This window comes from Quercus lobata, chromosome 11 (genome assembly GCF_001633185.2).
Source record: "Quercus lobata isolate SW786 chromosome 11, ValleyOak3.0 Primary Assembly, whole genome shotgun sequence".
Classification (NCBI taxonomy): Eukaryota; Viridiplantae; Streptophyta; class Magnoliopsida; order Fagales; family Fagaceae; genus Quercus; species Quercus lobata.
Window position 1 is genome coordinate 53949792 of NC_044914.1, and position 72089 is coordinate 54021880.

At 33.6% G+C, this 72089-nt stretch overlaps 5 protein-coding genes, 1 long non-coding RNA gene and 1 pseudogene across 8 annotated transcripts in view; 6 read left to right on the forward strand and 1 right to left on the reverse strand.

The window, feature by feature from the left end:
- The first annotated feature begins 84 nt into the window (after positions 1-84).
- LOC115968683 (SEC1 family transport protein SLY1-like) lies at positions 85-2901 on the forward strand. The gene is made up of 2 exons (XM_031088158.1): positions 85-254; positions 633-2901. The coding sequence occupies exons 1-2, from the start codon at positions 224-226 to the stop codon at positions 2444-2446; spliced, it is 1845 nt and encodes a 614-aa protein (XP_030944018.1). The 5' UTR covers positions 85-223; the 3' UTR covers positions 2447-2901.
- Positions 2902-6673: 3772 nt separating this feature from the next.
- Positions 6674-22629, forward strand: LOC115967574 (isocitrate dehydrogenase [NAD] regulatory subunit 1, mitochondrial). 3 transcript variants are annotated; one of them, XM_031086694.1, is made up of 5 exons: positions 6674-7192; positions 18480-18749; positions 20242-20481; positions 21790-21868; positions 22129-22629. In XM_031086694.1, the coding sequence occupies exons 1-5, from the start codon at positions 6956-6958 to the stop codon at positions 22401-22403; spliced, it is 1101 nt and encodes a 366-aa protein (XP_030942554.1). In that variant the 5' UTR covers positions 6674-6955; the 3' UTR covers positions 22404-22629. The 3 variants fall into 3 exon arrangements, with proteins under 3 accessions (XP_030942554.1, XP_030942555.1, XP_030942553.1); XM_031086695.1 differs by lacking the exons at positions 18480-18749; positions 20242-20481; positions 21790-21868; positions 22129-22629 and adding exons at positions 8866-9093; positions 10394-10472; positions 10732-11305 and having other exon boundaries at positions 6690-7462; XM_031086693.1 differs by lacking the exons at positions 18480-18749; positions 20242-20481; positions 21790-21868; positions 22129-22629 and adding exons at positions 8854-9093; positions 10394-10472; positions 10732-11305 and having other exon boundaries at positions 6692-7462.
- A 2479-nt stretch (positions 22630-25108) lies between these two features.
- On the forward strand, positions 25109-30414 carry LOC115967573 (TMV resistance protein N-like). The gene is made up of 6 exons (XM_031086692.1): positions 25109-25189; positions 26020-26558; positions 26855-27944; positions 28069-28344; positions 28458-29540; positions 29639-30414. Exons 2-6 carry the CDS (start codon positions 26047-26049, stop codon positions 30116-30118), a joined length of 3441 nt encoding a protein of 1146 aa, XP_030942552.1. The 5' UTR covers positions 25109-25189; positions 26020-26046; the 3' UTR covers positions 30119-30414.
- A 4788-nt stretch (positions 30415-35202) lies between these two features.
- Positions 35203-39969, forward strand: LOC115967727 (annotated as a pseudogene).
- A 2105-nt stretch (positions 39970-42074) lies between these two features.
- LOC115967160 (cytochrome P450 87A3-like) lies at positions 42075-46026 on the forward strand. The gene is made up of 9 exons (XM_031086231.1): positions 42075-42277; positions 43680-44010; positions 44281-44430; positions 44531-44779; positions 44879-44968; positions 45066-45144; positions 45233-45339; positions 45488-45615; positions 45933-46026. The coding sequence occupies exons 1-9, from the start codon at positions 42075-42077 to the stop codon at positions 46024-46026; spliced, it is 1431 nt and encodes a 476-aa protein (XP_030942091.1).
- A 19786-nt stretch (positions 46027-65812) lies between these two features.
- Positions 65813-72089, forward strand: part of LOC115967726 (cytochrome P450 87A3-like) — a 12295-nt gene continuing 6018 nt past the window's right edge. Inside the window, exon 1 of the mRNA XM_031086856.1 lies at positions 65813-66012. Within this exon, the coding sequence (XP_030942716.1) occupies positions 65813-66012 (200 nt within the window). The remainder of the gene's footprint in view (positions 66013-72089) is intronic.
- Positions 71303-72089, reverse strand: part of LOC115967728 — a 2549-nt gene continuing 1762 nt past the window's right edge. The window contains exon 3 of the long non-coding RNA XR_004086526.1: positions 71303-71440. This is a non-coding gene — a long non-coding RNA (uncharacterized LOC115967728). The remainder of the gene's footprint in view (positions 71441-72089) is intronic.

Sequence of the window (72089 nt, forward strand, 5' to 3'; positions counted from 1 at the left end):
TCAAGAAACAAACGACAAAAACTCTTTCTTCATCTCTCATCAGTCTTTTAGTTTGATGACGTGGCAAAAAATCGTTTTTGTGTTTACACTCTAAATTCTAAACCTTCACAGATCACAGACTCATCACAGTTCAATCTTCGATTCTACGCTTTCGGCTTTCTCAGAGACGTAGCCCACAAATCTGCAGAGCTCAAAAGATCGTTTGGAGCACAGGCTTCACTGCATGGCTCTCAATCTCCGTCAAAAGCAAACAGGTACCTCTTATTCTCTCTCTCTGGATCTACTTCTTGCTTTAGATCTTTTTTTCCAATCTAAGAAATTGAATTGAAATTCTAACAATTAAACGAAAACCCATTTCGTTTCTGAGATTTTTAGCTTATATTCGCTTAATTTCATCCATAAAGTTTGTATTTTTTAGATTCAGAAAAGAGACTGAAATGGGGTATTTTTTTTTTTCATTGTTTAATGTTCAATTGGGTCTTAGAATTTTGGTTCAAAATGTTATTCTATGCATTAACAAAGTAACTGAAACAAAATTTGAGCAATTTAATAATAACCCATTTCATGTATGAGTGAATTAAGTGTGTTTGTATATGTTATTGAGTTCGATCTGTACTATTATTGTGGTTCAGAATGTATTATCCGAATGTTGAATCTGAACCAACCCCTGAACGCAACTGGTACTGCGAATGAAGAGGTGTACAAGATCTTGATCTATGATAAGTTCTGCCAAAACATCCTCTCCCCATTGATTCGTGTCAAGGACCTTCGAAAACATGGTGTGACCCTATACTTTCTCATTGACAAGGATCGAAAACCTGTCCTTGATGTGCCTGCCGTGTATTTTGTTCAAGCCAATCAATCCAACGTTCAGCGAATCATTGCTGATGCGTCCCGGTCACTGTATGATAGTTTTCATTTGAATTTCTCGTCCTCTATACCCCGCCCCCTGCTGGAAGATCTGGCATCTGGGACTTTGAGTTCAGATTCAATTCAGCGGATTGCAAAGGTGCATGATCAGTATTTGGAGTTTGTGACATTGGAAGATAATTTGTTTTCGTTGGCACAAAAGTCTAGTTATGTGCAATTGAATGATCCATCAGCTGGGGATCGTGAGATTGAGGAGATTGTGGAGAGGATTGTTACTGGTTTGTTTTCTGTTTTGGCTACGCTGGCTGTTGTGCCAATAATTCGGTGCCCACGTGGTGGGCCAGCTGAGATGGTTGCGTCAGCATTGGATCAGAGATTGCGAGATCATTTGTTGTCGAAAAACAATTTGTTTACAGAAGGTGGGAGTTTCGTGAGCTCTTTCCAGCGGCCGATTTTGTGCATATTTGATAGGAATCTCGAATTGTCAGTTGCAGTAGAGCACGATTTTAGGTATCGACCTCTTGTTCATGATGTTCTTGGATTGAGGCTGAATAGGTTGAGCGTACAAGGTGAAAAGGGTGGGATGAAGTCATATGAGTTGGATAGTTCTGATCCATTTTGGGTGGCGAATGGGTTGTTGGAATTCCCTGAAGTTGCAGTGGAGATTGAGACTCAATTGAATAAGTATAAGAAAGATGTTGATGAGGTGAATAGGAGGACTGCTGGGAATGATGGGGCTGAGTTTGATGGAACAGACTTGATGGGGAACACAAAGCATTTGATGAATGCAGTGAACTCACTGCCCGAGTTGACAGAAAGGAAGCAGGTGATAGACAAGCACACCAATATCGCGACTGTTTTGTTGAGTGAGATCAAGGAGAGGTCTCTTGATTCTTATGCAAAAAAGGAGAATGACATGCTGATCAAGGGAGCTATTGATCGGAATGAGCTTCTTGGTGTGCTTAGAGGGAAAGGGACAAAGATGGATAAGCTGCGGTTTGCTATCGTGTATCTGATCTCTTCAGAAAGCATTAACCAGTCGGAAGTGGAATCAGTGGAAGCAGCACTCAAAGAGTCTGAGGTTGATACTAGTGCATTTCAGTATGTGAAAAAAATGAAGTCATTGAATGTCTCAATGGCATCAGCAAATTCAGCTAGCAGAAATAACATTGTTGACTGGGCTGAGAAAATCTATGCTGTGACAGCTGGTGTGAAGAATCTCTTATCTAGCGATAGGCAACTGGCATTGACAAGGACAGTGGAAGCCTTGATGGAAGGGAAGCCGAATCCTGAAATTGATAATTACCTCGTGTTTGATCCTCGTTCTCCTAAGTCAAGTTCTGGTAGTGGTAGTCATTTGAAAGGGCCATTTAAGGAAGCTATTGTGTTCATGATTGGTGGAGGTAATTATGTTGAGTACGGGAGCTTGCAAGAGCTTGTACAACGTCAGCAGCCTGTCAGGCATGTTGTATATGGAACTACGGAAATTCTCACAGGAGTGGAGTTTATTGAGCAGCTTACACAGTTGGGGAATAAGATGGGATTTGGGAGTAGCACTGCTGCTCCAAGTCATTAATATAGATGTGTATTACATGCTCTTTGAAGCTTGCAGTTTGGAAGCTTATACATGGTTGAGGTCTTGTGGAAAGTTAAGATGCAGTATGTAGTTGAACATTAATCTGAAGCTGACTATCTCAGAACAAATGCAGAGATTGTTGGACAATGCATTTCTTTCTTTGATTCTGAGGCGAGCATGCCGGTTTTGGATTGACTGTCTTTCTGGATCTTGAAGTATGCCTCTTTATCTTTCAACATAGTGAGTAGTTTTTTTCCATTGAAGAGCTATATTTGTTTCTATTGAATTAGGTTTCTGTGGTTAGAAAATATTCTTATACATGATTACTTGTAATCTGAATCAATCACCAATCTTCAAAATGAAAATTTTGCTTGGTCCCTATATTCTTACATATGTATGTTTTTAACTAGTAATAATGGTAATAAAGGACGGTAAGTTATGCCCTTGAGCTGCAAGATTTTTGGCAACTTAATGTTTTAGTTGGCTTAGAATTCAAATATACAGTTTGATGTGCTTCACTCTTCTGCCTAATATTTTCAATTCTTCATACATTTTTTGATGAAGTCTCAAAATTTGTTCAGCTCAAGAACCTTCTTCGAACTTGTATATTTATGCGGTACAAAATTTGAAGCATCATCATTCTTGTCATTATTATCTTTGCTCTTTGGTTCTCCATTTTTTTCAGCATCATATTTCTGTTTCTTCTGCAACTGCATTAGTTGTGCTACTTATCAAAAAAAAAAAAAAAAAACTGCATTAGTTGTGCCATCAACTGGCAAACATCCGATTAAAATGTTCCACGTATTATATATACAGAAATTAATACGATACATTGAAAAGGCATTTACTTCTGCATTGTCACATTAAACACAGCCACATGAATTTATACTGAGCTACCAGATACCACCAAAAGAGTTTGGTTCAAAGTAATGCGAAGTCTTCGAGATCATTACAATCAATGTGAAATGTGAATTGCACAACATAAGAATTGATCATAAAGATTACTTCTACTTGGACATGGAAAACCCGCCAGCAAAGAACTACAAAAAAACATGAAACAACTTAAATTACCTAGAAGGTACTCATTAGTCATTATAAATTTTGAATCAAATTAAACCTTTTGAGGGTGGTATGTTCTTATTTTTTAACGCAACAAAAATTTAATGATAGCATCAAACTCTTGAATAGCAAAGCATGCTTATGAAAAAGAGTCAGATATATGTATTATTGTATTATTGAATAGCAAAGGCTTCACCACTTGGCTGGTGAATTGAAGGGAAAACAGTCCTTGCAATCAGATATACCAGTGTAATATGTACACGTGGAACAAGTTCATCACCACCATTACTATCCTTCTTCGATCAAACATGATAATAAGAAAGTTTTGAAATAATATAGGCGTAAATGCTCTTTTTGTCCCTACATTTTGAGGTCATTTTTATTTTGGTCCCTACATTTCTATTTTACTACTTTTAATCCTTAATCCAATTAATGCTTGTTATTTTAGTTATTTTCGTCACTCAACTAACAAAAAAAACTGACGTGGCAAACGGAGTGCCCTGTTGACATAGTAAATGCTGACGTGACGAATAAAATAATAATAAAAAATTATTTATTATTTAATAAATACCAAGTCAACATAAAATAATAATAAATGCCATCTATGTCAGTTTAGAATTTTAAATTTTAATTGATAAATTTTTTTTTTTTAAAAACATAATTAAAAATAAAAAACACATGAATTTGGATCAAACATCCTCTTCATCAAGAACACAAAAGAGCACAACCCAGAAAAAATCATACAAACTCAGAATATCAAACACAAGAACACAAGAAAATCAAACTCAAAAAAATCATAAATGAATATTGTACAAAACAAAAACCAAACTGATTGTAAGACCAAATGTACAAAATTAACTGACTACCCAAATTAAGAAACTTCACAAAAAATGAAAAAACCCAGCAATCTTTAACCATTTGAAATTACATTAAAATACACACACACACACACACACAAACTCAAACTACAAATAGAATATACAAAGTTTAGATTATTGTAAAAAAATTTCAAAATTTTGAAAAAAAAAAAAAAAAAACCCAGTAAGGCTCAAATTCCAAACCTCGTATTCAAGATTGGATCTTTTCTCGTCCACCGCAATGACTTGCACTGTTGAAATCGAACCCGCCCCGTCTTTTTCGGGTCTGGGTCGGTCCTCAACAAAATTTTCAACGCCATCGCTCTCTTTATCGGACACGAATCCCTTAGGCTGAAAGGTCTCAAGCTCTTCACCGGGTTCAAATACTACCAAATCGAAGCCTCCACAATACTCTTCTTCTTTTCCGTTGAATCTAGCGACCAAGCTGCCAAGGCGGTCCGGGAAGGCTCGACGGGCTTTGTCGGGAACAGGAAGCGGAAGCTTGAGCTTGCCTTTGAGCATGGTGGTGATAGTAGGTGAGTTGGGTGTGAGTCAAGGGAGGTGAATCGGGCGAGTTGAGTTGGTGGGTGTGTGATAATATTCCATTGAAGTTGGGAAGAAAAGAAGGGTGTGTTGGTTTTTCTTGCCTAATCCAATCCTAAAAAAATGTGGATTGATTTTGTTTTGTACAATATTCATTTATGATTTTTTTGAGTTTGATTTTCTTGTGTTCTTTTTGTGTTTGATATTTTGGGTTTGTATGATTTTTTTTGGGTTGTGCTCTTCTATGTTCTTAATGAAGAGGATGTTAGATCCAAATTCATGTGTTTTTTATTTTTAATTCTGTTTTTTATTTTTTAAATTGATCAATTAAAATTTAAAATTCTAAACTGACATGGATGGAATTTATTATTATTTTATGCTGATTTGGCATTTATTAAATAATAAATAATTTTTTTATTATTATTTTATTCACTACGTCAGCATTTACTGTGTCAACAGTGCACTCCGTTTGCCACGTCAGCTTTTTTGGTTAGTTGAGTGACGGAAAGGACTAAAATAACAAGCGTTAATTGGATTAAGGACTAAAAGTGGTAAAATAGAAATGTAAGGACCAAAATAGAAATGACCCCAAAATGTAGGGACGAAAAGAGCATTTACGCCAATAATATAAACCAATTACCAAATATCACTATCACAAATCAAATTGCAATGAAACTAAGAAGTAAGAAGGAAAAACATAATCAATCTAAAAACCATATGTTCTCCTCCCCACATATATCTTTCGCTTGAACTCTATTGCAAGAAAGAAGTATTGCTACATCATCTGCAAAAGCTACGGCATGGCCCTCCCCATTCTCATGCTACAAAGTGATGATTTTACATTTTATCATCATGTCAACCAAAGATTGACATATATTTTGCTCAACTCATGCCATAATTCAAGGGAATTACGTGAAAAAAATCGCCTCCCATATAAATCTCAATTCTATTCTAATTTTAATCCATGATATTTAAAAAATCTAATAGTTTTCAATAAATCCAAACAAAATCAAATACATCAAATATCTCAATAAGATATACATATTTCGTGAAACAAATATGAAAAATAGGATATACATATTTCCTGAAGCAAATGTGATAAATTGCCTAATTACAGACAATGATATCATTTCAAACTAGGTGCCAAGAAATTGTGAGTGTTCGTTCAAGTGTTAATACAGATCCACACTTTCTAAAATGTAAAAAACATGATAATGAGGTTGAGTAGTAACACGCTCAGTGGTGTATTGGTGATACCCATGAGCTTACCTAAAAACCCAAATGATAATAGGAAAATGTTAACAAGCACCATGACAGTGGTGCTTATTAAGATTTTCCTATATGTGTCTCACTTAAAAAAAAAAAAAAAGAGAAAAATTTGTCAAAAAAGCTGTCAAAAACTGCAAAAAAAAAAAAAAAAAAAAAAACTGTTGTTACTATCAAAAGCTGTCAAAAAAAAATTGTTGTTCACACAACCCATGATAACATACCATAAGGTGTGGGGTGAGGATTACATAAGCAAACTCCATTTTTTATCTCAAAAAAAAGAAGAAAATGATATATATATATATATATATATATATACACATGATAATATACTATTTTTGAAAATAATTTTATCAGAAATTGAAAAAATTTTAACAATTTTTTCAATTTTTGCTAAATTTTTTTTTTCAGAAACAGAGTTGTTAAACGGCATACATTAACGGGATTTTTTTTTTTAGATCCCATAAGATCTTTACTGATGACGCCTGCAACTAGAATCAACCCTGAAGTTAGGACTTCATCCAAACTCCAAAAAGGGTCAGAAAAGTCAGGTGGGATCAAAAACACAAAAAGCCCACACAAAGGGGTATCTCTGCAAAAAATCCCCCTTTTTACTTTTTGTTTTCTGTCAACACACTTTCGCTCAATCAATCACGTCTTCTTTCCTCTAATGGCTTCACCTTCTCAACTCTTCTTCAACCCATACACTCTCTAAAACAACAACACTACCTCCTCATCCTAACCTCACCCCAGGAGGCACGCACAAAACCCCAAAAAAACCCACATGGCTCGTCGACAGATCATCCCTCTCCTCAACCAGCTCACCTCCTCCACGCGCCTCCCTCTCACGCGCTCCGTCACCTACATGCCACGACCGGGCGACGGCGCCCCACGCGCCGTGACCTTGATCCCCGGTGACGGGGTGGGCCCACTGGTGACAAACGCGGTCGAACAGGTGATGGAGGCCATGCACGCGCCGGTGTTCTTCGAGAAGTACGATGTACACGGGGACCTGAGCAGGGTCCCGCAGGAAGTGATCGAGTCGATTAAGAAAAACAAAGTGTGTCTGAAAGGTGGGCTTAGGACACCGGTGGGCGGTGGAGTCAGCTCGCTCAATGTTCAGTTGAGGAAAGAGCTGGATTTGTATGCTTCGTTGGTCAACTGTTTCAACCTTCCTGGGCTTCCTACGAGGCACGAAAATGTGGATATTGTTGTGATTCGAGAGAATACTGAGGGTGAGTACTCGGGTCTCGAGCATGAAGTTGTTCCTGGCGTTGTTGAAAGCCTCAAGGTACATTCTTTTTTGTTTTCATTTTCAACTTTTCAATTTCCAATTCTATGTTGTACAATCAAATTTTACTCTTTATGATTAGAGCATTGTTTTCATGTGGACCCCATCATTGATGTTACTTTTTATTACACAACAATTAAAAAAATGCTACACTAGCAGTCTAGCACTAATCGATAATGTTGTAAAGAGTATCATCTTTATATAAAAATACAATGGGTTATTTGTTGGAGTATCATTTAAATTTAGTTGTCATTAGTTAATTTAGCACTTTCTATGGAAAGAGATGGCTTTTAGGCTCTAATCCGTTGAGCTCTAGCTGAAATTTTACAGAGGGCGAGGTTGTGGGATCAAAACCTGTTGGATGCACAAAACCTTGGGCTGCCCAGTTTTATTATAATATTCAATGATGTTGCTATATTGGAATGCAGTACCAACAGTGTGATCTTCACTACCAACAATTAAATTTAATCGCGTGGCTTATTGATAATGTAACCACATGGGTGAAATTAAATGGGGAACCCAAGGTAGAACTACTAAGAAACTGTACCAAAGTTTTTCCCTTGATTAGAACCCCCTTATGGTTTTGGAGTAATAAAAACAAATAGTTTGTATGTTTTTCATTCCAATTGATGAATTTTCCAACTTTACGTAATTGTATATTGCTTTCCACACAACATTTTAACTTTAGGGTATGTTTGGAGTGGAGGAGGGAGATGGAGAAAGAGTATAGGGGAAAGAGATTAAAATATAAAGAAATTTAGTACATTCCATTCACCTTCCTTTCTCCTCCCTTCTCCTCTCCCACTTTCTCCCTGCACCCAAACATAGAGTTAGTTAGGCCTTAAATGGGGTTTAAAATTTAAAGTTTCTAAGCTTCATAGAAGATGTAGTACAATAATCATGTTCTTGGATTTGAAATCATAATGAGGTAATGAGTTTTGGCTCAAGTGCCACTTTCTTTTATCATAAGAATGAGTGGAGGGTGAGGTTGTTGGTTCAAAACTCACCGGATGCATGTGAAACGTATGAGAAAAAACAATGATAACAAAGCCTCAGTCCCCAAACTATGGGGTTGGCTATGGACTTTAACTAGACTAATTAGGGTTGATTACATGTATTCTTTCATGTTATATAATGTTATCCACAATTGTACTCTTTGTCACCTCCATAAAATTAGAAATAAAGCCTTGTACCTTATTCAGAAGGTTAAATTTTTTATCTTATGCAACATGTGCATGTCACAAGGAAGAATTTGTCAATTAGAACAAACCGATTCATTTTAGCCCAAGGCATGGGGAGCTTTAGTGTTGGTTCCTAAAATTTCTAATTATCTATCTATCTATAATGTATTATTATTATAAAGGGATTGTTTACAATTTGGGATTTGTTAGGTGATAACAAAGTTCTGCTCAGAACGTATTGCAAAATATGCCTTTGAGTATGCTTATCTGAACAACAGAAAAACGGTGACAGCTGTGCACAAAGCCAACATTATGAAACTTGCAGATGGTTTGTTTTTAGAATCTTGTCGGGAGATTGCAACAAAATATCCAAGTATCAAGTACAATGAGGTTATTGTGGACAATTGCTGCATGCAACTTGTTTCGAAGCCTGAGCAATTCGATGTTATGGTAAGTAACCTTGAGAATTTTTTTAGTTCTAATGGAAGCACTTGTTTATTGTGACTTGATATTTGATATTATGCATCTAGAAGTTGTCATTATTAGACTTAAATTCCTGCAATATAAGTGATAAAATTCTTGGTGAACTATTCTTTTAATGGAGTGAGGAACAATGTTTTGTTAAGTACTAGATACTGTTGTATATATGGGTGGGATGAGCTTGACTTGAATTGAACGATTCAGTTTGGTTTGGTAACCAATGGTGTTGCAAGTTACAAGTCTTTTTGTGGTTGATATAGAGATGGTCCCTGTCTTTGAATTCTTATGGCTGTCAAGTTGATGCTGATGGATATTGGGTTGTTAATGCTTATTCAATAGAAATAGCAATGTACTTGTCTTCAAATTCTTATGACTGTCATGTTGATGCTGATAGATATTGGGTTGTTAATGCTTTTTCAATAGAAATAGCAATGAAGTGGAAAAATATATCTGAACACGATTGAGCAATGAAGTGTTGGATTGGATGTTTCGAAGCAATAATTTTTTCCCCTCTTGCTTATTATAATTATTGTTGTTGTACTGCTACTGCTTCAAGTGAAAAGTTTATCAGATCCTTTTTTTTTTTTGGCTTGACCAATAGAAAAAAAAAGTTGGATTAGGACCAAAACCTTTTGAGTTGCAGGCACAATATCTGTCTTGGCTTGTGGAGAATATCATATAGGTGCATATGTTCACAAAAGAAGTTTAGCCTGGGCTCAACCCCGCTGGTGAATAGTTTATATTTAAAGAATACCATATATAAGAAGTGATCTAGAGCCAGTTAGATTGTGGAGCATGCTTTATTTACAGATATGCTATAGCAGAGGTAGAAATCTTTACTCAAAAATGAATCGATTTTCATGATAAAATTTTTGAGCTGGACCTGGCTTGTGTTTTATTGTAGTGCTCTGCTCAAGTAGCCAAATAATCTGCTTAGCTTGACTAGTTTTTGAAGCTATGTGAGTACAGATTTGTTGTTTGATGTGATCAAAACATTGTTCCTCCTTTTACTGTATTCCTCAAATCATGGTCTCTTGCATTTCGCCCTCATTGTTGATTTAAATTCCAAGTTCTTTGTGAAACTCTTGATTCCTTCCTTCCTTTCAAGGGCTTTGGGCACATTTCTTATTACCGTTTGACCTGCTGAGTAATTAGCAAAGTCATGTTTCTGGAGTCCTTTAAACCTTGGGCGTTTGGTCTTCTACTTTTACCTGGCCAGTTGAAACTTTTGACCTTCCCAGCCACTGATGGAGATTTTTTTTTTGGGCAGGTGACTCCTAATCTTTATGGAAATCTAGTGGCAAATACAGCAGCTGGTATTGCTGGAGGCACTGGTGTCATGCCAGGAGGTAATAATCATGATCTTACAAGTTCTAATTTTTTCTTTAATTTTGTGTTTCATGATGTGAACATATTAAGTTGGCCTCTTCGTGGCATGGATCTGTTCAAGAGAGGCTGAGGATAACCATCTGTTGTTTAAATATTTTATCTTACTGGTGTCTGATAAAAGCATATTTGACCAGTAAAAAAAGAAAAAGTAAAATGAAAGGATAAAAATCTTCTGAACTCTTTTTCTTTTGTGTCTCATTTGGTGATTGGTAACTGCAGGCAATGTGGGGGCTGATCATGCTGTGTTTGAGCAAGGTGCTTCAGCAGGAAACGTGGGAAAGGACAAGATCGTACAACAAAAGAAGGCAAATCCCGTAGCTTTGCTTCTGTCATCAGCCATGATGCTTAGGCATCTCCAGTTTCCTTCATTTGCTGATCGGCTTGAGACTGCAGTGAAGCGTGTAATCTCCGAGGGCAAGTACCGAACAAAAGACCTTGGTGGAGACAGCAGCACCCAAGAGGTGGTTGATGCTGTCATTGCTAATCTGAACTAGTTGATTAGGACTCGCCACCATATTTCTCAGCCATCACCTGCCTATGTTGATTCCCCCCAACCATTCGCATGGTTTGATTTATATATACAGTTTGTTCTGCATACAACATCCTGCTTATCAGAAAGCGTGAGAGTTTTCTTCATACAATTTCTCAATTTGATGAAAGGTTGACATTGTTTCTCCTTTCCTATAAGGCCATGTAGTCTGTTTTAACTCAATTTTGTTTGTCTTCTGTAATTTTACTCGCCAAGATATTTCACTTTGAAATAAAAGAAAAGTGTGCATTTCAGCATTTGGTAGGTTGATGGCTGTGAGGGTTGATTTTGAGATGAATTTTGGGCCTATCACTCACTTTAATATAAATGGGAGGCTAGTTGTGCATCGTGAAGAATCAATTAGACACCCAACTCAACAATAACAGCCGGTCTCAGGCCTAAGAAAAGGAGGAGGTTTGAATAGGTTGACTAATTTAAAATTTAATCATTATATAATGAATGGGCCCATGACAATGCTTGTTAGAACGTCTCTTATTAGCAACGTCTTGCATTGGAATACATATAATTGATCCTAATTAATTTATTGAGAATTTATAAATACCAAATAAATTTGGGATGGAGGTTTTGTTCTTATTTGGTCAACTAAAGGGGTTCATTTTAGAATTACAGTTGATCGTTTTACTATTACATTATCCCTTTTTCAGTGAGTTGTGTTTGTTGGTGTCCTTGTTTGATAAATAGAAGTACTAGATGGTTGAAGTATCAGATATTTTTATTTATTTATTTAAAGTCTTAGGCTGAAAATATGCGAGAGGGTGAATTCGGTCCCAACCTGGGTTTGCAATTCGAACTAGGGATGCCAAAATCCAACTCTTAGGGTGTGTTTGTTTGGAGGTGAAATAAGGTGAATGGAAAACTTTGGAGAGAAAATAGGAAGGAAAATTTTTTTGGAGTGTGTTTGGTTGAGTGGAGAGGAAGGAAAATAAATTGTGGGGTTCATGTGTTTTCTCTTCGGGCCCATAAAAAAGTTCTCTCCCTAAAATGAAGAGAAAATTAAAAGGAGAAAATGAGGCTGCTTAATGGATGAATATGCTCATATGCACTTGCACATTGCCTCTGCCAAATTTTTTTTTTTTTTTTCTTTTCCATTCTTAGCACGTTGCCTCTGCTAATTTTTCTTTTCTTTTCCTTTCCTGGGCACGTTGTCTCTCCCAAATTTTTTTTTTTTTTGGATTTCCTGGGCTATGGGTATGATATTTGTTTTGTTTTGTTTTTTGTTTTTTTTTTTTTTTTGGGGACATGATTTTTTTTTTTAATAAATTGGATGATTATTTTTTTTTTTTGGTCACTTTTTTTTGTTTTAATTGACCATAATTTTTTAACTAGGGTATATGAGTAAATTTATACAAACTCACTTTTTCCATCATTTCACTTTTCTACTCCCAACCAAACAAAAATGAGAGAAATTAAAATCTTTTATATCCTCCCGCTTTTCCATTCTCTTCTATTTTTCTATCCTCTCACTTTTCCACCCCTCCAGCCAAACGAACCCTTAAAGAAAAACTTTAAAATATGTTAATATTACAAATCACGAATGGACAACAAATAAACATATGATTGTTTGTTATATCACATGGTTATCACCATGAAATAGTAAAAATATGAGAATAAAAAAATAAAAATCATATATGGTTCTAGTATTTTTTTGTCCCTATGGAATACCTATGGATTTAAGATAATTATATTGTAATGATATGTGGTGAGTTGTAGCAAAACTAGTGTAATATGTTATGGTTTTAGCATTTTTTTTCCTATGAATTTAGGATAATTATATTGTAATTATATGGTTTAGTGGATAAACAAAGTTCTTATTTCTGTTTTCAACCATGTAGTTAAGGGTCGAAGAGAATGTAGTATTAGACCTTGTATCAAGTGCATGTATTGCCTCACCTCAATGTGAAAGGGGCAATACATGCATTGGATGCATGGTATATCTTTTTGTTAGAGAGAGATAGAGGTATATTGCCGTCCCATGGACCTAACTTTAATTAAATGTTAGAAGGGCCTTAGAGCAACCACATCAGTTCGTGTATTATACACACCCATTTTTACACTAAAAACTTACTTTTTCTATTTTACACATTCATTTTTACAAAATACCAACATCAGTTCATCTATTCTACCATCTTATTTATTTAAATAATCATTTTCTTACTTTTCTTATTATTATTTTATCTCAAACCCTCTCTCTCCACTCACGAGACTCTGTTCTAGAGTCTTCTCTGAAACTCCTTTCTATTCCAAGATTTTCACTCCTCTCTATTCCAAACTTTCTGAACTTTCGATCCAAGTAGGGAGCACGGTGCCGAGAAGAACTCCGATCCAAGCACGATGAGAAGAACGCCGATCCCAGCACTTCGATCCAAGCACGCCGATCTGCCACAAGTGCTGATCCACTCTCTCTGTCTCCGTTGGTGTGTCCGTTTGTGGGTGTGTTTGGTTTTGTGGTGTCTTTGGGTGATTTTGTTGTTGATTTTGTGGTTGATTTTTGATTTTTGTGGTTGATTTTTGATTTTGACTGTGGGAGTGTGTGTATCAGAGGAAGAAGCAGATGATGATGTTGGTTGTGCAGATGGAGAACAGAGAGAAAAAAAACGAGCGAAATTAGAAATTATTATAATAATGTATAGACAAGCTATAGTAACCGTGTATATATGCACGGTTACTGTAGCTCATGGAAATTTTTAGAAGATTTTACACAGTTTTACATGAGCTGATGTGGGAGTTTTTTTGGCCAAAATGTGTAAAATTAAGAAGTTTTTGTATTATAGAAGAGTATCCACCAGCTGATGTGGATGCTCTTACATTTCCTTTTTCTAATTTAAGATGTTCACTTACATGGTCATTGGGCCAAACTTCTTGTACAATTGGGTCTCAACTGTGTTTGGGATAGTCACATTTGGGCCTAGACAAGCCAAGCGAGTAAGGCAATTTATGGGTCTGATAAATGATTTTCTCAAAGATCCCATGGAAATTCCAAGCCTATAACATGCCAAACCTAAAACGAAAAATGTGGCTATCAAGTAAATAAAATAAAAAAATAAATTTGGCTATTGAATAATTATTCACGTGTACTGCGGGACAGGAGCTTCAATTATCTTTAAGCATTTCCAAGCGCCACTAGCTATTTTTGGCGAAAAACACATTTTAGTCCCTACATTTTCAGGCGATTCCCATTTTAGTCCCTAAATTTTATTTTTACTGTTTTTAGTCCCTATCCTGAAAAACGCTTTTTATTTTGGTCCCTGCTGTTACTGATGTAACGAAAATTGCACAGCTGACAAACGGCATGCACTGTTGGCCTGATGTGGCCATTAAAATAATAATAAAAAATGCCTCAGCATTTAAATTAAAAAAATTAATTTATTAATTTTAATTAAATAAAAAAATTAAAAAACAGAATTTAAAACTAAAAATTATATGAATTAAGATCTAAATATGTCTTGAACAAGAACAACAAGAACACAAGCTCAAATCCAAGAACACAAACCCAGAAATTAAAAAAAAAAAAAAAAAAAACCCCCATCAAAGCATTAGTTCAAACCCACTCCAACCTCCGCCGATCCAAACCCACGCACACATCACAGCACACACCCAGTTTCGGTCACGCCCAAATCAACCTAGAAACCCACTGAGAAACCCACCGATCCAAACCCACGCACACATCACAGCACACACCCAGCTCCAGTCACGCTCAGATCAACCCAGAAATCCACCACCCAACAAATACCAAATCAGAACAATCACTTACCCAAACCACAACTTACTAATTTGTTTTCCGTTTCACTCAATGGAGATATCTCACAATCCACACTGATCTAAGCTCCATGCTGATCTGAGAGTGAGGACCGTTTAGTTCTCCACCAAAAAAAAAAAAAAACTAAGCTCCGATCTGAGAATGAGGAAGGATAGAGAGACTGAGATCTACGGATTCGACGATCCAAACCCAGAAATTGATGCGTTAGCTATGGGTTCAAAAGGGTTTTTCAGTTTGGGTTTTTCTTTTACACTAATGATTGTTTTTTCAATAGTGTTAGGGGAGATGGTTTTTGGGGACTAACGTTTTTGAGAGATGAGTTTTCGGGGAAGGAGAGTTTTTTTATTATCCGGTTCTAGTTTTAGTTAATAGAAGAAGTGTCAGGTGGATAAATAGTGAAAAATACCTTCTTCTTTTTTTTGTTTGTTTTTTTAATTTCTGGGTTTGTGTTCTTGGATTTGAGTTTGTGTTCTTATTGTTCTTGTTCAAGACACACTTAGATCTCAATTCATATGATTTTTAGTTTTTAATTCTGTTTTTAATTTTTTTTATTTAGTTAAAATTAATAAATTAATTTTTTTTAATTTAAATGCTGATGTGGCATTTTTTATTATTATTTTAATGGCCACGTCAAGCCAACAGTGCATGCCATTTGCCAGCTATGCAATTTCCGTTTCTGATGTAACGGCAAGGACCAAAATAAAAAGCGTTTTTCAGGATAGGGACTAAAAATACTAAAAATAAAATTTAGGGACTAAAATAAAAATCGCCTGAAAATATAGGAACTAAAATGTGTTTTTCGCCTTAAAACAATAGTTGAACGTTGAAATAAGATTTACAAAAGTGAGGATAATAAATAATAATGGCGGATGACTCACATTCACATGGTGTGTCCTTTTTCATTCACACCTGGTCCTATGGATGAATGAAAAAGCCAATAACTTTGATTTTGTTTAGGAGGCATTTTCTTCGTTTTACCTTTTTTTGTCATATTTAAAAAGTTAAATTTTTAAAGAGAAAATCTTGTCTATCTTTTAAAAATATATAAGTTTTCAAAATTATTTTAAAAAAATTTATTAAAAAATTAAATTAGTAAATTAAGAGGAATATAATAAAAATATTAGTAAATTAATCACTTTTATTTTTAAAAATAGGATATTATCGTGAGACATCTCAAAATAAAATAGAAGACAAAAAAAAAAAAAAAAAAAATGAAACAGAGGGAGTATTTGACTGTCTTTAGGAGTGGAGTGAGAATAGGCAATTCCAATAACAAACTTCCAACAACTTTCCTTAACTCTGCAACATAGAACTATAATAGTGTTTCTCTTCACTTATTGTCTCTCTATTTTTTTTTTCTCTCTCTCAAACTGAGCACACACAAAGTTTTTTCTACCACCAAATCGTTCAAGCCTGCTCGCATCCTCAAGGTCCTATCTCTTCTCTTATGCTATGTTTTGTGTGAATTCTCTGTTTTATTTCTTTCTTTCGTTCTTTTTATATTTATTTATATGTTTCAATTTCTCTTTGGATGATGAGAAAGCAGAGGGAAAGAGGAGGAACATATTTTTTTTCCTGGGTTTTGACTTTTTTGTTTTATAGTATCTGAATTTCTCCTCTTATACCAACAGTGATTGTTAAATTACAAACACAGAGGAAGCTTTTGTAATGATTTAACGTTAGTTAAATAAATTTCTGCATAAATAATAACCATAATAACGTGAGTTATCATTTTTGTATAAAAAATAAACAAACGAAAAATGTTGACTTATATCAAAGAACATTCTTCTCATTTGTGTGATGAGTGGATGGGAACTGCTGTTTGCTTTATATCTTCTTCTCATCTCAAATTTTCACTATCTTGTCGGTTGATAGCAAATGGAAAAGTAATGTCTGCTAGAATAGACGATGGTTATTACTATTCATTGGGTTTATTATCAGATCATATTTATCTATGTTATTTGCTTCCTCAATTGTACAAGGAGGAGGACATAAAATTACTGAACGAATGTGAAGCAAGTGAATTGAGTCAGATTGGCATTAAAATTGAAACTAAAGATTCAGGCATAGAGGTGAAGAAATGTGGGTTCCGAATGGTATACAAGAAAGACATAGAAGGTCTCAACTGAACTATGGCTTAGAGTAGCAACACCAGCATCATTCCTTATGAGGACTTGGATGTTAAAAAAGCAAAGAAAATTTGTGATGATTACGATTGGGCTGGACCTAGTGGAGAAGGAAGCCCTAATGATGTGCCCCATGGTAACTCTAATAGTGAAGAGTATTTTGAATGGGGTGAGGAGATCAGTGATTAGCAGGAATCTAGATGGAATTGGAGAATGGGTTAAAATACTCTGTAAGTCAATGAATCTAAATTAATTCCTATTTTTCTCTTGATTACCTGTAATTCATTGTATTTTTTTTATTAATCTTAGTTTTGCCGATTATTGCATTATCGTTTGTCATATACCTTTGTTTGATTTAATTTTAAATTCTAAATAGGTATATTGCTAGCTGCAGCTTAATCCAACAAGGGCATCATTGAAGATTGTTGAACTTCTTTGTCTTTTTTTCTTAATTTTAAAGTTTTGTTGTTTGTTGCTTTATCTTTTTTCCCTTTCCTTTGAATTGATTGTCTTTACATATTATATATGTGAACTCATGTATAGATCACAATCACAATGATTAGTATAGCTAGATGTAGCATCCAGCTTCCTTGAAGGTTTTCTTCGGTTGTTTACTAATCTTCAACCAAAGAAAGTGCTCTTTTTCTGTTTAAGAGTTCAACTGATTTTTATATTCTTTTTTTCGATTTTCTGCTCTTCTGTGAAATTTTTATTATTTTAAAGTAGGATAACAATTATAAAATTTATTAAAATGATTTGCATTAGCATGGTTGGGATGTTGTTAATGTGATTTTATAAAGCAACAAACTTCAGAATAAAATTGCTGTTAGTGGATGTTCAAAATTTCAAACATTTGGAGCTTGAGCAAAACTTACTTTTATGAGTAATTATAGCGGATATGCAAAGTTTCCTCATTGACCAAATATTTCAACTTACTTTTATTAGTCTCTACATTCTTCATAATTGATTTGTCAGTCAACCTAAAAGGATCTATATCTGCATCGATGAGGTTTTGGTAATTTGTTTAATTTGTAAATAGATGTGTGATAAACAACTTAATAAAAAGCTCTCACCGGAGACAATCTTTTCTGCTAGAAGCTTTTAATTTTGATTTATCTATCACCACAACATGTTTTGAATGACTATATATTGCTTGATAGACATGCCATGATGAATCAATGATTTACCATTATAGAATATTGAATAGTAAGTATTACTAAATGGCCTTAGCTATGTGCAGCTTTTGTTCTGCAATGTAAGGAAATCATCATTCACATCATTGTCCTATCATCTATGTAATGCTTGTGTAGAAGCATTAATGAGACATTGATCGAGTTTAAAAGAACATGGGTGCTACGACATGAATTATGTAAAATTCACAGTTTAAAATTCTTAATTATTTAAGTTTTTACCATAAGACTTTTGCGAGCATCTTGTTGCACTTGAATGTTTTTCCACCTTTCTAAAACTTTCACTCTCAATCAAATTGTTAGTTTTTTAGATCATTGTAGGCTAGATTGTTTAAAAGAGCAGGGTCCCGCAGGAAGTGATCGAGTCGATTAAGAAAAACAAAGTGTGTCTGAAAGGTGGGCTTAGGACACCGGTGGGCGGTGGAGTCAGCTCGCTCAATGTTCAGTTGAGGAAAGAGCTGGATTTGTATGCTTCGTTGGTCAACTGTTTCAACCTTCCTGGTCTTCCTACGAGACATGAAAATGTGGATATTGTTGTGATTCGAGAGAATACTGAGGGTGAGTACTCGGGTCTTGAGCATGAAGTTGTTCCTGGCGTTGTTGAAAGCCTCAAGGTACATCTTTTTTGTTTTGTTTTCATTTTTAACTTTGTACAATCGAATTTTACTTTTTATGGTTGTTAGTTAGTGTTACATCTTGCTATGTGTCATGTTGTGATTAGAGCATTGTTTTCATGTGGACCCCCATCTTTGATGTTACTTTTTATTACACAACAATTAAAAAATGCTACACCAGCTGTCTAGCACTAATCGATAATGTTGTAAAGAGTAATGCTAGGAATACCGAATTTGTCACAACTTGTCGTCACATGGTAAGTTGTGATTGACAAAGGTGTGATCTGTTACACTATCATCTTTATATAAAAATACAATGGGTTATTTGTTGGAGTATCATTTAAATTTAGTTGTCATTAGTTAATTTAGCACTTTCTATGGAAAGAGATGGCTTTTAGGCTCTAATCCGTTGAGCTCTAGTTGAAATTTTACAGAGGGCGAGGTTATGGGATCAAAACCTGTTGGATGCACAAAACCTTGGGCTGCCCAGTTAATTATAATATTCAATGATGTTGCTACATTGGAATGCAGTACCAACGGTGTGATCTTCACTACCAACAATTAAATTTAATTGCACGGCTTATTGATAATGTAACCACATGGGTGAAATTAAATTGGGAACCCAAGGTAGAACTCCTAAGAAATTGTACCAAAGTTTTGCCTTTGATTAGAACCCCCTTATGGTTTTGGAATAATAAAAACAAATAGTTTGTATGTTTTTCATTCCAATTGATGAATTTTCCAACTTTACGTAAATGTATTTTGCTTTCAACACAACATTTTTACTTTAGGGTATGTTTGGAGTGGAGGAGGGAGATGGAGAAAGAGTATAGAGGAAAGAGGTTAAAATATATAGAAATTTGGTACATTCCGTTCACCTTCCTTTCTCCTCTCTTCTCCTCTCCCACCTTCTCGTTGCACCCAAACATAGAGTTAGTTAGGCCTTAAATGGGGTTTAAAATTTAAAGTTTCTAAGCTTCATAGAAGATGTAGTACAATGATCATGTTCTTGGATTTGAAATCATAATGAGGTAATGAGTTTTAGCTCAAGTGCCAGTTTCTTTTATCATAAGAACGAGTGGAGGGTGAGGTTGTTGGTTCAAAACTCACCGGATGCATGTGAAACGTATGAGAAAAAACAATGATAACAAAGCCTTAGTCCCCAAACTATGGGGTTGGCTATGGACTTTAACTAGACTAATTAGGGTTGATTACATGTATTCTTTTATGTTATATAATGTTATCCACAATTGTACTCTGTCACCTCCATAAAATTAGAAATAAAACCTTGTACCTTATTCACAAGGTTAAATTTTGTATCTTATGCAACATGTGCATGTCACAAGGAAGAATTTGTCAATTGGAACAAACCGATTCATTTTAGCCCAAGGCATGGGGAGTTTTAGTGTTGGTTCCTAAAATTTCTAATTATCTATCTATCTATCATGTATTATTATTATAAAGGGATTGTTTACAATTTGGGATTTGTTAGGTGATAACAAAGTTCTGCTCAGAACGTATTGCAAAATATGCCTTTGAGTATGCTTATCTGAACAACAGAAAAACGGTGACAGCTGTGCACAAAGCCAACATTATGAAACTTGCAGATGGTTTGTTTTTAGAATCTTGTCGGGAGATTGCAACAAAATATCCAAGTATCAAGTACAATGAGGTTATTGTGGACAATTGCTGCATGCAACTTGTTTCGAAGCCTGAGCAATTCGATGTTATGGTAAGTAACCTTGAGAATTTTTTTAGTTCTAATGGAAGCACTTGTTTATTATGACTTGATATTTGATATTATGCATCTAGAAGTTGTCATTATTAGACTTAAATTCCTGCTATATAAGTGATAAAATTCTTGGTGAACTATTCTTTTAATGGAGTGAGGAACAATGTTTTGTTAAGTACTAGATACTGTTGTATATATGGGTGGGATGAGCTTGACTTGAATTGAACGATTCAGTTTGGTTTGGTAACCAATGGTGTTGCAAGTTACAAGTCTTTTTGTGGTTGATATAGAGATGGTCCCTGTCTTTGAATTCTTATGGCTGTCAAGTTGATGCTGATGGATATTGGGTTGTTAATGCTTATTCAATAGAAATAGCAATGTACTTGTCTTCAAATTCTTATGACTGTCATGTTGATGCTGATAGATATTGGGTTGTTAATGCTTATTCAATAGAAATAGCAATAAAGTGGAAAATATATATCTGAACACGATTGAGCAATGAAGTGTTGGATTGGATGTTTCGAAGCAATAATTTTTTCCCCTCTTGCTTATTATAATTATTGTTGTTGTACTGCTACTGCATCAAGTGAAAAGTTTATCAGATCCTTTTTTTTTTGGCTTGACCAATAGGAAAAAAAAAAGTTGTATTAGGACCAAAAACTTTTGAGTTGCAGGCACAATATCTGGCTTGGCTTGTGGAGAATATCATATAGGTGCATATGTTCACAAAGAAGTTTAGCCTGGGCTCAACCCCGCTGGTGAATAGTTTATATTTAAAGAATACCATATATAAGAAGTGATCTAGAGCCAGTTAGATTGTGGAGCATGCTTTATTTACTGATATGCTATAGCAGAGGTAGAAATCTTTACTCAAAAATGAATCGATTTTCATGATAAAATTTTTGAGCTGGACCTGGCTTGTGTTTTATTGTAGTGCTCTGCTCAAGTAGCCAAATAATCTGCTTAGCTTGACTAGTTTTTGAAGCTATGTGATTTCAGATTTGTTGTTTTGATGCGATCAAAACATTGTTCCTCCTTTTATTGTATTCCTCAAATCATGGTCTCTTGCATTTTGCCCTCATTGTTGATTTAAATTCCAAGTTCTTTGTGAAACTCTTGATTCCTTCCTTCCTTTCAAGGGCTTTGGGCACATTTCTTATTACCATTTGGCCTGCTGAGTAATTAGCTAAGTCATGTTTCTGGAGTCCTTTAAACCTTGGGCGTTTGGTCTTCTACTTTTACCTGGCCAGTTGAAACTTTTAGCCTTCCCAGCCACTGATGGAGATTTTTATTTTTATTTTTCGGCAGGTGACTCCTAATCTTTATGGAAATCTAGTGGCAAATACAGCAGCCGGTATTGCTGGAGGCACTGGTGTCATGCCAGGAGGTAATAATCATGATCTTACAAGTTCTAATTTTTTCTTTAATTTTGTGTTTCATGATGTGAACATATTAAGTTGGCCTTTTTGTGGCATGGATCTGTTCAAGAGATGCTGAGGATAACCATCTGTTGTTTAAATGTTTTATCTTACTGGTGTCTGATAAAAGCATATTTGACCAGAAAAAAAAAGAAAAAGTAAAATGAAAGGATAAAATTCTTCTGAACTCTTTTTCTTTTGTGTCTCATTTGGTGATTGGTGACTGCAGGCAATGTGGGGGCTGATCATGCTGTGTTTGAGCAAGGTGCTTCAGCAGGAAACGTGGGAAAGGACAAGATCGTACAACAAAAGAAGGCAAATCCCGTAGCTTTGCTCCTGTCATCAGCCATGATGCTTAGGCATCTCCAGTTTCCTTCATTTGCTGATCGGCTTGAGACTGCAGTGAAGCGTGTAATCTCTGAGGGCAAGTACCGAACAAAAGACCTTGGTGGAGACAGCAGCACCCAAGAGGTGGTTGATGCTGTCATTGCTAATCTGGACTAGTTGATTAGGAATCGCCACCGTATTTCTCAGCCATCACCTCTCATGGTTTGATTTATATATACAGTTTGTTCCACATACAACATCCTGCCTATCAGAAAGCGTGAGAGTTTTCTTCATACAATTTCTCAATTTGATTAAAGGTTGACATTGTTTCTCCTTTCCTATAAGGCCATGTAGTCTGTTTTAACTCAATTTTGTTTGTCTTCTGTAATTTTACGCCCCAAGATATTTCACTTTGAAATAAAAGAAAAGTGTGCATTTCAGCATTTGGTAGGTTGATGGCTGTGAGGGTTGATTTTGAGATGTTTGGCTAAAGGGAATTTTGGGCCTATCACTCACTTTAATATAAATAGGAGGCTAGTTGTGGATTATCCAAAAAAAAAAAAGGAGGCTAGTTGTGCATCGTGAAGAATCACTTAGACACCAACTCAACAATAACAATCGGTCTCAGGCATAAGAAAAGGAGGAGGTTCCAATAGGTTGACTAATATAAAATTAATCATTATATAATGAATGGGCCCATGACAATACTTGTTAGAACGTCTCTTATTACCAACATCATGCATTGATCTTAATTAATTTATTGAGAATTTATAAATACCCAAGTAAATTTGAAATGGAGGTTTTGTTGTTATTTGGTCAACTAAAGGGGTTCATTTTAGAATTACAGTTGATCGTTTTACTATTACATTATCCCTTTTTCAATGAGCTGTGTTTGTTGGTGTCCTTGTTGATTAATAGAACTATAGAAGTACTAGACGGTTGAAGTATCGGAATTTTTTTTAGGCTGAAAATAATGCGAGAGGGTGAATTCGGTCCCAACCCGGGTTTGCAGTTCGAACCAAGGATGCCAAAATCTAACTCTTAGGGTGTGTTTGTTTAGAGGTGAAATAAGGTGGATGGAAAATTTTGGAGAGAAAATGGAAAGAAAAATTTTTTGGATTGTGTTTGGTTGGGTGGAGAGAAAGGAAAATAAAAGGTGGGGCCTAGATGTTTTCTCTCTGGGCCTACCAAAAAGTTCTCTCTCCAAAATGGAGAGAAAACTAAAGGGAGAAAATAAGATTGCTTAATAGACGAAAATGCTCATATGCACTTGCACATTGCCTCTACCAATTTTTTATTTTTATTTTTTTCTTTTCCTTTCCTGGCACGTTGCTTCTGCCATTTTTTTTTTCTTTTCCTTTCTTGGTCACGTTGTCTCTCCCAAATTTTTTTTCCCTCTTCCTTTCCTAGATGTTGCCTTCTTCTTCTTCTTCTTCTTCTTCCTTTTTTTGGGATTTCCTGGGCTATGGGTATCATATTTGTTTTATTTTGTTTTTTTTTTTTGCGACATGATTTTTTTTTTATAATAAATTAGGTGATTTTTTTTTATCACTTTTTTGTTTTATTTGACTATCATTTTTTAACTAGGGTATATGAGTAAATTTATGCAAATTCATTTTTTCTATCCTTCCACTTTTCTACTCCCAACCAAACAAAAATGAGAGAAATTAAGATATTTTCTATCCTCCCACTTTTCCATTCTCTTATATTTTTCTATTCTCACTTTTCCACCCCTCCAACCAAAAGAACCCTCAAAGAAAAACTTCAAAATATGTTAATATTACAATATATATATATATATATATATATAATATTACAAATCACGAATGGACAAAAAATAAGCATATTATTGTTTGTTATATCACATGGTTATCACCATAAAATAGTAAAAATATGAGAATAAAAAAATAAAAATCATATATGGTTCTAGTAATTTTCTTTCCTATGGATTTAAGATAATTATATTGTAATGATATGTGGTGAGTTGTAGCAAAACTAGTGTAATATGTTATGGTTTTAGCATTTTTTTTCCTATGAAATACCTATGGATTTAGGATAATTATATTGTAATTATATGGTTTAGTGGTTAAACAAAGTTCTTATTTCTGTTTTCGTTAAGGGTTGAAGAAGATGTGGTATTAGACCTTGTATCAGGTGCATATATCGCCTCACCCCAATGTGAAGGGGGTAATACATGCATCGGATGCATGGTATATCTTCTTGTTAGAGAGAGAGACAAAGATAGATGTACATTGTCGTCCCATGAACCTAATTTTAATTAAATGTTAGAAGGGCCTTCCGTGTCCTTTTTCTAATTTAAAATGTTCACTTACAAGGTCAATGGGCCAAACTTCTTGTACAATTGGGTCTCAACTCTGTTTGGGATAGTCACATTTGGGCCCAGACAAGCCAAGCTAGTAAGGCAATTTATGGGTCTGATGAATGATTTTCTCAAAGATCCCATGGAAATTCCAAGCCTATATCATGCCAAACCTAAAACGAAAAATGTGGCTATCAAGTAAATAAAATAAAAAAATAAATTTGGCTATTGAATAATTTTTCAAGTGTACTTAGGGATAGGAGCTTCAATTATCTTTAAGCATTTCCAAGTGCCACTGGCTACTTAAAACAGTAGTTGAACGGTGAAATAAGATTTATAAAAGTCAAGAAAAGTGAGGATAATAATAGTGGATGACTCACATTCACATGGTGTGTCCCATGGGATTTATGAAAAAGCCAATAACTTTGATTCTTTTTAGGAGGTATTTGACTCTCTTTTTGAGTGGAGTGGGTAAAGGCAATTCCAATAACGAAACTTCCTACAACTTTCCATAACTCTGCATCATTGAACTATAATAGTGTTTCTCTTCCCTTATTGTCTCTATTTTTTTTTCTCTCTAAAACTGAGCACACACAAAGTTTTTTCTACCACCAAATCGTTCAAGCCTACTGGCATCCTCAAGGTCCTATCTCTTCTCTTATGCTATGTTTTGTGTGAATTCTCTGTTTTATTTCTTTCTTTCGTTCTTTTTATATTTATTTATATGTTTCAATTTCTCTTTGGATGATGAGAAAGCAGAGGGAAAGGGGAGGAACATACATATTTTTTTTTCCTGGGTTTTGACTTTTTTGTTTTATAGTATCTGAATTTCTCCTCTTATACCAACAGTGATTGTTAAATTACAAACACAGAGGAAGCTTTTGTAATGATTTAACGTTAGTTAAATAAATTTCTGCATAAATAATAACCGTAATAACGTGAGTTATCATTTTTGTATAAAAAATAAACAAACGAAAAATGTTGACTTCACTGAAAACAGAGGATGTGAATGCCCAGTAAGGCTAGGATCGCTGCCACTAGCTTGTTTTTTTTTTCGTCTTATTATTTTTTTTTTTAAAAATTAAATGGTTCGAGGTAATTAGCAAATTGGGTGTAGTTGAAAGATTGTTATGACCTTAGTTTTATTAATGCCTTTCGTCTCTCTTTCACATACTCACAAACAAAAGAAATAATAATGGTCATTCCTTTATTAAAAAAGCAATTATATAATAGGAATTGAATCATGTGTTGTATCTAAGATATTTTTGAGCTTTACAATCACTACTGCAAATTCATTTCTCAAATCCGTAAGTTATCATTTTTCATACACGTCCATCTCTTTTACTCAATCCTTTCACTCCCTCCTTAAAATAAAATATCCATATCAAATCATTCCTTTTTACTCCAATTTTTTTCCTTTTAATTTTTCTTTAATTTTATTTGAAAACTACCTTTCTATAATCTTTATTGTAGTTCAATACTTGCCGCCAACATATTCCAATGTCTTCCATTATCTCTCAGAAGGCCTCCATTTCCTCATCATTTTCATCTTCAACACCTCAGTGGAAATATGATGTCTTTCTAAGTTTTAGAGGTGAGGACACCCGCACTAGTTTTACAGACCATCTATATGTTGCTTTGAAACAAAGGGGCATAGTTACCTTTAGAGACGAGGAAAATCTTGAGATAGGAAAATCTATTTCACCGGAGCTCTTGAAAGCAATAAAAGAATCGAGATTTGCAATTGTCATTCTCTCAAGAAACTTTGCATCTTCAACATGGTGCTTAATTGAACTTACAAAGATAATGGGATGCCTGAAAGAGACAACCACGACTGTTTTGCCAATTTTTTATGATGTGGACCCATCTGATGTACGAAAACAAACAAGGACCTTTGCCCAAGCCTTTTCTAAGCATGAAGAGTGTTTCAAGGACAACATAGAGAAAGTGCAAACATGGAGAGCTGCTTTAAGAGATGTGGCAGATATAAAAGGGTGGCACCTACGGGATAGGTAAAACAAATTGACATTCCACTTGCTTTTAAATGTTCAAACTTCACATAAATACTCTTCTTATCTTTGAGCCTTGTTTTGAACTTTATGAAAAGCAACAAAGATGTTCACACATCTTCTCTATTTTGACTTGATCTGATTAATTTACATTTTTGTATTTCTTTAAATTTTTTCTCGCACCAAGTTATTTTCAGTTTCTTGGTTTAGCCAACAAAATAGAACATTGGTTGTCTACTTTCTTTTTTGGTACTATTTTTGGGTAATACTCTCTAGATATCATTTTCCATTCATTGCAGGTCCGAGGCACAACTTATCCAAGATATTGTGGGAGAGTTATGGCATAAATTAAATTATGCATTCTTTGAAGATACTGAAGGCCTTGTAGGGCTAGAATCTCGAGTTAAGGAATTGGAGTCATGTTTGGCTATGGGCTCTAATGATGTTCGCATTATTGGGGTTTTGGGGATGGGGGGAATAGGTAAAACAACTCTTGCTAGAGTTGTTTTTCGTATGGTTTCGAATAAGTTTGAAGGTTGTTGCTTTCTTTCTAATGTTAGGGAGGTTTTTGAAAAAGATGGTTTAATTCCATTGCAACAACAACTTATTAAAAAAATATTAAATGAAAGTATGAGTATACAAGATGTTGATGAGGGAGTTTATGTTATCAAGAATAGATTATGTCATAAAAGAATTCTTCTCGTTCTTGATGATGTAAATCAATTAGAACAATTGAAATTTTTAGTTGGGAAGCGTAATTGGTTTGGTTCTGGTAGTAGAGTTATCATAACAACAAGGGATAAGCATGTACTACGTATTCTTGAAGTAGATGAAATATGCGAATCTGAAGCATTGAGAGATGATGAAGCTCTCCATCTTTTGTGTTTGAAAGCTTTTAAAAAGGACCATCCTCCCGAAGATTATCTAGAGCTATCCAAAGATGTCGTACAATATACTAAAGGACTTCCTTTAGCTATTGAGATTATGGGTTCCTTTTTGTTTAGTAGAAGCATCAATCAATGGAAAAGTACATTAATTAGGATTAAAGAATTTCCTGAACGTGCAATCCACCAAGCACTTAAAATAAGTTATGATGGACTACATGAAACAGAGAAAAAAATATTCCTCTATATTGCATGTTTCTTTAATCATGAGGACAAAAATAGTGTAGTAAAAAAACTAGATTATCTTGGCCTTTACCCTGCTATTGGATTAGAGGTTCTAGTTGAGAAATCTCTCATGAAAATGGATGACCATGGAGTGTGGATGCATGATTTGCTACAAGGCATGGGCAAGAAAATAGTTCATGAAGAGTTTCCTGAAGATCCTGGAAAGCGTAGCATTCTATGGTCATTTGAAGACATTAACAGTGTGCTAACAAAAAATACGGTAAGAGGTTATATAGAAAACTTGAGCATATATCCCATCATATTATTCAAATAGTTCAACTTAATGTAGCTTTGGTAATCATACATTTTGCAATTCACTAATCCATTTTGTTCATCATTATTAGGGAACAGAAGCAATTCAAGGCATAGTCCTTAAGTTGCGTGAATCAAAAGAGGCATATTGGAATCCGGAATCTTTTTCAAAGATGCATTATCTTAAATTGCTCATAATTAGTAATGTTCAACTTCTCCATGAACCCAAACATCTTCCTATTAGCTTAAGATTTCTTGAGTGGAGTAGATACCCTTCAAAATCTTTGCCATTAAATTTCCAATCAAATGAGCTTGTTGAACTTTACATGTGTGGTAGTTGCATTGAACAACTTTGGAAAGGAGCAAAGGTAATTTAAGCATCCTTGTACTTATATATATTTAAGTTCCATTAAATTGTAGGGATTTGTTGAAGCTAATTGTTCTTTTTTTTTTTTTTTTTTTTTTGGGTTGCTTTTAATAGTCTTTTGAGAAGTTGAAAATCATCCAAATGAATGGGTCTACAAACCTTAAAGAAACCCCTGATTTGATCAAAGTCCCAAATCTTAAGGAAATGGTTCTTGATGATTGTTTAAATTTACGTGAGATTCATCCTTCAACTCTGGTTCATAATAGGCTTACTCTTCTCAATCTCAAAGGCTGTGTTAATGTCAAAACTCTTCCAAGCAAGTTCGAAATGGAGTCTCTTGAGGTTCTTATTCTTTCTGGTTGCTCAAAACTAAAAAAGATTCCAGAATTTGGAGAAAACATGCAACGTGTATTAAAGCTTTATTTGGATGGAACTGCTATTACTAAATTACCTGCATCAATTGGGCATTTGACCAGCCTTGTTTTATTGAATGTAAGAGATTGCAAAAGTCTTACGTGTCTGCCAAGCAACATTTTTAATTTGAAGTTTCTTAAAGAAGTGAATATTTCAAGATGCTCAAAACTTGAGAGATTGCCTGAGAATGTTGGGAACGCTGAAAGTGTAGAGGAGCTCGATGTGAGTGGGACTGCAATAAGAGAGGTGCCTCCTTCTGTTGGTCTCTTAAAAAATCTTAAAGTGTTATCTTTCAATGGATGCAAGGGGTTATTATCATTTAACTCTACATCTTGGTATGATCTCCTCCCTTTTTCTTCGAGGCCAAAAATTGCAGATCCTGTGGGATTTTCCTTTCTATCGAGTTTGTGTTCTTTGACTAAATTGAATCTACGAAACTGCAATCTCAGTGTAATCCCAGATGATATTGGTTGTTTATTCTCTTTAGAAGAAATACATCTAAGTGAGAATAGTTTTGTTTACCTTCCTGATAGCATCAGTCAACTATGTAAGTTGGAAAGGGTGTATTTGAACAATTGCACGAGTCTTCGATCATTGCCAAAGCTTCCAGTAGATATCGTAGAAATTTGGGGAGATGGTTGTACCTCACTAGAAATGGTACCAGATCTCCAAAAATCTAGTTATTTTACTAAGGGAGAGCTTTATCTTTCAAATTGCAGTAAACTGGCTGACAATCAAGATTTCATTGACAATTTTTTGGCAATGATAAGAAAGCACCATCAGGTCTCTCTCTCTCTCTCTCTCTCTCTCTCTCTCTCTCTCTCTCTCTCTCTCTCTCTCTCTCTCTCTGTGTTATAAACAACCTGCTTTGTATGTTTTAGGGATTCTCTCGTCACGGTGGATATGACGAAGAAGAGTTCAATTGGAGATATGACATGATTATTCCTGGAAGTGTAATTCCGAAGTGGTTTATCCATCAAAGTATTGGGGCTGAAGTGAATATTAAAGAACATTCTTCTCATTTGTGTGATGAGTGGATAGGAACTGCTATTTGCTTTATATCTTCTTCTCGTCTCAGATTTTCAATATCTTGTCGGTTGATAGCAAATGGAAAAGTAATGTCTGCTACAATAGTAGACGCTGGTTATTACAAATCTTTAAGTTTATTATCAGATCATATTTATCTATGTTATTTGCTTCCTCAATACTACAAGGAGGAGGACATAAAATTACTGAACGAATGTGAAGCAAATGAATTGAGTCAGATTAGCATTAAAATTGAAATATATGATTTAGGCAAGGAGGTGAAGAAATGTGGGTTCCGAATGGTATACAAGAAAGACATAGAAGATCTCAACTGAACTATGGCTCAGAGTAGTAATACCAGCATCATTCCTTATGAGGACTTGGATGTTAAAAAAGCAAAGAAAATTTGTGACGATTACGATTGGGCTGGACCTAGTGGAGAAGGAAGCCCTAATGATGTGCCCCATGGTAACTCTGATAGTGAAGAGTATTTTGAATGGGGTGAGGAGATCAGTGATTAGCAGGAATCTAGATGGAATTGGAGAATGGGTTCAAATACTTTGTAAGTCAATGAATCCAAATTAATTCCTATTTTTCTCTTGATTACCTGTAATTCATTGTATTTTTTTTTTCATTAATCTTAGTTTTGCCGATTACTGCATTATCGTTTGTCATATACCTTTGTTTGATTTTATTTTAAATTCTAAATAGGTATATCGCTAGTTGCAGCCCAATCCAACAAGGGCATTATTGGAGATTGTTGAACTTCTTTGTCTTTTTTTCTTAATTTTAAAGTTTTGTTGGTTGTTGCTTTATCTTTTTTTCCTTTCCTTTGAATTGACTGTTGTTACATATTATATATGTGAACTCATGTATAGATCACAATCACAATGCTTAGTATAGCTAGATGTAGCATCCAGCTTCCTCGAAGGTTTTCTTCGGTTGTTTACTAATCTTCAAACAAAGAAAGCGCTCTTTTTCTGTTTAAGAGTTCAGCCGATTTTTATATTCTTTTTTATCATTTTTCTGCTCTTCTGTGAAATTTTTATTATTTTAAAGTAGGATAACAATTATAAAATTTATTAAAATGATTTGTAATAGCATGGTTGGGGATGTTGTTAATGTGACTTCATAAAGTAACAAATGTTAGGTTCTAAGGAATTAGGAACTAATGTATTAGAACTTCATTTTGTAATGTTGGCAAACCATGATCAAAACGTTTTAGACTTGTTTATACTTGCTCAAAGTATGTGTTTTTATGTAAAGTTAGAATCGAGTTACTGCAACATTTATTGTGTAAATCTACTTGGCTCAATCAATCGAGAATTAGACTTGATCGATTGAAAGTCATGCAAATTGTTTTTTCTGCAGAATTTCCAACTTAGCCCAAGCTCGTTTGACGTGTTGGGTTTTATATTTTGCCTTAAGTATAAAAGGGAAAGCCCTAACCACGTTTTAGAGTTGCTCTTTATGCTGTTTGTGTGAATCTTTTGTGAGATCTAAAGGTATTTGCCTTCACATACACTTAGGGTTTCCAATCTCAAGATTGATGTCAAGAGTTTGGTGATTGATTTAGTTGCTTTTTTCAAGAGCTTAAAGATACACAAGCGGGAGTGCTTGTACTTGCTGGGAACCCAAGAAAGAAGTAGTCCGTGGACTTGGAGTTGTCACGTGATCGTGGTAGTAAGTTTCCTACTCGAGGTAGCAATAGGATGTTAGTGGTCTAAGTCGCTATTGTGTAAACTTCAATTCTTTCATAATGGATTCAGTTTACCTTGAGGATAACTAGGTTAAATCTTTCCCAGATTTTTTACCGGTTTGGTTTTCCTAGGTTATCATATTGTTGTATTCTTTATTTTCCGCACTTTACAATAATATGATATTTGTGTTAACCTAAATTTGATAATTTGACTAAGTAATCACTTGGCTAATTAACTAGGTTAATCTAGTTGTGTTTTAAGGGGTCTAAAAACATACAACATACTTCAGAATAAAATTGCTGTAAGTGGATGTTCAAATTTTCAAACATTTGGAGCTTGAGCAAAACTTACTTTTATGAGTAATTATTGCGGATATGCAAAGTTTCCTCATTGACCAAATATTTTAGCTGAGTTCTTGATATATCCAAATTAGTCTCTACATTCTTCATAATTGATTTGTCGGTCAACCTAAAAGGATCTATATCTGCATCAATGAGGTTTTGGTAATTTGTTTAATATGTAAATAGATGTGTGATAAACAACTTAATAACAAGCTCTCATTGGAGACAATCTTTTCTGCTAGAAGCATTTAATTTTGATTTATCTGTCACCACAACATGTTTTGAATGACTATATATTGCTTGATAGACATGCCATGATGAATCAATGATTTGCCATTATAGAATATTGAATAGTAAGTAGTACTAAATGGCCTTAGCCATGTGCAGCTTTTGTTCTGCAATGTAAGGAAATCATCATTCACATCATTGTCCTATCATCCATGTAATGCTTGTGTAGAAGCATTGATGAGACATTGATCGAGTTTAAAAGATGCTATGACATGAATTATGTAAAATTCAAAGTTTAAAATTCTTAATTATGTAAGTTTTTACCATAAGACTTTTGCGAGCCTCTTGTTGTACTTGAATGTTTTTCCACCTTTCTAAAACTTTCACTCTCAATCAAATTGTTAGTTTTTTAGATCCTTGTAAACTAGATTGTTTAATCTAATTAATTAACCAAGTGGATATTTAGGTTTATTATTCAGATCTAGGTCAAATAAACATAAATCGTATATATAAAGCAGTGGAAATATAAAAAATATAATGATATAATCACCCAGGAAAACCAAATCGGTAAAAAACTTGGGGAAGATTTAACCTAGCTATCTTCAAGGTAAAAAGAAAATCCACTATAGAGAATCGAAGTTTACAATAAGACTTAAATCACTAACATCCTATTACTACCACATGTAAAATTTATTGACACGACTACGTGCAAGCTTCAAAATCACGAACTCCTTCTCTATTAGGCCTTTGCAACACAAGCACCCACACTTGTGATTTTGAGTAGCAACACAAATTCTCCTGTTTGTGACTCCAAGACCACTCTTGAAGGTTTAGATCTTCAACTATTGTTGATTTTTATGTAGCAACATCAGATCTACTGGATCTTGAGATTCTTCACGGAATAACACCGGTAGAAGATATGAGAGAGCTTTTGGGCACAAAACCCTAAATACAAAAAGAGGCACACTCTTCTCTCTCTAAAATGCCTCACAAAAACGTGCTTAGGGTTTCCTTTATATACTAGAAGAAATAGATTTGAAACCCTAATCCTTAATGGACTTGAATTGTTGTTGGGCCGAACTTAAAATTCTGTAGATACATGTTTCGATTGATCTAGCCTGTTTCTCGATCAGTCGAACCAGGTAAATTATGAAATCTTCTTTCTGCAGCTTGTATGTTCTTGAATCTTAACTTATATCAACTTGAGCATTGTCTAATAATACCTATAGACTCTAGGATCTATATCTAGACAAGTTTGTGCTCACAGTTTGCCAAAACTTTAAGGTTTAATTTGAAAATAACACCAAATTGTTGTGGTTATTCACCCATTTCATATTCATTTTAGCGGAGGCCTTGGGAATTAAAGATACTATGCTAGCTTATCTTAAACCAGACCTTCAAAGTGATGATCTCCTAATCGGTGTAGGCTTTGCTTCCGGGGGCTCAGGAATTGATCCATTAACATCTAGTACACTAGTATCTATCTTTTATATTTATTTATTTGGACATTAATGTTTGCCCTTTTTTAATTTGGTTCTATCACAATTTAGTATAAAAACTTTCAATTGTTACATTTAACCGCATTATGATTTGGATAAAAATCAAATTGTTTGGATTTTGTCAAATGTATTTCTTTTGATTTCATCTAAATTTAAACTTTAGGGATCAAAATGTAACAATTAAAAAATCGTGTAACTAAATTTTTTTTGGATGGAATCAAAAGGAGGTAATTTTTTCAACCAAAACATGCAAAATAGAATTTGGACAAAACCCTAATAATTTAATTTTAAAACAAAATTTAGGAGGTGAAATATAAGAATTGAAAGTCTTTAAACTAAATTGTTACCTAGCAGAACCACAAGACAAGGGGTATGATGCCCCTCCTCTCTCTTTTATTCATAGAAATTTGTCCACATGCCAAATATCTGTTTTTTTTTTTTTTTGGTTAAGTGGATAATATAATAGACGAAAAAAGTTACAAAAGTTATGGCACTGCTACTGCCAAATATCAAGACGTATATTATTGCAGATTATCAAACATAATGACTGAAAGATTGATTTAAAGTGGTTGGACTTGGTGGTGTAATCTCCTGAGAGAAACTTGGCTCCGATATCATTGTTGGTCTGGTCCCAATATGGATAGTAGTCTTGTTAGAAACAAAATCACAAAGGTAGGGCATGCGTCTAGAGAAAGCAAAATTGTGTATATATAGATGTCCAAATGAATGCTTATACTATTAATTTGCAAGCATATACCCCTTGAAAAGATGCACATTTATTATGAACACACATATATATATATATATATATATATACACATATAGAGTCTAAGAGTCATACCCTTACTTAAATACTTAGCATTCTCAAAAGAAAAAACAGTGCATTAAAATCCTATATTGGAAAATAAGTATGAGTTAAAGAGGTTTAAAAACTTGTGTTGTGTATCTAAGAGTTAGGTTTTTTTGGATATACATCATTGTCAGTTTCTTCAAGACCTTCTCTTCTCTCTTCGTGTGCGTTAAAATACTTAGTATTCTTAAAAAAAAAAAATTGATTTCACTTACCACAACAGTTGCATTTATTCTTCTAACTTAAGTCTATCCTTACTATAAAAGGCAGCAAATCTCAAAGGTTTTCTTGTCTTGTGTGTTGTAGATAGTACACACACTGTCTCTCTCTCTGCGTCACCATCTCCTTCTTTTTCCTCAATTATTGAATTATTGCTTTGTGATTATAATTGTGAAGACTTTGTGGTCATGATAAGATAAGGATTATTTTAAATTTATATTTTCTATTTTGTGAGATCTTGAGTTGGTGCCTTGGTGGACCAAAGCATTTGAAAAATGAGTACACTTCTAAAAAGTAACAAGGCTTTGAAATTTCTCGCAATATAATTAGATGAGTTCAATGATTATGATTACTATTAAGAAAGGCTGATGCAATTCTTTTGGAGGCTCTTTTATAATCTATCCTTGCTATATTTAAACACCATCAATCCAGCCATTTCCATAAGACTTCACTTCTAATATCACATCCATTTCTGAGAGGGAGAGCAAGAGGTCTACCAACAAACTACTACTTTTGTTTGTCTTAGATTTCAACACCAACTTTAGTACACTGCAAGTCTACAAGTAAAAATAAAAGTTAGAAATGTGGACAGTTGGATTGTGTCTTGTAGTAGTGGTTGTAGCATATTGTAGTTACTGGCTAAACAAATGGAGGAATCCAAAATGCAATGGAGTCCTCCCTCCAGGTTCTATGGGCCTACCCTTTATTGGAGACTCTCTTCAGTTAATTGTTCCCAGTTACTCTCTAGAACTCCACCCATTTATTAAAAACAAAGTTCAAAGGTATGATTTTGTATGTGTGTGGACGTGAGAGAGAGAGAGAGAGAGAGAGAGAGGTTGTAATGACAAGCGTCATTTACCTAAACAATATTTTATGGAATCAAATTCCAAAATCAACCTCTTCAAAAATAGAGTAAGGTTGCCTACCAACCTATATTGCATAAACAAGAGCCTTATTCATTGGTTATAACCTTTAATTTGTATTTGACTTCTTATTCTTCTAATTTTTTTTTTCTTCTTTTCTCTCTCTTTTGTCTTTTTTATAAGAATCTATATGGCACTTTCCTCCCCTAACTATGGGGTATATTTTAATCCTCCATAATCATTAAAACCAAATAATATTTAGAATGAGCAAATTACCCTGTACCATCTAATTTTCTATTAAGTCACAATAAAAGTAACGGAATCTTTTAAATCACTTGGAACTTGTGCCACCCTACTTACCAAATTTCCTAAAACACCCTCATATAATTTGTTGGGTCTTTAAAGCCATAACAAAACCATACATTGAAATTACCAAACTCTGTGTTTGGGTGAAAAGATGAGAAAGAAGAATAAATATTAAAGATTCGGATTATGCAAACTCATATATATTAATTGAAGGGACATATTTTGATTGGATTAGTTGTCATGCAATGGAAATATTTATATATTTATTTATTTTCACTAAGATTGCACTTAACGGCCACATCATTCACGGAAACGAGCAAAAAGTCTATATTGAAAAATATACAAACGTTAAGGAAGAAATGAAAATTTTTAAACATGAGGAACCAAAATGAAAACAACTCCTAAAGATAAAGGATCAAAAGTATAATTTAGTCTAGAATAGGATAGGAAAAATGTTGATTCCTCCAAATTGATTAGCTATAAAAGCTATCACTAATGTAATTTTTTTCCTTTCTTTCATATATGGTCCAATATTTCGAACTAGTGTGGCGGGTCGACCGATTGTAATATCAGTAGATCCTGAATTCAACCATTACATCGTTAGTTGAATTATGGTACTTGGATTCATTTTCCAAGCTTTTATCTATGGAAGGAGAAAATAGGACAACTGCACTTGCTGTTATCCACAAATACGTAAGAAGCATCATATTGGATCACTTTGGTGCTGAACCACTAAAAGAAAAATTCCTTCCTCAAATTGAAGTATTTGTTAGTAAAACCCTAGAAGCATGGTCAACTCAGTCTTCTGTTGAAGTGAAACATGCTGCTTCCATTGTAAGTTACAATTTTCGCATTAAACACATTTCTTCTGTAGTGTTGCAAATTTTTGTCATTCATGTTACAACATAACTCTTGGAAATTTTGTTTTGACCCCATATCATTCTAACTATCAAACTTGAATAACTCTTAATTAGAAGATCAATCAACCTTTGGACTTCTTTTGTATGATCTCCACCACAAAGGCATGTTTGCTCCAATCTAAAACTCTGAGAAGTCAACACATTGACACAAGGTCAAACAAAGGATATCTTTCTTTTTAAGCTCAAGAGAGGGCAAAGTCTTGCATCAAGGTGTATTTATATATATGTAGGTTAAAAGTCAGCAAAAATCCTAACATCTTTCTGAACATTGCAGATGGCGTTTGATTTCAGTGCAAAGAGTATCATGCTTAGTTATGATGCTGAAAAATCACCCATGAAATTGAGTGAGAAGTTAATCAATGTCGCCGGAGGTTTTTTGTCATTTCCCTTGAATACTCCCGGTTTCGCATACCATAAATTTTTGAAGGTAACCAGAATAATTAATGAGACAAGATAAATTCTTGCATTATAAATTCTCCCAACAAGTATTTGTTTAAAATGACTCAAATACATTAATCTAAAATCTTCATGAAAGTTCAAAAACGTGTATAAAACACCCTTGAACGTTTAGACCCCCAAATACAAAATAACCAATTCAAGCTTTATGACAAACAACAAGTGTGCGGAAATTGAACATAAGCTATAAACAGAATTGGAAATCAATCTAAGCCAATTATAAATCACATCCACAGCAGAAAATAAAAGGCAAAGATAAAGGGAAGAGAGATGCAAACACAAGGACAACACACGATGTGTTATCGAAGAGGAAACCGAAGCCCTCGGCGTAAAACCTCTCCGCCGCCCTCCAAGCGGTCAATAATCCACTAGAAAATGTAGTTGGGATACATGAACAGCAATAGACCCTCCAAGCCTAATCTACCCGATGTACCTAAGCCCTCCAAGCTTCTTGCTCCAACGAGGTTGCGCCGAACCTTTTTCTTTTCTAGCTTACTGGATTCCGCTACTAGACCATAGCATCCGCCATCCTTGGCATCTTCCAATGCTTCCCAAAACTCCAAAAACACTCAACACTCTAAATTGGTGTGGGTAGTGTTTGGATAGAAATCTCCTCTCAATAGGTATGACAATGAGAGAGGGAATGAGAAGAGACTACAAAGATTTCTCTCTAAGAATGAGTAGCTCTCTCTAATTGGGTGGGTGTTTTGAAGAAACCTCTCTTAGGGTTTTTCTCTCTGAATAGCCACACATATCTTGTGGGAATGAGGGGTATTTATACTGGTGTGAGAATGGAATACGAAGAGTTAGTTTTTCCAAAAACAGGGCTGGCTGGCGACTTGACCTCGCGACTTGACTGAGTCGCGAGTTCAAGTCGCGAGCTAACTTAATGGCCAGTCTGGATTTTTGTCGTGTAGTGCTCCAGGTGGCGTGACTGTTCAGCTCCCCTGCATGCTCTGCACGTGAGCAACTTTTGGCGGCTTGCAAGCCGCGAGCCACCCGCGAGTCCTAGCCGCGAGTCTCTGCTTCACTGCACTGTCTTGAGCATTTCTTCACACTCTCTCACACACTACCCTTACATGATTCCCACCTAAATACAAGGTTTCTAAGTGCTGTATTACAAGCAAATTTGTCATGGAATAAAGCCAAAACATGGTTGATTAAATTCAACCTTACACTTCATTTTCATTCAGGATCAAAAGGAGGCATTGAGCATGTTGAGGAAAATAGTAAAAGAGAAAATGAATTCACTTGGAAAACATGAAGATATGCTTGATCAAGCCATAAATAACATGAATAAGGAGAAAGTCTTATCAGAAGATTTTCTTGCCCGTTGGGTTTTTGGGATCTCATTTGCTACCTTTGAGGCGATTTCAACAGCATTATCATTAGCTCTCAAGTTAATTGCAGACAATCCAGCAGTTTTACAAGAGTTGACTGTGTGCATGTGAACAAATTTCTTTTAGCACTTAATTTTGTGTATGGTAATGTTGAAACACTGATGATATATCATATTTTAGGCCGAGCACAAGGAAATTCTCAAAGCCAGAAAGAATCCAAATTCCATTCTCACATGGGATGAATATAAGTCAGTGACTTTTACACTTCAAGTCAGTTCCAGAATCTCAAAATATTCTCTGTTTGTGGTGTTAGAGGATTCCAATTATCTCATAAACATAAACATTTTGTTGTATGAAATTACAGGTAATCAATGAAGTTTTTCGGATCGCAAATGTTTCTCCTGGTTTACTACGAAAAGCACTCAAGGATATAAAATTTAAAGGTATGCTCTCGGCAAAATTTGCTGAATAGTATTTTTTAAGGAAAATTTTAGGAGAATAGAATGTAACTAAAGTTATTTAGTTATGTAGACTATTTTTGGAACTCGAGTTTGACAAACTTGAGTTCCAACCCAAAATCGAGTTTAGCAAACTAGAGCTCCAATTTGTTATACAACGTCAGACTGTCACACGTAACCTAAACTAATTCAAACCTAAGTTTGATAAACTTGATTTTGGGTTGGAACTCGAGTTCCAAAAAAAGTCTACACTACTAAATAACTTCGCCTTCATGGTATTAACCTAAAATTTTCCTAAAAAAGTACCATTCGGCAAATTTTGCCTATGCTCTCAAATGCATATATTTGGTTTAGTGTCTTTATATTCGGTTACAAACTGTAAATGATTGGCTAAATGCTTACCAGGATATACAATTCTGGCTGGTTGGACCATTATGCTTGTAAATTCTGCACTTCAATTAAACTCAAACACTTACAAGAAACCACTTGCTTTCAATCCATGGCGCTGGAAGGTATGTAATAAGCAACCTTACTAGAGTAAAGAGAAGACTTAACCAGTTATTATACAAACTTTTTTAATTCCCCATACTACTGCTTTTAACTGATATGGAAATATCCTTGACAATTTTTTTTTTAATGGAACTAGGATCTTGACCCATTTGTTGTATCTAAGAATTTCATGCCTTTTGGAGGAGGAATTAGACAATGTGCAGGGGCAGAGTATACTAAAACGTTCACGGCTATCTTCCTCCATGTCTTGGTCACCAAATATAGGTAATTTGGTCCCATTCATAGTGTCACTTACATGGGGCTTGGGCTATTGCCACAACAAGATGATCACAAACCTCGTTGTGGTAGGATATTATTTTCAATTAGTGACCTCTTAAATTTTTTTTTATATTTAGGTGGACAAGGGTCAAGGGATTAAAAATTGCTCGAAGTCCTATATATTCTGATTTTTACAGATGGCCTCCACATTAATTTTTCTAAGAAGAACAATATATAATTTTAAAGAGCAATCATCATGGAGCAGATGTCATACCTTGAAATTCTATCACGTCTATTAAAAAAAAAAAAAAAAAAAATCCTATTTCATGCAAAATAACAGGATGTTCTATATTGAGATAAAAAGTTCCGGTTTCACGCAAAATAATTAGATACTCTATATTTTATTTTTGGTATTAATGCTCTCTCTCTCTCTCTCTCTCTCTCTCTCTCTCTCTCTCTCTCTCTCTCTCTCTCTCTCTCTCAATGTATTTGATGTATGTGTAAGGAAACATGTTTTATGTTTCAACTTATGTGTTTTTTTTAAGAAATATGTGAACTTCTCAATTTTAATAAGTTGTTCCTAAATTTTGTTGAATTTAAATTTCATTGGAAATTCTTTTGGATGAGATTGTCTGAAGAGAAGGATTCTGATTTAATGTTTTAGTTTAGAATTTAGATTTCTTTAATAAGGTATTGAAATAAACCATTTTTTATGAATAAAATTAGGGTTTTGTTTCAACTTCTTGTTGAGTTCTATTTACAACAAGGCAACGTAATTGAAGTGAAGAATTGCACTACTCTTTTTTTTTTTTTTTGATGAAAAGGATTACACTACTCTTAGGATAAAAGAAGACACGTTGAAGTATTGATGTTGAATAAGATTGATTGTTTACGGGTAACCCTCCTTTTTTATATAAAAGAGGATGTTGTTTTATCCATTAAAATCCAAAAATCCTACCATTATTGTCACATGTAATATAAGTGAACAATGTAATTTAATCAATCCTTAGTATACAAGTTGTTGCTGTTGTTGTTGTTGTTGTTTTTATTTTTTTATAAATTTTTTATTTTTTTAAATATTATAATTCGATAAGTATAACGGGAGAGAGGGGATTTGAATTTTATATGCTTGAAAATATCAAGCAGTGACAATCAATTGAATTATAAGACTTTTGACGTCAATATATGAGTTAAGTTTTCTACTTTTTTTTTTTTTTTTTTAACCACTTTTCCTAAGATTCATATTTCATATGACGTAGTTACTAAATTTTGGCTTGTAGGTGGCATAATGTAAATTGAAATTGCTAATGCCACTAAAATATTAATGGTATACTTGAGGACGAATTAACGTTGAAATCTCGAGATTAAGTAACCCCTATTACGTACACACTTTGTTGATTTAATTTCTTTGACCCCTGTGTCACCATTTCTGCCCCTCCTAAAAGGATAGATCATTGCATTATAGAGTTATAGTCCTCCACATATGGTCCCATACATGGTCTGGGCCTTGGGATGAGACAAATCCAAATGGAAGTCTTGGTGGGCATTTGATGCAAGTAAAGCTTTCACGTATTGGCTGGAGACAAGGAGTAATAAGCCATTTATCCGTCATCCATTTGGACTGGAACTTATATGGCTACTTACAAAAATCTACACCCCTGCTTATGTATGAACTCCTGATTGGATACCACAATTTATCTATCCCATACTACAAATCCAATCCTAGTGACATGTCTCTTTTTACTGTCAAAATTTACATTCTATTTATGTGTCAATTTCTAATTGAATTCAATATTTTCATATGGGTTCACCATATGTACTTAAAAATGCTGAAAATCCAATTAAGAGTTGACACATAAGTAGGGTGTGGATTTGAGTGTGAGAAGCGGTGTGTTTTTTGCATTACTAAAAAAAAATGGGTTTCTCTTTAGATGTGCTATTGAATTCTTTTTTGGTCCAGTTTAAAATTTGTCTGTTTTATCTAAACATTAGATTACATCAATCCTGGTAAGGAAAATTCTGATTTCCAGTATCGGCAGGAGTGCTGATAAGGAAAATGTAAATCCATAACGCTGGGAGTTGCCTTTTATTTATCTCACCAATCACCACGCATGTATCACACGTAAAACACCATCTCTATCAGCAAAATATAGGATTAATTTTCTGCATTCCTTATTTAATTCCTTTCAAATCCAGCAGTTATCTGCGGACTTTTTCATTTCTAATATCACATTCATTTCTGGAGTGGTATATATAGAGCGAGAGCTTTACCAACAAACCACGACTTGCTTCAGAGATTTCTACACAATCTTAACCATATTCTATACAAGAAAGGAGTTAAAAATGTGGTGGATAGAAGGAATGTGTATTGTGGCAGTAGTTGTCATATATTTTACTTATTGGCTAAACAAATGGAGCAATCCAAAGTGCAATGGAGTACTCCCTCCGGGTTCTATGGGCTTACCCATTATTGGAGAGTCCTTTCAGCTGAACGTTCGCAGTTACTCTCTAGATGTCCACCCATTTATCAAAAAGAGAGCTCAAAGGTAATAGGCAACTGATTGTGTGTTTTTGCAATATTTAATTTGTACGAATTTAATTATATATGTATCTTAAATGGATCTTCAATGTATTAGCTAGCTAGAATCGGTCACATGTATTCTCTTTTTCTATTATATTTTATTTAAAGTCATACCTTCTATTATTCTCTTGACTAATATACCATTTTTCAAAAAGAGAGCTCAAAGGTAATATGCAACTAATTGTGTGTGTTTTTGTAATAATAGTATGAATTTAATTATACATGTATCTTTTATATTATATATATAAGCACACACAAAAATGCTACAACAAAATTTTTGAATTGGTTATGGATCTTCAATATATTAATTAGGATGGGTCACATGTATTCTTTTTCTCCATTCTATTTTATTTGAAATTATTCTTTCTATTCTTTTTTGATTAATATGCCATTTTTTACTCTCTCTCTCTATATATATATATATATATATGTGATAGTGTGATACCATTTGTGACAACACCGCTAATATTCCTCATATTTTTTAAATACAAGTCCAACTTGTGGGACTTAACGTACACCTGCTCAACATCTTCGTATTCTAAATTCATACACAAACCTACACAATTCGGAATTTAAAAAAAAATCTTTTTATTTATTGCTGGTCAAAAGTATGATCTTGTCATCTCACTTTGGTGCCAACTACTCCCAAAAAAAAAAAAAATACAGTAATGGAAAACTTAGTTATATACACATTGGCTTCCTATAAAGGTAACCTAACTTACCTAAGGCTTTGTTTAGTAACTTTAGTTAGGAGAATTATTACAAAGTCAAATGATAGAAAATATTTGTATTTTCACCATGTGTGTTTGGTATATGGAGGAAGGAAAAAATGTAGAAGGATAGAGAGTAAATTACTATTATATCTTATTATATTATAATTCTGTAACATAATAGTGGAGGGGTAAATTTGTAATTTTATTTTCAATGTTACTTCTTCTCCCATGTTCATCCCAATTCGGATGGAAAAAAAAAAAAATGGTGAATCTGGATGAAAAAATTCCAAATTTCCCACTTTCTTTCCTCTCCATTTATATCCTAACCATTTTTGTTTTCCTTTCCCTTTTTTTTTATTATTTATTTATATTTATTTTCTCCATTTTTCATGGTATAAAAACCAGATTGATCAAAGAATTGAAAAAGGGTTTGGCTCTTAATTTTTACGGTTGAACTGCTGTTTTTACGATTTTCACTAGACTTAATTAGGATCCAGTTCTTGTATGTTAAACCGATTAAACTTGCCAACCGGATTCGATTTTTAAAGCCATGCCCTTTTAACCCAACCAAACATAACATAAAAACTTAAGAACTTTGATGCTTCATATTATTGATGAGACAAACCAACTAACCTTTTTTTTTTCCCTTCTTAGATATGGACCAATATTTCGAACTAGTTTGGTGGGTTGTCCTGTTGTTGTATCAATAGATCCTGAATTCAACCATCACATCGCTAAACAAGAAGGGAGACTAGTTGAATTATGGTATTTGGATTCATATTCCAAGATCTTCACTATGGAAGGTGAAAGTAAGACAACTACACATGGTCTTCTCCATAGATACTTAAGAAGCATTATATTGAATCACCTTGGTGCAGAGGCCCTTGAGAAAATGTTGCTTTCTCAAATTGAAGAATTAGTCGTAAAAGCTCTACAAACATGGTCAAGTCAGCCTTCTGTTGAAGTGAAACACGCCGCTTCTGTTGTAAGTTCCAATTTTCCTTGATATAGACTAATTTCCTCAATGTAAAAGGATCATTTTCATTTAAACTGGATGCAATTCATAATTTATATTAAATATTTTAATTCTAAAAGTGTATATAGTCCATTATATTTATTTATAAAATAAAATCTTGACTGTGAAATACTCTCTCAAATCTCAGTAAAATGGAGATCTAGTATCCTGTTCTTCTAGGATATTGTAGAATTCGTTGTCTTCAAATTATTACATATCTATCATTCCTGGACATTGCAGTTGATTTTACATTTCGGTGCAAAGCTATTGATTGGTTATGATCATGAAAAATCACCTCGGAAAATGAGTGAGACGTTCAATAATGTTGCGGGAGGTTTTATGGTGTTTCCCTTGAACATCCCTGGCACTGCACATTATAAATCTTTGAAGGTAATCACAATAATGAGAAAAGATAAATTTTCTGGGAGAAGTATTTGTTGGAAATGACTTAGGTAAATTAATTAAATCTTAATTTTGATCCATTAATTAGGATCAAACAGAGGCAGTGAACATGCTGAGGAAAATAATAAAGGAGAGAATCAATTCACCTGAAAATCATCATGGAGATTTCCTTGATCAAGCCATTAATGACATAGACACGGAGAAATACTTAACAGAAGACATTATCATATATTCACTTTTTGGGCTCTTATATACTAACTTTGACGCCATTTCATCAATAATAGCATTTACTCTCAAGTTACTTGAGGACCAACCTAAAGTTTTACAAGAGTTGCAGGTATTTTATGTACCTGTATAGCAAATTTCTTTGATCACAAAGTCTATATTATGTGTATAGTAACGGTGTAAGTAACATTGGTGATGTATGATTTACTAGGCGGAGCACGAGGCAATTCTCAAAGGCAGAGAAAATCCAAGTTCCACACTCACATGGAATGAATACAAGTCGATGACTTTTACCTTTCAAGTCAGTTTATACAATCTCAACGTGTTATCTCTTGGGGATTTTTGGAGGATTCCAGTTATCTCATAAGCATAAACATTTTGTTGTGTGGAAATTACAGGTAATCAATGAAGTTCTTAGGATTGCAGCTGTTTCTCCTGGTTTACTACGAAGAGCACTGAAGGACATCGAATATAAAGGTATGCTCTCAAATGCATATATTTGGTTAAGTAGCTTTATATATATATCTGGTTACAAATTGTATATAATTGGCTAAGTGCTTACTAGGATATACAATTCCTGCTGGTTGGACCATTATGCTTGCAAATTCTGCTCTTCAATTAAACCCAAACACATACAAAGATCCACTTGCTTTCAATCCATGGCGCTGGAAGGTATTTAGTAAGCAACTTTCCTAGGGGAAAAGGATGATTCAACCAGTACTTATTACACACTTTTTCCTCATATTATTTCTGTTCATTAGGGCAATCTCCTTGACTTTTTTTTTTTTTTTCTTTCTTTCTTTCTTTTTAATGGAACTAGGATCTTGACCCATTGGTTGTATCTAAAAATTTCATGCCTTTTGGAGGAGGAATTAGAAAATGTCCAGGGGCGGAGTATGCTAAAGCGTTACTGGCTACCTTTCTCCATGTTTTGGTCACCAAATATAGGTAATTTTCTCCCTTAGTACTAAGTCTTACTTGTGCTATTGCCCCCACAAGTTAGGGGCTAAATTATGAACCAAAACAATTTTATAATTCAAGATTATACTAACATTCAAAACTAAATTAATATATGAAAAGCATAATTAGCATTATACAAACTGAAATCTATATGTGTACTATTAAAAAATTTAAAATTTCAAGTGGGTCATGGGCCTCATGGCCCCTTGGTCATATGGTAGTTTCTTCCTTGACTATGATCAAGATCAAGTTTGTGGTAGGATAATACATATTAGTGACATCTTGAATTTTTATTTTTTTTATAGGTGGACAAGGCTCAAGGGAGGAAAGATTGCTCGTAGTCCACTTCTAGGATTTACAGATGGCCTCCACATTCGTATCACTAAAATGAGTAGTTAAAAGACATTCTTATTTCTTGCAAAATAATAACTGGATTTACTAATAGGATATTCTATATTTAGATGTGAAGTTCCGATTTCACAAAAAAATAATTGGATACTTAACCAAATCTACCAATATTTTCTTGGGTTAGAATGTATCTTTATTTCATGTACTTTTCTCTCTCAAAATTCCGGTTTGCAATGTATTTAATGTGTACGTGTGTGTGAGGTAACATGTTATGTGTTACAACTTACATGTTTACTTTGAGCAATATCTGGACTTCTCAATTTGAATAAATTGATCTTAAAGTTTGTTGAATTTACTAACAATTCATAGCATTTGAATTTTTAGTTTAATTCACTATAATAAAAAATGAAATATTAAAAAAAAATTTACTGACAAAATTTTCAGATTGATTTAAGTGTCACTAATGTGTTGTGTGGATTTGAAGTGATCATGTTTAATTTCCATCTAAAAGTAGAAGAAGAAGAAGAAATGATTAGGTTTAATATATATGTTATTGGAAAATTTATAACACATGTATTTTTGTTGGACCAAAATCCTAGAAGCATAAAAAAGTCATGTGTGGTCAAAAAATTTATATCAAGCAATTTATACATATAATCTATATAAGTTGAGTTCTTTTTTAGCTCTTTAGTTCTTCAAAGTGTCTTTTTGTGTCGTCTCGAACTTTTCATTTCTCTAAGCTTTGTTTTAGCTTCTTAGGTGTTGTACTTTAGGTAAAATCTTACAATATAATTTTTTTTTTTGCTGAAAAAAATCTTACAATATAATTATATTAACTAATGGAACCAAAAAAAAAAAAAAAAATTACCTTCTTGAATGACATTTAAATTCAGCCACGTGGTTTATTTGTTAGTTCTTTTTTTTTTTTTTTGGGGAGAAAAACACAGACTGAACACACATAGAGGGAGTGGGAACCCAGGTTTAATATCACACAACTCACAACATACAAAAACCAGTGTTTATTCGTTAATTCGGTTGAAATGAATTGAAGAATGGGAAATATAATACCAAAGAAGTGAAAGAGCTGTACCTAAATTAAATTATGGTTTTTTGGGGACCTGACAATGGATGAAAGAGCCATTAAGAGGAAAGGGCATCTATGACTATACCAATAAAATAAAAACAAGAAGGGAAGGGAACATACTTATATTGAAAAAACTAAGCTCAACAAGTTGAAGTAACTAGAAAGTAGCAACAGCCCAAAGACCTAGAGGAAATTGATATCTTATCTGAATTTATATGATTTTATTGAAAAGAAAGATACTGTAATGACGTACAGATCAAACTAGTCTTGATATAGTTGACCAAATTAAGCATCATTTTTTTTTTTTGATTGAGAAACAAATTAAGCATCATTGATAAAGAATCAAGTACTCTATGTAAAAAGGATTCTCAAAAAAATAAAAAAGCAATATTAAAAATGTTCATTAATTTAAACTAAATCTCCAATAAATGTAGACAATAGGATTATGTATTAATTGTTGCAGTGCTGGTCATATATTTTACTTACTAGCTTTACAAATGGAGCAATCCAAAAGTGCAATGGGTCTACTCCTTATTGGAGAGACCCTTCAATTGATTGTTCCAAGTTACTCTCTAGAACTCTACCCATTTATCAAAAAGAGAGCTCAAAGATATGTATCTTGTGTGTCTTTATTATTAATTTTTTTTTACAACTAGTGTGTGTGTTTTTATAGTATATATCATTGATCTTCAAGTATGTGTTTATATATTTACGTATGTATAAAAAAGAGAACTCATCTAGCATGATCCAACAAGATTTGACTAAACGATGAGTAGATTTTAAAATTCCATAGAACCCATGCTTTGAATTTAATAGCTAAAGACTATACCTCTTCTTTACCTTGTGCTTTTATTAAACCTAACTAATACTAGTGGCAAAGTCATATTTTTTTTTTTCAAGGTTGACTAATCCGCCAAGGTTACATAGGATATGAAAAATGTTATAATTAGTAACTTATCCAAATAATAAATTATTGTAAGGCCTCAATTTGGTTCCCAGAGACCAAAGGATTAAAGGATTTAGGCCCAAAGAGCCCAATACAATGAATTTGTAGAGAGTGGGTTAGAAAACTAGGTTCTAATGAGTTAGACAACAATTACAGTTGGCCTAGATGACAAGAAAGCAAAGATAAACTGATTTTGTCTAAAGAAAATCATCCTCGGCACAATCCAAGGAGATCAGTTCTTGTATATATCTTTTTTGATTTTGATTACAAGTCCAGTTCTTGTTTCTACAGCGTTTCTCTTTTAATCCTCCGATCCCTTTCCCTCAGGATCTTCTTTCTATTTTATACTATCTTCTTTCTTTCATCTCCACCCTCCACGTGTAGATTAGATCACTAGTGTTGATCCTTGTCCCATCAGTACTTTCCTGAAGTCTTTGAGAGTAGCTGTAAGGCTGCAAATTATTCAGGTATCACTTCCTCGTTAATGCGGCCAGAGAGTTAGCTACAGAGCATTCGCTGCGATGGTAGCAGCTTTCTCTTAGATATTTCATAGTTCCCCTTTGCCTTGCGCCTTCATGATGTGTATCCTTATCAATAGAATCTCCCGGAACATTACCTTCGATGGTGGACCACACTTTCGGACCTCTGCTTTGCTCAGCTGAGGCGACATTCCTCCTTGGACTACCTTCCTGGACTTTTGTGACCAAACCCTACCCTTTTATTCACTAATGCAGACTTCCATGATAGCGTTTACTTGTCCTCGGACTACTAGATGTCCTCGGATTGGGCCCCCAGCCCAACATATATATAGATATATACTATTGGGCCTATCACACCTACAATAGCCCCCTTGAAATTCTTCTCTCTTGCTCCTTGGGAAGAAAGGGGGGTTTTGATATCGCTACAATTACCCCGCTCTTATCATACATCATCTATGTCTGCGTAGATACCTTTTTAACTGTCCAATGCATGCTCTTGACGCTTCGGCATCTGAGACGCGCCTTCATTAAATTTCTGCGGCTCCATGTTCCTTATGTTCTACGGTGCGATGCAGATCCTACGTTTGGAGATTTTATTGGAACTCGGGCTGGAATTTTCTCGCTTGTCCACCTCTCTGATACAAATATTGCTTGAATACTTCATTCACTTCACTTTTGCACTCATTCGCTGAACCTTTGCACTCATAAACTGAACCTTTGAACTTATAAATATCAAGAGCTAGTCCGAGGAGAGTTTCTTTCTTTGCATAAGTCTTTTTAACCCTTTCTATTTACTTTTCCTTCTACTTTTCTTTACATAGAGTCCTTTTCTCCTCAGCTCTCTTAATTTCCCTTCCACTTATTTAACAACTGGAAGAAAGGTCTGCACCTATACGCTGATTGGGAGATAAATCGGGTCAAGGCGGCATTCATTCTTGTTAATTTTTGGACTTCTTTGGGATTTTGAGGTGTCTGTAAACTGTTAATTGCCTTAACCTGATTAGGGTTGACCTCAATTCCACAATGAGTGACCATATAGCCCCAGAAATTTGCTTGATCCCACGCCAAAGGAGCACTTGGAAGCATTGAGGAGCAGTTTGTGTTTCCTCAGTATTTCAAAAATGTTCTCGAGGTCTCCCATGTGCTCGGTCGCAACCTTACCTTCACCACCATATCATCTATATAAACCTCAATATTTTTGCCTAATTGTGGCTCTAACATCTTGGTCATCATCCTCTGATAGGTAGATTCTGCATTCTTCAATCTAAAGGGCATCACCTTGTAGTGGTAATTTCCAGTAGGAGTGACAAAAGTTATCTTCTCCTAATCATCTAGAGCTAGTGGTATTTGGTGGTATCCCTAGAAGGCATCTAAAAAGCTCATCTGAGAATGGTTTACAATTGCATCCACTAGTTGATCTATTCGAGGCATGGGGAAAGGGTCTTTTGGACAGGCCTTGTTCAGATCTGTGAAGTCTACACATACTCGCCACTTTTCACTCTTCGTTTTCACCACTACAATATTAGCTAGCCATTCAGGGTAAAACACCTCTTTAATAGTCCTGGCCTATTTAAGTTTGATCACCTCATCCTTGACAGCATCAAAATGGTCCTTAGATGAGCGCCAAGGTGGTTGCTTTTTAGGGATGACGGATGGATTAACATTCAAATGATGGCAAATGAAGTTTGGATCCACCCCAGGAGCTTCGTAAGCACTCCATGCGAACACTTCAATATTCCTCTAAAGAAGCATAATCAACTCTTCCTCTCTCGAGGAGGCAGTTGAGTTCCGACCTGAAAGAACTTTTCCAAATCATCATCAATAACAATTTTTTCTAACTACTTACTCGTTGCCCCTTTTGACACCGAGTCCTTAGATAACACCGGAGTTCTTGATGGCTATAAGCCCCTCTCAGCAGAGGCCGAGGACTCAACTCCTAGCTGATGCATTATTGTAACCACCAAGCACTGCTTAGCCATAGACTGGCTTCCAACCAACACCTAAATTTGATCCCCGAACGAATAGTTCACTTTCAAATACAAAGTGTAAGAAACGGCTCCCAGGGCATGAAGCCAGGGTCTTGCTACAATGGCCTTGTAGGGAGAATAAACATCTACTACAATGAAGTCCACCTCTACCACCTTTAATCCTGTTTGCAAGGATAGTCGAATCTGGCCCCTTAGAACAACGACTTTCCTGTCAAAGCCTAACAAAGGTGAATCATAAGTTGTCAAATTCTCAGGTTTCAAGTTTAGTCATTTGTACAAATTAGGGTACATAATCTCTACCCTGTTGCCCTGATCCACCAACACCCTCTTCACATCATACCCCTTATCCTGAGGGTGATCACCAGGGCATCATCATGTGGCTGTATAGTCCCAACCTTGTCCTCATCCGATAAACTTAACACTGGTCAGATCTCCATCCTAGCCCTTTTCAGCTCAGGGTTAGAATTCTCGGCAGGTGGCCGAGCTACAGACATCATCCTGGAGAGGTGAGAACCAGTTCTCCCTGGAGCAGCGAGGATGACATTAATTGTGCCCAAAGGTGGCCTTAAAGAAGTATCTCTTTGAGATCTGGATCCTACCTGGCCGCTTTGCCTACCGGGCTGATGTAGAAATTACTTTAACTTTCCATCTCTAGCCAGTTGTTTTAGATGATTCCACAAAGTTTTGCAATCTTCTGTGGTGTTTCCTCGCTTCTGGTGGTATTGACAATGAAGGCTTTGATTATGCTTCATTAGGTCTCCTTCCATTTTATCTAGCCATCTAAAGTATGGCTCATTCTTAATCTTTTCCAAGACTTGATGCACTGGATCCCTGAACACTATGCCAACCACCTAGGTAGCAATAGACCCTAACTGCCCAGTAAAGTCTCTTTGGGGTCGATTATTGTTGCATCTGTTCGATCTGAAATCCCTCATATCCTAAGGGATAACCTTAGTCTTCCCTTTCCCTTGCTACTGATTTTCCTCGACTCGTTTATACTCGTCAATACGATCTATGAGCCGACACACACTCCTTACAGGCTTCTTGGTCAACGACTTTCTCAAATCATGCTCGTTAGGTAGACCGACCTTGAAAGTCCTTGTGGCCACATCATTAAAGTCCCCATCAATCTCATTGAACATCTTTTAGTATCTATCTGAGTACGTTTTCAGGGTCTCCCCTTCTCACATGGTTATAGACAACAGTGAGTTTAAGGGCTGAGGAACCCTATTGCAAGTCACAAATCGAGCCCTAAATGCTCTAGTGAGCTCCTTAAAAGAGCTAGTAGAACCTTCTCTCAGATCATCGAACCATCTCATTGCCACAGGCCTCAGACTGGATGGGAATACCTTGCACATCAAGGCCTCGTTCCTGGAGTGAACGGCCATCCTCTGGTTGAAATGGCTTACATGTTCTACAAGGTCTGTTTGACCATTGTACATGGTAAATGTTGGCTGAGCAAATCGCTAAGGAAGTTTTCTTCCTTCGATTTTACTTGTGAAAAGTGATCTGGAAATTTGGTTTAACGCTTTGCTCATAACGTCATTTTCCAGGCCTTTGCAAGATGAGCCTTTATCTCTGCGTTCATGGGGGCTCTCCTCATCACACAAGAAAGACTCACTGGAGGGAGTTCTTGACTTGGGCCTGTAACTGTCATCTCTATCGTCATTAGAGGAGGAGCCAGAATTGGAAGGAGTTCATCTTTGTTGCTCGCAGTGCAACTTCTTTCTCAAACGATCAATTTCCAGTTGCATGGCTCTGGTATTCTCCTCATAAGAGACGTGGCTCCCACCTCGAGACTGGCTCCTGCTAGTATGGGTGGTATGAACACTAACTTCCCAGTCCCTTCCTCGCTCAAGATTGAGAAAATGATCTTGACGTTGGGATCCCATAGATTCCTCCTGATTCGAACCTGAACCTACTATAATTAAACGTTAAACTCACTATTACACAAGAAATTTCCCACAGATGACGCTAATTGTAAGGCCTCAATTTGGTTCCTAGAGCCCAAAGGATTAAAAGATTTAGGCCCAAAGAACCCAATGCAATAAATTTGTAGAGAGTGGATTAGAAAACTAGGTTCTAATGAGTTAGACAACAATTACAGTTGGCTTAGATGACAAGAATGCAAAGATAAACTGATTTTGTTTAAAGAAAATCATCCTCAGCACAATCCGAGGAGATCAGTTCTTGTATATATCTTTTTTGATTTTGATTACAAGTCCAATTCTTGTTTCTACAGTGTTTCTTTCCTAATCCTCCGATTCCTTTCCCTCAGGGTCTTCTTTTATTTTATACTATCTTCTTTCTTTCATCTCCACCCTTCACGTGTAGATTAGATCGCTGGTGTTAATCCTTGTCCCATTAGCACCTTTCTGAAGTCTTTGCGAGTAGCTATAAGGCTGAAAATTACTATTCAGGTATCACTTTCTCATTAATGCGGCCAGAGAGTTAGCTATAGAGCATTTAGTGCGGTGGTAGCAGTTTTCTTTTAGATATTTCATAGTTGCCTTTTGCCCTGTGCCTTCTTATCAATAGAATCTCCCGGAACGTTGCCGTGGATGGTGGACCACACCTTCGTACCTCTACTTTGCTCAACCGAGGAGGCATTCCTCCTTGGACTATCTTCTTGGACTATTGTGACCAAACACCACCCCTTTATTCACTAACGTAGACTCCCATGACAACGTTTACCTGTCCTCGGACTACTAGATGTCCTCGGATTGGGCCCCTGGCCTATCATATATATAGATATATACTATTGGGCCTATCACACCTACAATTATAATAATCTATTTTGAGAATTCAATAAAATCTTTTTTTTTTTTTGGGAGAAAGAATTCAATAAAATCTTATTCCACAATACTAATCTAGTTTAAAAATTCATAAACATGCTGTCTTTTTTTTTTTTTTTTTGGACAAGGAACATTATGAGATTATGGAATATACTCGTATTAGGTATACCCATAAAAGAGTAGAAGAGAAAAAAAATTTAGCTACATTCTGAACCAGTTGGAGGCCGCACAGTGTGTCACTGTATTTTTATTACTTGAATACGATCGACTAGGGGTGTGCATGGGTCGGGTTGGGTCGGGTTGAGGGGATTTTTTGACCCAACCCACCATGGTGGGTCAAAAAATATTCAACCCAACCCAACCCACCGCATAAATCCAACCCAACCCAACCCAACCCACATGGGTCGGGTTGGGTCGGGTTGAACCCATGGGTTTAACAAATTTTATTATTATTATTATTAAATTGAGTAGAAAAAAATATAAATATTAATATATTAAAAAAATCCCAAAAATTAGTATCAATGTAATTCCTTAAAGGCAAACAACACTAATGACTAAACAATAATAGTAATTTATTAGGATTTGTGTGAACTAATTGGCTTTTATATAGGATAGGAAGAACTGGTTATTTTAAAATTCTTATTAATTATATAATATATATTTATATATATTTATATATTAAATTAGTATTAGTAGGAGGAACCGAGGAAGTGTTGCTCTACAGCTAATTTTTTTAAAAATTATTAAATATATAATATATATATATATATATATATATATATATATATAAAAGTGCCCTACAGCTGGTTTTTTTAAAAAAAAATTATTAAATATATAATATATTTTAAATATATATTAAATATGGGTGGGTCGGTGGGTCGGGTCGGATTTGGCGGGTTTGTAATTTTATGACCCAAACCCAACCCGACCCGCTATAAAATTTTTTTTTGTAACCCAACCCAACCCACCAAGCCTTAAAAACCGACCCAACCCGGTGGGTCGGATCGGGTTGGGTCGGGTTTGGCGGGTCGGTGGGTTTTCTGCACACCCCTACGATCGACAAAAGAAACACGCCATTCTTTATTCTTATCAAGGAAGTCAAACTCGTTGTACAAGTAATTGTACTGTTTCAAGGAATGGCTCAAAGTTTGACTTTATGAATGGCTTCCCTCAGTATGAACTCCATTTTTTTTTTTTTTTTCTATACAACATAATACAAGTTCATCCTCCCCGAAATTTTATTAAAGGAGAAGGAAAAATTTAACTAGACAACATAATATATACCAAAAAATAAAAAAAAATTTCATTGCATGATTAGTGCCAATTATTTTTTTAACAGTTGGTACACACAGACTGTGGTAGTTGGGTACTTTGGATTAAAAGCCCCTATTCAACGAAAAGAAGGATAAGCCTCCATTGTTTTATCCAAATGTCTTTCTTTGCCAAAAGCTTGTGATGAAGGATGCGAGTTTCATACATTACATTATTAATGAATGAATTTTTATAATTCACTAATTTAAGAACATACCCTTCTTCTTCTTCTTCTTCTTCTTCTTCTTTTTTTTTTTTTTTTTTTTTGAGAATCAATTTTGGAACATGCTTGCCAAATGAATTGTCTGGGTCTTGTTTCCTTTACCTTTGCCTTTGTCTAAACAAAACAGATAATCAATTGTATTATTTCAGAAACTTGTGTACACATGCAGTTGTGATTTGTGACCTAAACAAAACAGACAATCAATTAGTTAGTAAAAATTTTACTCTCTTCAATTAATTTGACCAATCCAAAGCTCCAGTAAATTAATTAAGAAAAAAAAAAAAAAAATAGAAGACGAAACATAGATGTCATCAACAAATATGTGGTTTAGAAGATGAATTGGGATGAATTGTGACTCTCCTACAACACACATAAAAATAAATCATTTACATTACATGACCTCCTTATTTTACCGTATGCAGCATTAAGTTTTGAGTTTTGATGGGTCAATGATTCTGGGATGGATGTGAGTGTACTCCACGTTGAAGCTTATTTGATTGAGATGGTAAGTTCTAATTAGGCCAACTAATTAGTTATGTTGCAGGAATTGTAGCTTAGCACATTGCAGGTGATATAATACCTTATATCATATCACATACTATATAATAAAAGTTGAGCTTAGAAGTTATAATTATATCAAGTGGTTATTCTCATTAATTAGTAAATTAATTTTATATTTATATTATTTTTTAGGATATATTTCCTCAAATTAAGGGATAATATTTTACAATTGTTTAATTTAGGTAAAACTTTATCATTTAAACTGCAACAAATTTAAATTCTATTCAAACTAAAAGTATATTATAAAAAATTCTAAACTTTAGTCCCAAACAACAATCCATGTTTTCTTTCTAAAAAAAAAACCGCATTTTGACTTATATTCCAATTAGAAATCTATTATAAATATTTTATGAAAAAATAAATAAATTAATTTTTAATGATATAATTCCTCAAATTAAGGGATAATATTTAGCAATTGTTTTTTAGATCAAACATATCATTTAAAATACAACAATTTTATATTATATTCAAACTAAAAGTCTATTATAAAAAATTCTAAATTTAAATTACAAACAAAAACCCATGTTATCTTTTTAAATTTATAAACAACCTTTTGACTTCTACTCTAATTAAAAGTCTATTATCAACATCTTTAGAATAACTAATTAGTAAATTAATTTATATTATTTGTTATGATATATTTCCTCAAATTAAAGGATAATATTTAACAAATATTTAATTTAAATAAAACTAAAATTCTATCATCAAAATTTTATAAACTTAAATACTACATAACTCACGAATCATATCATACACTATATATATAATAATAATAAAAGTTGAGCTTAGAAACCGTGGCTGTGCCAAATGACTACTCTCACAAATTAGTAAATTAATTTTATATTGTTTATTAGGATATATTTCCTCAAATTAAGGGATAATATTTAAAAAATATTTAATTTAGGTAAAATTTTATCATTTAAATTTCAAAAAATTTAAATTTTATTTAAACTAAAAGTCTATTACAAAAAATTATAAACTTTAATCCCAAACAACCACCCATGTTTTCTTTCTAAAAAAAAAAAACCTCATGTTTTGACCTTAACTCTAACTAAAACTCTATTATCAATATTTTAAAAACAAATAATTAATAAATTAATTTTACATATTTTGTTATGATATAATTCCTCAAATTGTGGGGTAATATTTAGCAATTTTTTAATTTAGATAAAACTTATCATTAAACTTCAAAAAATTTAAATTATATTCAAACTAAAAATCTATTATAAAAAATTCTATACTTGAATCCCAAACAACAATCTACATTTTCTTTCTAAAAAAAAAATCCTTTGGACATCTACGCCAACTAAAAGTCTATTATCAACATTTTATGAATAATTAATTAGTAAATTAATTTATATTATTTGTTATGATATATTTCCTCAAATTAAAGGATAGCATTTAACAACTATTTAATTTAAATAAAACTAAAAGTCTATTATCAAAATTTTCTAAACTTAAATACCACACAACTCACAATTTTATTTTTGTTTATTTTTATTTTTTACCCCAAGTTTCATCTTATTAAATTAATATTTTATTAGGATACTAAGCTAAAGGACTTTTGACTAAGGGATAAAATTTAACAATAATTTAATTCAAAAAAAATTTATCATCTATGTTTTAGAATTTTAAATTCTACTCCAACTCATAGTCTATTATCAATATTTTCAGAACACACACACATATATAATAAGTCATGACTTTTCGATATAATCACTCTTAACCAATAAAGTCATCTATATAATTAAATCCCGCATTATACACCCCATGTTTTTGTATTTTTTTCACTTTTTTTTTTCTCAAGATGCAACTTACGCTTAATGTTCATCACATTTATTGTTTTAATTTAATAAATTCATCTTACTTATTATTCTTTACTTCTGAATTTGTGTGAAAGATGTTGGGTTAAGATAGCTTGACCTCGGTTAATTAATTTAATTACCCAAGTTGATTAATTAGGTCAAATTACATGTAGATTATGGAAGCACCAACAAATCACCAAATAAACTAAATGCAACGGAAATTAAATTGACACAGTAATTTGTTAACAAATGGGAAAAACCTTTCAAAAGGCAAAAACCCCACCACATGATCTAATGGTGAATTGCATACACCTCCCAAAGGATAACCAGTGCATGCTTTCTTACAAGCTTAATGTCCTCCACATGATCTCATGGTTTGGGCCTTGGGATGAGAGACAAATCCTAATGGAAACTCTAGTCCATTTTGTTGACACACAAATGGCTTATGCTTTGTCTCTAGCCAGTACGTGAAGCTTTACTTGCATGAAATGGCCACCTAGACTTGCATGATATGTCTAAAATGGGAAAAAAATTCAAGTACTTGGCCTAAAAATTTATAAAGTCAGATGATGCCGAAAAAATCACCAGTAAGTCACACAGTCTTCGCGCACTTGAAATAGCACATGCACAACAAAAAGAGAAGACCTAACAGAGAGCACGGGTGTGGTGCTGGCCAAATACCCTCCAAAGGTCAAGTTAGAACTATTCTCACAACTCTAGAGTGCTAGAGAGGGTAAATTATGCGTACCTTGGCTAATGAGGGTATTGGGGCTTTTATAGTAGTAAGGGGTTAACATCTATTCCTTGGTGCAGAAGTCTTTTCCTTATAGGAGTTTTCTTGGGCGTATTTGGCGCGATCCTTTCCTTATAAGGATCCTTTGAATAGTATCAAACGTGGAGGGCAAGGTATTTCCTTATATATGCAGTCGTGGGGAGCAAGTAAACATGTATCAGGGTTGTTAGCTTATTTACTTCCTTCAGCCTTACTGGCGTCAGTCTTGCTGATGTCGTCAGCCTTTAGTTATGTCTCGCAGACTTCCCTCATTCCCTCAATCTAGAACATTAGTAGTTGACTACTATATGAGGAAGCTGACGGTTAAAACTGTATCCGTCAGCTTATGCTTGATGGCTTATCTTAAAGCCGTCAGCTTTGTGCCTTCCATGAATAAGTACTATTTTTTATCCCTATCAAAGTCTAAAGCAAAAAAAGAGAGATTAGCTTTCTATTTAGATGTGTATGATTTTTTCTAGTCTTCTATATGGAAAATTCTGATTAGGGATATTCCTGTATGAACAGGAGTGCTGATATGGAAATTGTAATCCATGACTCATAGAAATTTGTATATATCTCACCATGTATCACACATAAAACACAATCTTTATCATCAAAATATAGAATTTTCAGCATTCCTTGTTTTAATTCGTTTCAAATCCAACTATTCTCCGCAGACTTTTTCATTTCTTATATCACATTCATTTCTGGATGGGGAAGCAAGAGCTTTACCAAAGGAACCACCACTTGCTTCTGAGAAAGGAGTTAAAAATGTGGATAGCCATGGAAGGATTGTGTATTTTAGCGGTGGTTGTCATTTCATATATTTGACTTACCGGCTAAACAAATTAGAGTCATCCCACCAGGTTCCACGGGCTTACTTGTTATTGGAGAGTCCTTTCAGATTCAGTTGAGCGTTCCCTGTTACTCTCTAAGTGTCCACCCATTTATCAAAAAGAGAGTTCAGAGGTAACACGCAACTGATTGTGTGCGTTTTGTAGTATTTGTAGGAATATAGAGAGAGACCAATTTATCAAAAAGAGAGTTTAGAGGTAACACACAACTGATTGTGTGTTTTTGTAGTATTTCTACTCTGAGAGAGAGAGAGAGAGAGAGAGAGAGAGAGAGAGAGAGAGAGAGAGAGAGAGAGAGAGAGAGAGAGAGAGAGAGAGAGAGAGAGAGAGAGAGAGAGAGGACCTTTATATGTGTACATTGTACTTGCAATGGAAACTTACATTGTAGACAACCAAAAAATAGCAAAAATTGGTGGTGTGTCAAACCACCACCATATTTCAAATCATCACCTACCTTCAACCCAACCTCTTGCCACTGTCATATATCATTAGAACCGCTACCAATACAGGTATTTTAAACAACAAAATTGGTTTTAAATATGATTTAGGGTTTTTTTTTTTTTAATTTTTTGGGTTGATTTTTTTTTTAATAGGTATTTGGGTTATCGGTTTTGATTAAGGTTGCATGATGAGGAAAACAGGGCATGATCGAAGACATTTACAACCTCGCTTAGAGCACTAGCATTGGGGGTGTAAAACCCCCCAAGTTGCTATTTTAACAACCAAAAACCCAAAATCTAGCCACATCCGAGGTGGGTTTTTATTTATTTTTACCGGTTATGAATAGTTAGTTCTCATATATGAGAACCAACTTTTCCCAAGGATGTAAAAAATACATATTATTTTAATGAGGAAAATAGACTAAAAGGTAGAGAGGAAAGAGAGAGATGGGAGAGAAGAGAGAGAATTGATTTGTTTATATTATTTGTTGGTATAGTTTATATTATTTTAATGAGTTTTATGTAAAAATAGAATCTGAGATGTTGGGTAAATTGTAAAATAAGATGATAATAAAATAGATTAAGTAGGTTTTGAGAATGTAAAATAGACATTTTTTTTTGCATCCTTGATACTAGTGCTCTAAGAGAAGTAGCAAAAAAGCGAAGAAATAATGGAAAGGGTTTTTTTGGTATTGGATTCCATCAAATGTGTGGGGCTCTTTGAAGGTGAGCGTTCTTAGAGTGGAGGATTTTGTGTAGATAAAGGAATTTGGGTTGGGTGCACTGGCAAAACTACGTACATTATTTATTTATTTTTTATTATTATTGGTTTTTGCTTTGTTTCTTTGGGTTAGATGGTTTATCCTTGATATTTTTAAAAATTTTGTTGCTTTTATTTTAAAGGTGTTAAAATTTGTTGAAGAAGTTAATGATGTTCATTGTAGTGCAATACTTGATTTATGTTAATTTGGGATTGTCATTTGTATAAAGCAAATTATATATAAGGCAAACAGTGTTATGGTTAGGGTGAAAGTTTTTAATTTGAATACTTTGTCTTGGCTTTTGGATCCTTTGGACATATTTTGATATGATTAGGCAAGGTGGCTATGCAGAATCGATTGTGCCATTTAGAATAATTAGAATGCGTTTGAGAAGTGATAAAAGCTGAAACTTATTAGAGTTTTTAGCTCATTTTTGCTACTATTCATGAGTCCCATTGCATTTTTAATACTATTAATGGGTCCCACTGTACTATTTAACTAGCTTTTAGCTTTTTTCTATAGTATTTTCGACAAAAAGTTTTTAATTTCAGCTAAATAAGCTATTTCCAAACAGACCCTTAATATTTACATTTTCTTCCTCTATGCAAATTGAGTGCATTTGATTTATGTGTAGGAATTGAGGGCAACTCAGCCAAATCACGTGAAAGAGATTTTGCGGCAAATGTGAAGTTTGCCTTGGACCTGACTAATGCACCACTCAAAAATTATGATAGCTATCTGAAAAAGAAGAAGAAGGTAAGTTTGTTTCTTTAAGATTTTTCCTTGCTGTTCTATCTTTTAGATTTTTAGTAGTTATTGAAGAGAGATATAGCTTGATTATTTACTATTTAATCGTGCTTTTTTTTTTTTTGGTTATGTCGTGTGAATTGCAAATAGTTAAAACTTTAATTTGGAGGAAAACTATTGGCTAGGGTGCCTCTGCGTTATTTTGGAGCATATGATGCTTTTCTAACCATAGTGATGAATGTCAATTTACTCACTATAATTTTTTTTTTCTTCCGTATTTCAATGCATTAATTCTAATATCTTTCAAAAACTAGGAAGGATTAGGATCTCTCTGGATTAATCTCAAAACCCCCAATTTTTGTTAAGTAAATCAATTAATTGACTAGAGGTTTATGTGTAGATTATCGTGTAGAAGTCAGTTGCATACAAGGAGAGTGGAGGGATTGTTGAGAAATGGGCTCAACTATTTAGTACTCTTTGTTTCTAAGTCATAGCTATGACTACAACAATTACTCCATGTTTTCGTCACCAAATATATGTAATTTTCTCCCCTTATTAGTAGTCTTACTTGTGCTATTTTGCCCCTACAAATTCAGGGCCAAATTATGAACCAAAACAATTTTATAATTCAAGATTATACTAAAATTCAAAAGCTAAATTAAATATAAAAATAAATAAAATTAGCATTATACAAACTGAATTTAAAAAAAAAATATATATATATATATATATATATTTTTACTCAAACATATCATTTGAAATTTATATGTGTACTATTTAAAAATTTCAAGTGGGTCATGGCCCCTTGGTCATAGATTGATTTAATTGTTATTAATGTGTAGATTTGATGTGATTGGGTTTAATATGTTATTGGAAAATTTTTAACACAAGTGTTTTTATTGGACCAAAATCCTAGAAGGTCAAATCTGTCATGTGTGGTTAAAAAATTCATATCAAGCAATTTATACATATAATCTATATGAGCTTTGTTTTAGCTTCTAAAACCCTGAAGTGTCACATTTTTGTAATATGTGAAAAGTGAGAACATGACAATTCTTGTACATTCTCATCTTCTCTCTTACAAGCATGATAATCAAATGTGAAACAAGTGAGTCATGCTTGTACCCAAAAATTATTATGATAAATTCCAAACCTCTCATTTTTCTTTTTTAACCCCCAAACCTCTCCCCTCGCCCACCTTTCTTTTCTTTTCTTTTTTCTTTTTTTTTTGGCACCCCAAACCTCTCCCTTGAGAGATAATATAAACAGTATTTTACAACATCCTAAGTAATAAGTGAAGAAAGTGACTTTAACTTAAAAAAATAAACCAGCAAATTAGAGTTCCAATTAGCCCTATTGTTAAAGTCTATTTTAATCGAATAAAAGATTTGTGGTTCAAACTACGTTTACACTAAAAAAAAATTGATATTTTAGTCTAATGATAAAAAAAACATTATAATTTGAAAATTAAATAAATAAACCAGCAAACAAGCAACATTTTTCGGCAATATGGCACTTATAGGCTAACATTAAATCTATTCTAACATGTAATGCATGTCATCTTTTGACCATCCCTCTCAAACACTATTTTGACCATAGATGAGAGGCAACCATGCTTGTAAGTTGTAGCTACCTTGAATTCATATATATTTGATAGAGTAAGGGACTCAATAAGTCCACGCATTCTTATAATGGTTTGACAATAGAAAATTAGGAAAGATAACAAAAGTGACAACCGTGGTACGGAAAAAAATATGATATTTACCACTGCATATTTTTGATGTGATGGTTACTACACAAGTATAAGTGTTTGTGGGGTGTGAAGGGAAAAGGCCGGAGTTTAAGCCTCCAAAAGAGAGTTTCACACACACACACACATATATATACACTTAAAAGATTCAATTTGACTAGAGTAGAATTTCTATATTATATATATAAAAAAAAGATTTATAAGAGTCAATAATGGATTTATAATTATGGGGTAGTTGTCTGAAAGAATTTTCCTCATTATCCTAGCCATTTTTTTTTTCTTTTTTAAGAATTATTTTTGGCTAGCTATTCTAATGTGCCTAATAGCATAACAAACATTCACTATTCAAACATTGTTCGATATTGATTTGTCTAATTGTTAAGTATGTATTATAAGAATTTAATTTTTTTTTTTAATAAAAAGAAATAGGATTTCTCATTAGATTTCTTTACTTTTTATGGGTCTTTTTGGTTAGGCGTTTTGGGAGATTAATAAAGCTTTTTTAAAACCCAAAAATCTATTTTCAACCACAACTCATTTTTTTTTTTTTTTTTTTTTTTTTTTTTTTTCAAACGCTAATTTTAAACTAAAAAAATAGTTTTCAAATGGCTTAAACAAATGCACACTATATATCATCATCAAGAATACAAATCTCTTAGACCCTTTTTTGTGTTTTACTTTATATTCCACCAATCACTACTGGCTTCTAAGGCTTCTCTATAAAATATTTTTACCCAAATTGATCTACAAGAAACGTGGACAATTGGATTATGGGTCCGTTTTGATTGAACTTATTATTGCTGAAACTGAAAACTGAAAACACTGTAGCAAAATTATTTTTAAATGTGTGAATAGTATCGTGGGACCCATTTTTAATATTTTTTAACCCATGAACAGTGCCAAACAGTGTATGAACAGTACCAAACAGTGTGTGAACAGTACTCTTATCCCCCTAAAGTAGAAACAGTGCAGGAAAAAAAACAAAAAAACAAAAAATGCAAAACGTGAACGCAGGTTTCAGCTGAAACCAAACGGGCACTATGTACTGTTGCAGTATTGGTCACAGATTTTACTTAATGGCTTAAACAAATATAGCAATCCAAAGTGCAATGGAGTCCTCCTTCTAGGTTGCATGGGTCTACTACCCCTTATTGGAGAGACATGCACTTCAGTTAGTTGATTGTTCCTAGTTACTCTCTAGACCTTCACCCATTTATGTTTCACCAATCACTACTTGCTTCTAAGGCTTCTCTATAAAATATTTTTATCCAAATTGATCTACAAGAAACGTGGACAATTGGATTATGTACTGTTGCAATATTGGTCATAGATTTTACTTACTGGCTTAAACAAATGGAGCAATCCAAAGTGCAATGGAGTCCTCCTTCCAGGTTGCATGGGTCTACTAACCCTTATTGGAGAGACATGCACTTCAGTTAGTTGATTGTTCCTAGTTACCTCTAGACCTTCACCCATTTATAAAAAAGAGAGCTCAAAGATTACATGCTACTAATTGAGTGTGTTTTTATTATTTTTATTTTACTTTGATAACTAGTAATATATATATATATATATATATATATAGTACTATTATGACTGCGCACGGAACTATGGGCTCTTAGAGATGACCTCATCCTACGCAAAGATCTCGGTTTGGAAGCTATTGAAGTGGAACTAGATGCTAAAGTTGTAGTTGATTGGGTGGATGGCTTGAACTGTCCTAGTAATTATTATTCTTCTCTTATGGCATACTGTCACAAGTGATCGAGCACTGCGTCAGTGAAACGAATTAATGTGCTGATGATCTTGCTAGGCAGTGATCGAGCACTGTGTCATTGAAGTGAATTAATGTGTTAATGCTCTTGCTAGCTAGGCATATATAGAGCATCCTTGAAGATTCTGGCATTTTACCCTTAATTTTTTTAAAAAATTGGCAATATGCCCCTGTTTGCAAACTATATAGGAGCGTGCCCCTATTTCGATACTCGATTATCCTAAAATCGAGTTCAATTAAATACTCGATTTGTAGAAAATCGAGTTATTCCCGATCAAACTTAAAAAAATATTTAAAAAAAAAAAATTTCCATGGAACTCGAGTTTCAGGAAATCGAGTTCCATGCAAAAAAAAAATTTATAAGTGTAATTGCCCCATATTCAGGGAGCCCTATAGTGGCGTTTTTAATCCCTATAGTAACGTTTTAAAGCCTTATAGCGGCGTTTTCCTGCAAATTTTTTATAAGTGTGATTGGCCCATATTCAGGGTGCCCTATAGTGGCGTTTTTAGGCCCTATAGTGATGTTTTAAGGCCCTATAGCGGCGTTTTCCTGCAAAATTTTTTTATAGTATTCGCCCTGTTCTGGGTGCCTACAGTGGTATTTTTTAGGCCCTATAGTGACGTTTTAGAGCCCTATAGCGGCGTTTTCCTGTAAAATTTTTTTGTAAGTCCTATACTAGGTTCAAGGGGCTCTATAGTGGCATTTTTAAGCCCTATAGTGACGTTTGAAAGTACTATAGCGGCGTTTTTGAACTCGACTTCCCTAAAATTGAGTTCCTTGCTTCTTTTTTATTTTTTATTTATTTATTTATTTTTTAGTTTTATTCGGCATAACTCGATTTCCTACTAATCGAGTATTTCATTGAAACTCGATTTTAAGGTAATCGAGTATCGAAACAAGGGCATATCCCTATATAGTTTCGAAATCGGGACATATTGCTAAATTTTTTAAAAATTAAGGGCAAAAGGCTAGAATCTCCGAGCATCCTTTATTGAGGATTTTGTTGTCCTCTCTGCTTTTGTATGACGCTATGGGCGTGTATTATTAGAGGCTTCGACCCAACCTTATTTCCTTCAATTAGTCTATGAACCCCCTTTTAGTGGAAAAAAAAGGAAAAAAAAAAAAAGAAATCTATTTTGACAATTCAATAAAGTCTTATTGTTCCACCTACTACTAAAGTCTTCTCCAAAAAAAAAAAAAAAAAATCTACACTGACAATTCATGCATAAACATGCTGTCTTATATTATTATTATTATTTAGACAATGGTTATCAAAAAAAAATTATTATTTAGACAAGAATACGTGGTCTTATTTTATGCAATATATTCATAGGTACTCACAAAAGAGTAGAGAAAAGTCTATATATATATATATATATATATATTGATTGGGCTTGTTATAGCAGTTCTCATAAGACTTCTTCACTTACTATATTTATCACATCCATTTCTAAAGAGGGAAAGCAAGAGATATACCAGCCAAACCCCTACTTAATTGCTTCTGAGGGTTCTAACAAGACAATATCTTTAACCAAATCTACAAAAAATGTGGACAATTGGATTAGGTTTTGTAGCAGTTCTGGTCATATATTTTACTTACTGGCTTAACAAATGGAGCAATCCAAGGTGCAACGGAGTCCTCCCTCCAGGTTCCATGGGTCTACCCCTTATTGGAGAGACCCTTCAGTTGATTGTTCCCAGTTACTCTCTAGACCTCCACCCATTTATCAAAAAGAGAGCTCAAAGGTTACATGCTACTGATTGTGTGTGCGTTTTATTATTATTATTATTATTATTATTATTATACTTTGATAACTAGTACTGTTTGTGTGTTTTTATGGTATATATAACATTTTCTATAAGTATATATATATGGACACAATTTGATTACAAACTTGGTTGTACATAATAGTTACAACTTCCATTAAACAAAATTATCATTGCTACATATTTTGAAAATCAAACTTTTGGATTGTTTGTTATTTAGGTTCTTTAACATATATGTCAAATTTCATGCCAATCGGATGTTATTTACTATTCAATCCATAAACTTATTTTTTTTGTATAATTTTAGACTACAGAATATAAAAACTTGAAATTTCAACATTCGATTGGTGGCATAGCTATATATTGATCTTTAATCTTCTAGAAATTTTGCAAACATAAAGTAGACAAAAAGAAAATGCAATCAATGGTGGATTTGTCAAAATGCACATTTAATAAAAAGATATTTAGTGGAATTTTAGCCATTAGTTACAACCAAGTTTTTATCCAAATCTTGTCATTTATGTATTTAATTTTAATTTTTTTGTTGTTGATAAAATCTTTCTTTTGATGGTCACATGCATCATGTCATCTCACTTTGATGCGAAAAATACAGTAATTGAAGACTTAGATAAGACTAAAATTAAGTCAACATGCACTAAAAGCGTTCGTAGTTTAGAATTAGTAAGAGTAAAATTAATCAGAGATAACATATCTTGGTCACTGAAATAAATGAGTCTTTATAGGGTCGGATGAGGCTGAATTGGTACAATGATCCCCCAAAGGCGGAGCCAGTATCTTTAGAAAATTTTTGGCTTGGAACATGTTGTAAACTGTTTTTTCCAATTTATTACATGGTGGTTTATAAGACTATCAATGTGTATTATTTAAATAAGTTAAGAGTAATGTTACAGTCACAAATTATTTTATAATATTTTATTCTAAACTCTACCATTAATATCATTTTTTTTCATTTACTAACAATCTTCTCCACATCAACAATTTGTAAAATAATTTGTATCTCTAGTATTATTCATAAGTTAAATGGTTCATTAAAAAATTTTTTGTGACTAAAATTGTACATAAATGGTCTCTTTAATTGCCATATAATGAGTTGGAGTCAAATTTTTACCTTTATCACAAAGTGCTTAGAGATTTAGGGTGAAAAGGGTTCGAGTTGCGAGATTAGCAGCATATTGTAACTATCTAAAAAAAAAAAAAAATTTGGAGGCACAAATTAAAATATCATAATTTATTTTTTCTGTTCACATACTACATATTATATATATATATATATATATATGAGCAAGACTTAAGCACAGTACTTAGATACTGTTTCTTAGATTTCCCTTTTAAAATTCTGTTATGTGGATTTTTTCTCATGAGATGGAAGTATATTTTTTAGTTAAGTAGTCACATAATTGAATCTTAAGATGAGAACTTAAGGAACAACACCTAAGGTATTGTACCTAAGTTTTGTCATATTTATATATATATATATATATATATATATTACTATAAATAAGTTTAGATGTAAATAAAGTGTTTTATAAAATAGTAGGTAATATTGCTATTTTAGAAAATTAAAATAATCAATAAGTACTAATATTTTTTTTGGAGAAACTAGACCATGAATTTTTATTAAGAAAATCCAGGTAAATCAGCTTGGATAACAGCAAAAATTTGTGGTGAAACTCTAATGACACGGTTGTCCAATATGTACTAATTAAATTTCTTAATAATTTCATTTTTACAAGAAACAACCAATTTAGCTAAAAAAACTTGTACCTGTAGATTTGGACGTTCTTTGCAAGTTGAAATTTCCATGGTAGAATCAAAGGTGTATTTGCTTTCTAAATTGCCAACATCAATATTTTAAGAATGTATCAATAGTTCTTAATTTTGACATATTAAAATTATGTTAAGGATTGGTAATAAATCAACCTAGTTCTTGCTAATATCAGATATATTTGAGAAGATTAAAATTAAAAAAAAAAAATAGCTGAATATATTGAAGTAACAAAATTATTTTGATTGAAATAAAATATGCATGAATGATAAATAAGAATGATATATTAATTTTTACCTTATACAAAAGGAAATCAATTAAAATTTGGTGATAAGAAGTTTAAATTATTTTGGGAAAAATAAATAGCATTTAGGAAAGAAACTTAAATTCTTACTATGGCTTGATATGGAAGAATAGTATCATAGTGTGAATTGTGAAACATATGGGACATGGCTTGACTATTGATCACTATATATTCACTACTACTTATAAGTCAAAGTGTAAAATAATAATAATAATAATTATAATAATTTCACCTCAGTCTCCTAAAGGCATTATAAACGAAAATTATTTTTAATAACTTTTTGATTGAATCGTGATAGAATCTACTCACTTAAATACTTAAATTTTTATTAATTAGACAATTAGAAGTTGGAACAATATTGTGGATTGTGAATCACTATAAGTGAGCCCAATGTTCGAAATACTAAAAACAAAATTGAGAAATGTATATATATATATATATATATATATATATATATATAAATTCAAACCTAAGGGGCCATGGCCACCCCACCCTTAATGGTTTCGCCATTGCCCTAGAGTCAGAAATTTGGGCGTGTTATGAGGATGTTTCCTTTTGTAGGTTTATAGGTCGTGTGCTAAAACGGCGTTCATGGAGAGACAAGCTCAATAATACAATTAAAAGGTCGTGAGACATAATAAGTGATGACATGAAAGGAAGTCAACAACGATAAACTCTTCTTTAGAGTGAAAAGCTGATACCTTTAGGCACCCATAGACTATTTTGGATCAAAATGTCCATTTGGAGAGAGAGATGTGGCTAGTTGACAAACTAAGGGTACATTTGGTAGACTGTAATAGACACTATAATATAATAGATATTCCTATGACATAACTATTCGGTTGTTTGGTTATGTTTTTATTACAATGAATAGTTATTCCTTATGAATAGCTATTCTTCAAAATGATGAATAACTATTTCTTATCAAAAGTATTGAATATCTATTCCTTCACCTTATGTAATAACTTATTAAAAAAAATTTCCTAAAAAGCCATTAGTTGCCACATCTTCAAAAGGAAAGAAAATAAATTTTCCTTCTGGTTAATTATTAGCTCTATTTTGAACACCCTAAAATAAGTGTATTTTATGAAATTTGACTTAAAAATGATTTAATTACACCTTCTTTTTATACTCTACTAAATTGTGAATGCATATTCAGGATTCTATTAAAATTTTTATTTATTTATTTTGTGTTCATACTACTTTTCTCATTTTTTATTCATTTTGCGTTCACACTACTTTTCCTCTCTCAGTGTCTCTATGTAGCGTTCACACTACTTTCTCTCTCTCCATGTCTCTGTGCAGTGCTTTGATGCTAGTTGTGGTTGTGTTTTGGTGGTTGAATGAAATATTATTTTATTATAATGTTTATATTATTTTATTGTATTAAAAGCTAAAATAAAACCACTGTTGTTGGATGTGAGAATGTAAAATAAATAAAGTAACTATTTGTGGTGCTAAGAGCATCACCAATAGCTTATCTATATCTATTTTTTGGAGAACAACCCCATTGTTCAACCCAAAAACCCACTCCAACAGCTTCTCCATCTCCATTTTTTAGATTAGAATTGCTACAGTGCTTCTCTACAAGTAGAGAACTCTGTAACAATTACTGTAGCACCTCTAGACAATATTCTCCCTTAAAATAATACCCGGTTGAATAAAAAAATAATTCTTTCTCTCTCATTCCTTTTCTCTTTCGTTCTTCACTCTTTCGTGCTTCTCTATCTCAACAGTTACAAACTAAAACATACCACAATCAAAACAAAAACACAAAGCCCAATTGAAAGATTTGAAATACAAAAACAATCTTTCTCATAAGCCTAATGAAATCTAAACAATAAAATAAAACTAATCAAACCAGAACAAAAAAAAAAAAAAAAATGTAGAACGCCGATTTGTGTAAAATGCCGATCTCCACTTCTCTGCTGGTGATCTATGTGTGTATGAGAGGGAATTTGTTTGTGTGAGATAGAGGGAGAGAGTGTTCTAGAATCAAGTAGAAATAGAAAAAGTAAAAAAAAAAGAGAGAGCTAGAGAAAGAAAGAGAGAGAGAGACAGCTGAAGAAAGTGATCCAGACTGAACTAGAAAAAGAAAAAAGAAGGGTAGATAGAGATAGGAGTGGGATACGTGTGTGGTGTAGAAAAAACCAATGGAAAAAAGAAGAAGAAACGTATGGATGAAATTAAGAAAGGAAAAATAATATAAAAAATAAGAAATGGCAATTAAGAAATGCTATTACAATATTTTCACAATAAATTTTAAGTAATAGATTGTTATTAGCTAATATTGGTGAGTAAAAAAATAATTTTAGTGGTGGGTTCAAATTAGAACTAATAACAACTTTTCACATAAGATTTTGATGTGATTCTTGTGAAAGTATTGTGAAAAATATTATGGATATAACACTTTTCATTGAAAAATATAATTGTTGGGAATGAATATAGGAAGAATAAATGATGATAAAAAAAGAATAAAGAATGAATGAAGAAATAGTATTTAAATGAGATGAAGAAAAGGATAGAGAATTTGTTGGAAAATGTATTTGAAAAAGTAGGTAGGTAAAAGTTAAATGTTACTGTTCATTGTCCAAATAGTGTAAAAATTTAGATAATCTGTTGGAGTTGCTCTTAAAAAACTAAAAATTTGGCTTCACGGATGCTCCAATAGAGGCTGATGCAATTCTTTTGGATGCTCTTTTATAATCTATCCTTGCTATATTTAAACACCATCAATCCAACCATTTCCATAAGACTGCACTTCTTATATCATATCCATTTCTGAGAGGGAGAGCAAGAGGTCTACCAACAAACTACTACTTTTTTTTTTTCCCCTCTTAGATTTCAACACCATCTTTAGAATACTACAAGTAAAAATAAAGTCAGAAATGTGGACTGTCACGCCCCAAACCCGATACCTGGATTTGTGACCTTAACCGGCATGCTAATATCAAGTTTAAACCTGATATTAACAAGAACCAACTTAACTTTTACAAAAATTTTCCAAAAGCTTTTCTTTTTCTTTTCAGAATAATTTTCTTGTTTCTTTACTTCTTGATATCATTTTTCACTTGATAGTCAGAGCATCTACACTGTACTCAAAATATAACATAATCCACCAATCATTTAATTTCCACACTTTCACATAATGCATCTCTTAATACTTTAAGGTACACAACTTTTTTTAGATCCTAAAATACACAATACTACAAAGCTAAACATCAAATTGCTAATTTAGGATCTATACATATAAAACTAGAACTAGCTCCTTCCAAACTCAACTAAGGCTTCCTCTGCTCCAAAATAAAACCTGCTAACTGAAAGAGTGGAAGGGGTGAGCTACACAGCTCAGTAAAGGTAAGATATATGAGAATTCAATAAGGATACATGTAAATTAAATCATTTCATTTTATGAATATTTGAATAGGAGAACATCTTTTCATGCATAGTATTTTATACTATTCATAATAATAACTTATACGCTCTTCATAGAAAATAATTGTTCTCATTTTTCTTATCAGGTCAATATTACCAAAACCTTTTGGATTAAACTTCTTTCATTTCCTACAAAGTCGCCATATATATATTCTCATTACAAAATAATTATTTTAATTTAAATCAGATAATCGACAACTTTGTATTAAACTAGAAACGTCTTGACTAATAAGAAAACTTTTCTTTATAAACTTCTTCTCATAAAATGCTATAACTTTCATGATCATAAAACTTAACCTTTCATAAAAACAGATATCTGATAACTTTTAAACATAAACTTGTACTTTTATCAGAAACTTTATCTTTATAGCACAATAGAACTTCAGAAACTTTTATATTTAACGAACAACTTTTCTTTTCATCAGAAACTTCTTCTTGCCATGAGAGCTTTCACTTTTCACAATGCATTTAAACAAAATAATTCTCTCATGATTAATAACATAACATAGCTGTTCATAACATATTGGTTAG

Bases quoted from the DNA above. Each gene is read 5' to 3' on its own strand.
- LOC115968683 (XM_031088158.1), top strand. From the start codon at position 224: ATGGCTCTCAATCTCCGTCAAAAGCAAACAG. The intron at 255-632 runs GTACCTCTTATT...ATTGTGGTTCAG, and splicing joins TCTCCGTCAAAAGCAAACAG to AATGTATTATCCGAATGTTG.
- LOC115967573 (XM_031086692.1), top strand. From the start codon at position 26,047: ATGTCTTCCATTATCTCTCAGAAGGCCTCCATTTCCTCATCATTTTCA. The intron at 26,559-26,854 runs GTAAAACAAATT...CATTCATTGCAG, and splicing joins GGGTGGCACCTACGGGATAG to GTCCGAGGCACAACTTATCC. The intron at 29,541-29,638 runs GTCTCTCTCTCT...TGTATGTTTTAG, and splicing joins TGATAAGAAAGCACCATCAG to GGATTCTCTCGTCACGGTGG.
- LOC115967160 (XM_031086231.1), top strand. From the start codon at position 42,075: ATGTGGTGGATAGAAGGAATGTGTATTGTGGCAGTAGTTGTCATATAT. The intron at 42,278-43,679 runs GTAATAGGCAAC...TTCCCTTCTTAG, and splicing joins ATCAAAAAGAGAGCTCAAAG to ATATGGACCAATATTTCGAA. The intron at 44,969-45,065 runs GTCAGTTTATAC...TGGAAATTACAG, and splicing joins CGATGACTTTTACCTTTCAA to GTAATCAATGAAGTTCTTAG.
- LOC115967574 (XM_031086694.1), top strand. From the start codon at position 6,956: ATGGCTCGTCGACAGATCATCCCTCTCCTCAACCAGCTCACCTCCTCC. The intron at 20,482-21,789 runs GTAAGTAACCTT...ATTTTTCGGCAG, and splicing joins CTGAGCAATTCGATGTTATG to GTGACTCCTAATCTTTATGG. The intron at 21,869-22,128 runs GTAATAATCATG...TGGTGACTGCAG, and splicing joins CACTGGTGTCATGCCAGGAG to GCAATGTGGGGGCTGATCAT.